Source organism: Populus alba, chromosome 1 (genome assembly GCF_005239225.2).
Source record: "Populus alba chromosome 1, ASM523922v2, whole genome shotgun sequence".
NCBI classification, from domain to species: domain Eukaryota; kingdom Viridiplantae; phylum Streptophyta; class Magnoliopsida; order Malpighiales; family Salicaceae; genus Populus; species Populus alba.
In genome coordinates this window covers 32,957,507-33,029,297 of record NC_133284.1, presented here as the reverse complement: position 1 = coordinate 33,029,297, position 71,791 = coordinate 32,957,507, and the positions used below count along the sequence as shown (strand labels likewise).

General features: G+C 37.9%; 1 protein-coding gene and 2 pseudogenes across 1 annotated transcript; 2 read left to right on the top strand and 1 right to left on the bottom strand.

The window, feature by feature from the left end:
• The first annotated feature begins 21,319 nt into the window (after positions 1-21,319).
• Positions 21,320-21,429, top strand: LOC118059362 (small nucleolar RNA R71; annotated as a pseudogene).
• Positions 21,430-30,185: 8,756 nt separating this feature from the next.
• LOC118059363 (small nucleolar RNA R71) lies at positions 30,186-30,296 on the bottom strand (annotated as a pseudogene).
• An 18,059-nt stretch (positions 30,297-48,355) lies between these two features.
• LOC118059361 (uncharacterized) lies at positions 48,356-51,858 on the top strand. The gene is made up of 3 exons (XM_035072205.1): positions 48,356-49,952; positions 50,025-51,113; positions 51,251-51,858. Exons 1-3 carry the CDS (start codon positions 48,356-48,358, stop codon positions 51,856-51,858), a joined length of 3,294 nt encoding a protein of 1,097 aa, XP_034928096.1.
• The last annotated feature ends 19,933 nt before the right edge of the window (positions 51,859-71,791 follow it).

The following is a 71,791-nucleotide window of genomic DNA, read 5'->3' as shown; positions in this document are numbered from 1 at the left end:
GAAAATTTCAAAGGCAACTGAATTTCGGCAACCAGGGCATGGAAGTCGGAATTGCCCGGCTGCAAATCACCGAGTCAAAGCGTTTCGCCGTTTGCGGAATGAAGTCCGATGTAGAAACAAGTAGCCAGAAAAACATACATGCTCAAGAGGGATCACCCGAAATTCAAAGGCAACTGAATTTCGGCAACCAGGGCATGGAAGTCGGAATGCCGCCGAAACTCACCGAGTCAAAGCGTTTTTTCGCCGTTTGCAGAAGAAAGTCCGATGTAGAACAAGTAGCAGAAGCATACATGCTCAAGAGGGATCACCCGAAATTCAAAGGCAACTGAATTTCGGCAACCGACGCATGGAAGTCAGAATGCCACGAAACTCAACGAGTCAAAGTGTTTCGCCGAATGCGGAAGAATGTCCGATGGAGAACAAGTAAGCAGAAGCATACATGCTCAAAGAGGATCACCCGAAATTCAAAGGCAACTGAATTTCGGCAACCGGGGCATGAATTAGGAACGCCGCGAAACTCACCGAGTCAAAGTGTTTCGCCATTTACGGAAGAAAAGAAAAGTCCGATGTAGAACAAGTAGCAGAAGCATACATGGTCAAGAGGGATCACCCGAAATTCAAAGGCAAACTGAATTTCGGCAACCGGGCATCGAAGTCAGATTGCCGCGAAACTCACCGAGTCAAAGCGTTTTCGCCGTTTGCCAGAAGAAAGTCCGATGTAGAACAAAGTAGGAGAAGCATACATGCTCAAGAGGGATCACCCGAAATTCAAAGGCAACTGAATTTCGGCAACCGGGGCATGGAAGTCAGAATGGCGCGAAACTCACGAGTCCAAGTTTCACCGTTTGCCTGGAAGAAAGTATGATGTAGAACAAGTAGCAGAACCATACACGCTCAAGACGATCAAGCCCCAAATTCAAAGGCAACTGAATTTCCGGCAACCGGGCATCAAAGTCGAAATGCCGCGAAACTCACCGAGTCAAAGCGTTTCGCTGTTTGCGGAAGAAAGTCCGATTGTAGAACAAGTAGCAGAAGCATACATGCTCAAGAGGGATCACCGAAATTTCAAAGGCAACTGAATTTCGGCAACCGACGCATGGAAGTCAGAATGCCACGAAACTCACCGAGTCAAAGTATTTCACCGATTGCGGAAGAATGTCCGAGGGAGAACAAGTAGCAGAAGCATACATGCTCAAGAGGGATCACCCGAAATTCAAAGGCAACTGAATTTCGGCAACCGGGGCATCGAAGTCGGATTGCCTCGAAACTCACCGAGTCAAACCGTTTCGCCGTTTGCAGAAGAAAGTCCGATGGAGAACAAGTAGCAGAAGCCTACATGCTCAAGAGGGATCACCCGAAATTCAAAGGCAACTGAATTTCGGCAATCGGGGCATCGTAGTCGGATCGCCGTGAAACTCACCGAGTCAAACCGTTTCGCCGTTTGCGGAATAAAGTATGATGTAGAACAAGTAGCAGAACCATACACGCTCAAGACGGATCACCCCAAATTCATAGGCAACTGAATTTCGGCAAACCGGGGCATCAAAGTCGAAATGCCACGAAACTCACCGAGTCAAAGAGTTTCGCCGTTTGCGGAAAAAAGTCCGATGGAGAACAAGTAGCAGAAGCATACATGCTCAAGAGGAATCACCTGAAATTCAAAGGCAACTGAATTTCGGCAACCGTGACATCGAAGTCGGATTGCCGCGAAACTCACCGAGTCAAAGTGTTTCGCCATTTACGGAAGAAAGTTCGATGTAGAACAAGTAGCAGAAGCATACATGCTCAAGAGGGATCACCCGAAATTCAAAGGCAACTGAATTTCGGCAACCGGGGCATCGAAGTCGGAAATGCCGCGAAACTTACCGACTCAAAGCGTTTCGCCATTTGCGGAAGAAAGTCCGATGGAGAACAAGAATCAGAAGCATGCATGCTCAAAGAGGATCACTCGAAATTCAAACGCATGAGAATTTAGGCAACCGGGGCATGCAAGTCGGATTGCCGCAAAACTCACTGAGTCAAAGCGTTTCACCGTTTGCGGAAGAAAGTCTGATGTAGAACAAGTAGCAAAAGCATACAAGCTCAAGAGGGATCACCCGAAATTCAGAGGCAACGGAATTTCGGCAACCGGGGCATCGAAGTCGGAATGCCGTGAAACTCAAAGGAGTCAAAGCTTTCGCCGTTTGCAGAAGAAAGTCTGATGTAGAACAAGTAGCAGAAGCATACATGCTCAAGAGGGATCACCCGAAATTTAAAGGGTAGAGAATTTCGTAAACTGGGGCATGGGAAGTCGGAATGTCGCGAAACTCACCGAGTCAAAGCGTTTCCCCTTTTGCGGAAGAAAGTCCGATGCAGAACAAGTAGTAGAAGCATACTATGCTCAAGAGGGATCACCCGAAATTAAAAGGCAACAAACTTTCGGCAACTAGGGCATCGAAGTCCGAGTGCCGCGAAACCCATTGAGTCAAAGCGTTTCGCCGTTTGCGGAAGACGTATGATGCAAAACAAGTAGCAGGACCATACATTACTCAAGAGGGATCATCTAAAATTCAAAAGCAACTGAATTTAAGCAACGGGGGCATCGAAGTCGGAATGCTGCGACACTCACCGAGTCAAAGCGTTTCGCCGTTTGCGGAAGAAAGTCTGTTGTAGAACAAGTAGCAGAAGCATACATGCTCAAGGGGGATCACCCGAAATTCAAAGGCAACTGAATTTCGGCAACCGGGGCACCGAAAGTCGGAGGGCCGCGAAACTCACCGAGTCAAAGTGTTTCGCGATTTTGCGGAAGAAGTCTGATGCAGAACAAGTAGAAGAAGCAAACATGCTAAAAGAGGGATCACCCGAAATTCAAAGGGAACTGAATTTCGGCAATCCAGGCATCGAAATCGGACTACCGCGAAACTTCACCGAGTCAAAGCGTTTCACCATTTGCGGAAGAAGTCTGATGCAGAACAAGTATCAGAAGCATACATGCTCAAGAGGGATCACCTGAAATTCAAAAGGCAAGAGAATTTCGGAAACCGGGGCATGGAAGTCAGAATGTCGCGAAACTCATCGAGTCAAAGCGTTTCGCCGTTTGTGGAAGAAAGTCCGTTGTAGAAAAAGTAGCAGAAGCCATACATGCTCAAGATGGATCACCCGCAATTCATAGGCAACTGAATTTCGGCAACCGGGGCATGGAAGTCGGAAATACCGCGAAACTCACCGAGTCAAAAGCATTTCACCATTTGCGGAAGAAAGTCCGACGTAGAACAAGTACCAGAAGCATACATCCTCAAGAGGGATCACCCGAAATTCAAAGGCAACTGAATTTCGGCAACCGGGCATGGAAGGCGGAATGCCGTGAAATTCACCGTGTCAAAGCGTTTCGCCGTTTGCGGAAGAAAGTCCGATGGAGAACAAGTAGCAGAAGCATACATGGCCAAGAGGGATCACCCGAAATTCAAAGGCAACTGAATTTCGGCAACCGGGGCATCGAAGTCGGAATGCCGCGAAACCCACCGAGTCAAAGTGCTTCGCCGTTTGCGGAAGAAAGTCCGATGTAGAACAAGTAGCAGAAGCATACATGCTCAAGAGGGATCCCCCGAAGTTCAAAGGCAACTGAAGTTCGGGAACCGGGGCATGGAAGTCGGAAGGCCGCGAAACTCACCGAGTCAAAGAGTTTCGCCGTTTGCGGAAGAAAGTCCGATGGAGAACAAGTAGCAGAAGCATACATGCTCAAGAGGGATCACCCAAAATTCAAAGGCAACTGAATTTCGGCAACCGGGGCAAGGAAGTCGGAATGCCGCGAAACTCACCGAGTCAAAGCGTTTCGCCGTTTGCGGAAGAAAGTCCGATGGAGAACAAGTAGCAGAAGCATACATGGTCAAGAGGGATCACCCGAAATTCAAAGGCAACTGAATTTCGGCAACCGGGGCATCGAAGTCGGAATGCCGCGAAACCCACCGAGTCAAAGTGCTTCGCCGTTTGCGGAAGAAAGTCCGATGTAGAACAAGTAGCAGAAGCATACATGCTCAAGAGGGATCCCCCGAAGTTCAAAGGCAACTGAAGTTCGGGAACCGGGGCATGGAAGTCGGAATGCCGCGAAACTCACCGAGTCAAAGAGTTTCGCCGTTTGCGGAAGAAAATCCGATGGAGAACAAGTAGCAGAAGCATACATGCTCAAGAGGGATCACCCGAAATTCAAAGGCAACTGAATTTCGGCAACCGGGGCATGGAAGTCGGAATGCCGCGAAACTCACCGAGTCAAAGCGTTTCGCCGTTTGCGGAAGAAAGTCCGATGGAGAACAAGTAGCAGAAGCATACATGGTCAAGAGGGATCACCCGAAATTCAAAGCCAACTGAATTTCGGCAACCGGGGCATCGAAGTCGGAATGCCGCGAAACCCACCGAGTCAAAGTGCTTCGCCGTTTGCGGAAGAAAGTCCGATGGAGAACAAGTAGCAGAAGCATACATGGTCAAGAGGGATCACTCGAAATTCAAAGGCAACTGAATTTTGGCAACCGGGGCATCGAAGTCGGAATGCCGCGAAACCCACCGAGTCAAAGTGCTTCGCCGTTTGCGGAAGAAAGTCCGATGTAGAACAAGTAGCAGAAGCATACATGCTCAAGAGGGATCCCCCGAAGTTCAAAGGCAACTGAAGTTCGGGAACCGGGGCATGGAAGTCGGAATGCCGCGAAACTCACCGAGTCAAAGAGTTTCGCCGTTTGCGGACGAAAGTCCGATGGAGAACAAGTAGCAGAAGCATACATGCTCAAGAGGGATCACCCGAAATTCAAAGGCAACTGAATTTCGGCAACCGGGGCATGGAAGTCGGAATGCCGCGAAACTCACCGAGTCAAAGCGTTTCGTCGTTTGCGGAAGAAAGTCCGATGGAGAACAAGTAGCAGAAGCATACATGCTCAAGAGGGATCACCCGAAATTCAATGGCAACTGAATTTCGGCAACCGGGGCATGGAAGTCACAATGGCGCGAAACTCACGGAGTCAAAGCGTTTCACCGTTTGCGGAAGAAAGTATGATGTAGAACAAGTAGCAGAACCATACACGCGCAAGACGGATCAGCCCAAATTCAAAGGCAACTGAATTTCGGCAACCGGGGAATCAAAATCGAAATGCCGCGAAACTCACCGAGTCAAAGCGTTTCGCCGTTTGCGGAAGAAAGTCCGATGGAGAACAAGTAGCAGAAGCATACATGCTCAAGAGGGATCACCTGAAATTCAAAGGCAACTGAATTTCGGCAACTGGGGCATCGAAGTCGGATTGCCGCCAAACTCACCGAGTCAAAGCGTTTCACCGTTTGCGGATGAAAAGTCCGATGTAGAACAGGTAGCAGAAGCATACATGCTGAAGAGGGATCACCCGAAATTCAAAGGCAACTGAATTTCGGCAACCGGGGCATGGAAGTCAGAATGGCGCGAAACTCACCGAGTCCAAGCGTTTCACCGTTTGCGGAAGAAAGTATGATGTAGAACAAGTAGCAGAACCATACACGCTCAAGACGGATCACCCCAAATTCAAAGGCAACTGAATTTCGGCAACCGGGGCATCAAAGTCGAAATGCCGAGAAACTCACCGAGTCAAAGCGTTTCGCTGTTTGCGGAAGAAAGTCCGATGTAGAACAAGTAGCAGAAGCATACATGCTCAAGAGGGATCACCCGAAATTCAAAGGTAACTGAATTTCGGCAACCGTGGCATCGAAGTCGGATTGCCGCGAAACTCACCGGGTCAAAGCGTTTCGCCGTTTGGGGAAGAAAGTCCGATGTAGAACAAGTAGCAGAAGTATACATGGTCAAGTGGGATCACCCGAAATTCAAAGGCAACTGAATTTCGGCAACCGGGGCATGGAAGTCGGAATGCCGCGAAACTCACCGAGTCAAAGCGTTTTGCCGTTTGCGGAAGAAAGTCCGATGGAGAACAAGTAGCAGAAGCATACATCCTCAAGAGGGATCACCCGAAATTCAAAGGCAACTGAATTTCGGCAACCGGGGCATCGAAGTCGGATTGTCGTGAAACTCACCGAGTCAAAGCGTTTCGCCATTTACGGAAGAAAGTCTGATGTAGAACAAGTAGCAGAAGCATACATGCTCAAGAGGGATCACCCGAAATTCAAAGGCAACTGACTTTCGGCAACCAGGGCATGGAAGTCGGAATGCCGCGAAACTCACCGAGTCAAAGCGTTTCGCCGTTTGCGGAATGAAGTCCGATGTAGAACAAGTAGCAGAAACATACATGCTCAAGAGGGATCACCCGAAATTCAAAGGCAACTGAATTTCGGCAACCAGGGCATGGAAGTCGGAATGCCGCGAAACTCACCGAGTCAAAGCGTTTCGCCGTTTGCGGAAGAAAGTCCGATGTAGAACAAGTAGCAGAAGCATACATGCTCAAGAGGGATCACCCGAAATTCAAAGGCAACTGAATTTCGGCAACCGACGCATGGAAGTCAGAATGCCACGAAACTCACCGAGTCAAAGTGTTTCGCCGAATGCGGAAGAATGTCCGATGGAGAACAAGTAGCAGAAGCATACATGCTCAAGAGGGATCACCCGAAATTCAAAGGCAACTGAATTTCGGCAACCGGGGCATGGAATTAGGAACGTCGCGAAACTCACCGAGTCAAACCGTTTCGCCATTTGCAGAAGAAAGTCCGATGGAGAACAAGTAGCAGAAGCCTACATGCTCAAGAGGGATCACCCGAAATTCAAAGGCAACTGAATTTCGGCAACCGGGGCATCGTAGTCGGATCGCCGTGAAACTCACCGAGTCAAACCGTTTCGCCGTTTGCGGAATAAAGTATGATGTAGAACAAGTAGCAGAACCATACACGCTCAAGACGGATCACCCCAAATTCATAGGCAACTGAATTTCGGCAACCGGGGCATCAAAGTCGAAATGCCGCGAAACTCACCGAGTCAAAGAGTTTCGCCGTTTGCGGAAAAAAGTCCGATGGAGAACAAGTAGCAGAAGCATACATGCTCAAGAGGAATCACCTGAAATTCAAAGGCAACTGAATTTCGGCAACCGTGGCATCGAAGTCGGATTGCCGCGAAACTCACCGAGTCAAAGCGTTTCGCCATTTACGGAACAAAGTTCGATGTAGAACAAGTAGCAGAAGCATACATGCTCAAGAGGGATCACCCGAAATTCAAAGGCAACTGAATTTCGGCAACCAGGGCATGGAAGTCGGAATGCCGCGAAACTCACCGAGTCAAAGCGTTTCGCCGTTTGCGGAAGAAAGTCCGATGTAGAACAAGTAGCAGAAGCATACATGCTCAAGAGGGATCACCCGAAATTCAAAGGCAACTGAATTTCGGCAACCAGGGCATGGAAGTCGGAATGCCGCGAAACTCACCGAGTCAAAGCGTTTCGCCGTTTGCGGAAGAAAGTCCGATGTAGAACAAGTAGCAGAAGCATACATGCTCAAGAGGGATCACCCGAAATTCAAAGGCAACTGAATTTCGGCAACCGGCGCATGGAAGTCAGAATGCCACGAAACTCACCGAGTCAAAGCGTTTCGCCGAATGCGGAAGAATGTCCGATGGAGAACAAGTAGCAGAAGCATACATGCTCAAGAGGGATCACCCGAAATTCAAAGGCAACTGAATTTCGGCAACCGGGGCATGGAATTAGGAACGCCGCGAAACTCATCGAGTCAAAGTGTTTCGCCATTTACGGAAGAAAGTCCGATGGAGAACAAGTAGCAGAAGCATACATGCTCAAGAGGGATCACCCGAAATTCAAAGGCAACTGAATTTCGGCAACCGGGGCATCGAAGTCAGATTGCCGCGAAACTCACCGAGTCAAAGCGTTTCGCCGTTTGCAGAAGAAAGTCCGATGTAGAACAAGTAGGAGAAGCATACATGCTCAAGAGGGATCACCCGAAATTCAAAGGCAACTGAATTTCGGCAACCGGGGCATGGAAGTCAGAATGGCGCGAAACTCACCGAGTCCAAGCGTTTCACCGTTTGCGGAAGAAAGTATGATGTAGAACAAGTAGCAGAACCATACACGCTCAAGACGGATCACCCCAAATTCAAAGGCAACTGAATTTCGGCAACCGGGGCATCAAAGTCGAAATGCCGAGAAACTCACCGAGTCAAAGCGTTTCGCTGTTTGTGGAAGAAAGTCCAATGTAGAACAAGTAGCAGAAGCATACATGCTCAAGAGGGATCACCCGAAATTCAAAGGTAACTGAATTTCGGCAACCGTGGCATCGAAGTCGGATTGCCGCGAAACTCACCGGGTCAAAGCGTTTCGCCGTTTGGGGAAGAAAGTCCGATGTAGAACAAGTAGCAGAAGTATACATGGTCAAGAGGGATCACCCGAAATTCAAAGGCAACTGAATTTCGGCAACCGGGGCATGGAAGTCGGAATGCCGCGAAACTCACCGAGTCAAAGCGTTTTGCCGTTTGCGGAAGAAAGTCCGATGGAGAACAAGTAGCAGAAGCATACATCCTCAAGAGGGATCACCCGAAATTCAAAGGCAACTGAATTTCGGCAACCGGGGCATCGAAGTCGGATTGTCGTGAAACTCACCGAGTCAAAGCGTTTCGCCATTTACGGAAGAAAGTCTGATGTAGAACAAGTAGCAGAAGCATACATGCTCAAGAGGGATCACCCGAAATTCAAAGGCAACTGAATTTCGGCAACCAGGGCATGGAAGTCGGAATGCCGCGAAACTCACCGAGTCAAAGCGTTTCGCCGTTTGCGGAATGAAGTCCGATGTAGAACAAGTAGCAGAAACATACACGCTCAAGAGGGATCACCCGAAATTCAAAGGCAACTGAATTTCGGCAACCAGGGCATGGAAGTCGGAATGCCGCGAAACTCACCGAGTCAAAGCGTTTCGCCGTTTGCGGAAGAAAGTCCGATGTAGAACAAGTAGCAGAAGCATACATGCTCAAGAGGGATCACCCGAAATTCAAAGGCAACTGAATTTCGGCAACCGACGCATGGAAGTCAGAATGCCACGAAACTCACCGAGTCAAAGTGTTTCGCCGAATGCGGAAGAATGTCCGATGGAGAACAAGTAGCAGAAGCATACATGCTCAAGAGGGATCACCCGAAATTCAAAGGCAACTGAATTTCGGCAACCGGGGCATGGAATTAGGAACGCCGCGAAACTCACCGAGTCAAACCGTTTCGCCATTTGCAGAAGAAAGTCCGATGGAGAACAAGTAGCAGAAGCCTACATGCTCAAGAGGGATCACCCGAAATTCAAAGGCAACTGAATTTCGGCAACCGGGGCATCGTAGTCGGATCGCCGTGAAACTCACCGAGTCAAACCGTTTCGCCGTTTGCGGAATAAAGTATGATGTAGAACAAGTAGCAGAACCATACACGCTCAAGACGGATCACCCCAAATTCATAGGCAACTGAATTTCGCCAACCGGGGCATCAAAGTCGAAATGCCGCGAAACTCACCGAGTCAAAGAGTTTCGCCGTTTGCGGAAAAAAGTCTGATGGAGAACAAGTAGCAGAAGCATACATGCTCAAGAGGAATCACCTGAAATTCAAAAGCAACTGAATTTCGGCAACCGTGGCATCGAAGTCGGATTGCCGCGAAACTCACCGAGTCAAAGCGTTTCGCCATTTACGGAAGAAAGTTCGATGTAGAACAAGTAGCAGAAGCATACATGCTCAAGAGGGATCACCCGAAATTCAAAGGCAACTGAATTTCGGCAACCAGGGCATGGAAGTCGGAATGCCGCGAAACTCACCGAGTCAAAGCGTTTCGCCGTTTGCGGAATAAAGTCCGATGTAGAACAAGTAGCAGAAGCATACATGCTCAAGAGGGATCACCCGAAATTCAAAGGCAACTGAATTTCGGCAACCAGGGCATGGAAGTCGGAATGCCGCGAAACTCACCGAGTCAAAGCGTTTCGCCGTTTGCGGAAGAAAGTCCGATGTAGAACAAGTAGCAGAAGCATACATGCTCAAGAGGGATCACCCGAAATTCAAAGGCAACTGAATTTCGGCAACCGACGCATGGAAGTCAGAATGCCACGAAACTCACCGAGTCAAAGCGTTTCGCCGAATGCGGAAGAATGTCCGATGGAGAACAAGTAGCAGAAGCATACATGCTCAAGAGGGATCACCCGAAATTCAAAGGCAACTGAATTTCGGCAACCGGGGCATGGAATTAGGAACGCCGCGAAACTCATCGAGTCAAAGTGTTTCGCCATTTACGGAAGAAAGTCCGATGTAGAACAAGTAGCAGAAGCATACATGCTCAAGAGGGATCACCCGAAATTCAAAGGCAACTGAATTTCGGCAACCGGGGCATCGAAGTCAGATTGCCGCGAAACTCACCGAGTCAAAGTGTTTCGCCGTTTGCAGAAGATAGTCCGATGTAGAACAAGTAGGAGAAGCATACATGCTCAAGAGGGATCACCCGAAATTCAAAGGCAACTGAATTTCGGCAACCGGGGCATGGAAGTCAGAATGGCGCGAAACTCACCGAGTCCAAGCGTTTCACCGTTTGCGGAAGAAAGTATGATGTAGAACAAGTAGCAGAACCATACACGCTCAAGACGGATCACCCCAAATTCAAAGGCAACTGAATTTCGGCAACCGGGGCATCAAAGTCGAAATGCCGCGAAACTCACCGAGTCAAAGCGTTTCGCTGTTTGCGGAAGAAAAGTCCGATGTAGAACAAGTAGCAGAAGCATACATGCTCAAGAGGGATCACCCGAAATTCAAAGGCAACTGAATTTCGGCAACCGACGCATGGAAGTCAGAATGCCACGAAACTCACCGAGTCAAAGCGTTTTCACCGATTGCGGAAGAATGTCCGATGGAGAACAAGTAGCAGAAGCATACATGCTCAAGAGGGATCACCCGAAATTCAAAGGCAACTGAATTTCGGCAACCGGGGCATCGAAGTCGGATTGCCTCGAAACTCACCGAGTCAAACCGTTTCGCCGTTTGCAGAAGAAAGTCCGATGGAGAACAAGTAGCAGAAGCATACATGCTCAAGAGGGATCACCCGAAATTCAAAGGCAACTGAATTTCGGCAACCGGGGCATCGTAGTCGGATCGCCGTGAAACTCACCGAGTCAAACCGTTTCGCCGTTTGTGGAATAAAGTATGATGTAGAACAAGTAGCAGAACCATACACGCTCAAGATGGATCACCCCAAATTCATAGGCAACTGAATTTCGGCAACCGGGGCATCAAAGTCGAAATGCCGCGAAACTCACCGAGTCAAAGAGTTTCGCCGTTTGCGGAAGAAAGTCCGATGGAGAACAAGTAGCAGAAGCATACATGCTCAAGAGGAATCACCTGAAATTCAAAGGCAACTGACTTTCGGCAACCGTGGCATCGAAGTCGGATTGCCGCGAAACTCACCGAGTCAAAGCGTTTCGCCGTTTGTGGAAGAAAGTCCGATGTAGAACAAGTAGCAGAAGCATACATGCTCAAGAGGGATCACCCGAAATTCAAAGGCAACTGAATTTCGGCAACCGGGCCATGGAAGTCGGAATGCCGCGAAAACTCACCGAGTCAAAGCGTTTCGCCGTTTGCAGAAAGAAAGTCCGATGGAGAACAAGTAGCAGAAGCATACATCCTCAAGAGGGATCACCCGAAATTAAAAAGCAACTGAATTTCGGCAACCGGGGCATCGAAGTCGGATTGCCGCGAAACTCACCGAGTCAAAGCGTTTCGCCATTTACGGAAGAAAGTTCGATGTAGAATAAGTAGCAGAAGTGACACGACCAAAAGATTGATGTCTTCTCCCAAGTGCAGGAGTGTCGAAGTAATAAATAACCCGGCAAGACCGGGGTCGAACCACAGGGAGGTTAATTGTATAAATTATAAATAACAACACGATAACAACAACAACAATAACAACAATAATAATAGTAATACTAAGAGTAATAATAATAATACTCAGTACGTGGCGTTGTTATACCTGAGAATGATCTAAAAGATCGGGTCACAGGTTTCCAGCCTATATACTGAGTTTATGAAAATATTAAAGAGATATATTATATAATATAAACAGATTTCTGATGCGAATGAACAAGGCAAGACCAACAATGTCAGGATCCTTGATCAAACACAGAGCATACTTAACGTACATATATAATATAACAAGAATGTAAATAATAATAATAGTAGTAGTAGTAATAATAAAGAGAGCTTTGAGAGGTAAGGTTGATGTAAGGATTAAACAATAATAAAAACAAATGTCAAGGTTAGAGGATTCACTAATGGTATTTCAAATAAATATAATATAAACTCTTTTATTACTCAACTGGAAACCACACACAAAGGAGGTTCCAATCGGATGATTTATCGTTATTAGCCTCATTATAAATTGTTAACATGATCATATTAATTATCTTATCTAAGTAACACCATACTTATAAATATCATCAGGCATTCATGTTGCTAGTTTATGTTAACAACAAATCAAGTTCCTATCATAATAATGATGTCGGCCGAAAAACTATGAAGGATCAAGCATTTGATGTACCAAGTGTTATACAACACAAATCTAGATTAAACATTAAGCAAGGTATTAAGAATTAGTAAGATAAAAAGATAAAACATGTTAATAACAATCTTTCTTGGATATAAACATTAAAGTCCATGTTAAGTTTATATTATATCTATTCTAACACCACTAGTGAAACCTTTTCACCTTGACATAATTAACTTAGCTAAACATAATGAAGAAGAAAAACATAAATAAACAATATAAGAACATAAACATGATATAAGTTAACTAAGTATAGGAAAGGAAATGAAAAAAAGCATAAACAAGATATTAATATAGCATGAAAGAAAAGTTGAACATTACAAAGAGAGAAAAGCAAGAAGATGATTTTGATCTGAAAAATAATATATAAATACATGGCAAATGCCTCCTTTTATAGGCTAAAAATTAGAACTATTGATTGGTTGACAAACTATTTAGTTGGTGGCCAACCATTGATTTGGTGGCTGGTTTTTGACAATGTTGGCTGCTGGTTCTTGACATTATTGGCTGGTTATTGATATTGTTGGCTGGTCAAAACGTCATTGCTAACATCATAATTAGAGCCCTTTGTTCCATTAAAGTTGTGGGCAATTGTCTTAGCTTTCCAACAAAAAAAAACCAGAGATCATTTGGACTTCTAGAACTCAAGATATGAGCTGAAAACCGAAACAGTGTCCGAGCTGCAGGACAGGTTCCGACTTCTCCGTTGTTCCTAAGATTTGAACTTGAAAACGGCAGATTTGAGTCTTGGACTCTTCATGAAAGTTGTAGGTCTATGTCTTAGCTTTTCGATTCATATAAAGTAGACCTAAATCCGAGTTCTACAACTCCAGTTATGATCCAATAACCGAATGGTGTTCGAGTTTGGAATTGAACCAGCATCTCTTCTCTTAGCCTAGTCCTCTTTTTGTCTCTTCACTTTCAATAGTTAATCACATCAATAAATCCTTTGAATTGTGAGATATACCTGCATTCAAAATAAACATTTACCATAAATTAAAGATATATTTATATTATCAGACTTGTTATTATAAAACATGTTGTAGTTAGGGAATTTAATGATACTTTAGTGCAATACGATGATATAAAACCTTAATGAGAATGCACTTTTAAGTACTAATCACACCCCCCAACCAGCTTATTACTAGTCCCTAGTAATCAAAGCGTTAAAATAGAAAAAACAATTTGCAAGTTCCACAAAGCAAGGCATTCATCATTCAACTTCCATTAATCTATCCAGATAAACAAACTCTCATTAAATTTATATATCTGCTTTATATACTTTTTAAACAAGATATTAATAAACCTTCTTTTATGTGCTCAATGTATGAAAACATAAATTATGGGGCTTTTATTGGAAGAAAACAATATTATGTTCTAATGTTTTTCTAAGGTTAACTGCCTTGGGTTGGGATTAAATAGTTTTTTTTTTTTTTTTTTATATATATTACATATAACTTAAAACACAATGCATCATTAACCCACTATAGCGAGCTTTAAGCTAATGACTCCCAGACCCAGTTGGTCTTAGGGCATCAGGTGTTGAGACACCCCTACGAGCTTAGTAACTCGGGTTGTAGATACTGATATGTAGATAGTGCAATGTTTGATTCCCTTAAGCTTTCTCCTCAACCCATATAACAAGCACTGGGCCAATAGCTCCCAAGTCAGTTGACTTTAGGGGTACTAGGTGTTAAAACACCCCTTCGGGCTTAATTGCTTAAATCAAGGAGGCTACGAAACCAAACTTATCTACTTTTTTTTTTTTTTTATTCAATTTGTTTGTTTTTTTTTTTTTTTTTTTTTTTATTATATACTATCCCTTTCCTTTAGTTGTTACCTTTAACAAAAAGAACATGAATAATGTAAAAATCCAATATGCAACCCACAATCATATGTTAAAGTGTGTGTGTGTGTGAAAATGAAGGTTTAAGAATACTTATTAAATGAGTATATAAGCAGAATTAAGTGATAACAATGTGAGAGTTTGTAAACCTGAATATTTCAAGAAGTATTATGATAGACCTTGGTAATGATACTTATTAAGATGCGTCTCTAGAGTCAATAAAATTTCCTCCTTACTCTACCATCCTAATAAAGATACTTACTAAGATGTGTCTCAAGAGGTAATAAAACTGACTCTATACTCTGCTATCCTAATAACAATGTTGTCAAATTGTTTTAATAATAGAAAACACAGTTAGTTAATATATTTTTTTTTTTAATATATCAACTACCCTCTCCCCCCAACCAAAACGAGACATTGTCCTCAATGTGCTAAGGCAGAAAGAAAGAGTATAGAAGACATCACCTGAAACAGCAAACACTGACAAACCTGAAACACACTTAAACAAATATAAGAAATAACAAAACATAATAATAAAAACAAAAGACACAAAGTTTTTACAAACTAAGGCTCAAATCCAATTTAAGCTTTTTACGGCTTTCCGTAGTTGACCAATTTAGGCGACTCATGGAGGGATCAATTACAGGGATGAAAGATTGTAGTTGGTCAATCAATTGTTCAGCAGTAGCAGCAGAGATTATGATTTGTCGTGCCGAAGATGTTAGAAATTCCTGTTCCACAGCATGATCAAGGAAAGACAGTAACTTATCATAAAAACCATTAACATTTAATAAACCTATGGGTTTATGGTGAATGTGCAGTTGGGCCCAAGAGGAAATATGAAAGATCTCTTCCAATGTGCCCAGACCACCTGGTAAGGCAATGAAGGCGTCAGCATGGTTAAACATTGTATTCATCCGATCAGACATTGTGGGGACCAGTACTTCCTCTCCAATTGTTTTTCCAATGAGGTCCCCTTGTGCTAAAGCTTTGGGGACAACCCCCAAAACTTGACTGCCTCCCATTAATGCAGCCATTGACACACCTCCCATTAACCCAAGGCTACCTCCCCCATAAACTAAATGAATCTTTCTCTTAGCTAGTACCCGACCAAGATGATTTGCTGATTCTAAAAACTCTTTTTCTTTCCCAGGACTGGATCCACCAAAAACACAAATATTTCTGATGGGATGACTTGAGGAACCTGCCATGTCTACACACTTCTATATTTGATGAATGTATGGGTTGAGTAGAAATGAAGGGTAGGAAAAGAAGAATTTATAGATGAGAATTTGAAAATGCAATCATACCACCTATATGTAGGCCAGCTGTTGTCTCACACTCTCTCTCTCTCGCTCTTTATTTAGTTATTTATTTATGTTGACAAATCATGTATGTACAGGTAGTTGTGATTGTGGCTCACATCTTCCCTTGGTTTTACGTTCAAGAACGGCTTAAACGCCCTCTATGGGTCGGGGATAGGCTTCCCATCCAGTTTTCTTAAAAACTGGCAAACAGGGTCTTTTTTAGTCAGATTCCCAAGACTAAGTCGATCATGTTCTTTATGGAATTGTGGCCATAAATCATGAATTACACGATGCACATCTCCACTAGGATGCGTCTCAAGGGTCAACAAAAGATTATCTAAAGACCCCTTACTCAGTCCATCCTTAATGAATTGTATCTTATCTTCACGGTTTACAGATACCATTCCTAAAGAACGACATGTCACATTACAAGTCCATCTGGCACATCTGTGACAGACTTTCAGTCGTTTTGCACGACGTTTCTTTGCAAAAGTGCTTGTACCTGTTCCAGGCATGTGTGAAATGAAAGAATTAGAGGACTTACCTGATAATCGTACCTTTGCTTCAATTAGCCAGCGAATATCTTCAGGAATTCCATGATTCATTAACAACCTCAATCTTGCACACCTAGCACGGTAAATTTTTGTAATTGCATTTAGAGGCAGAGCGGGAAAATACCTTTTCAACTTTTCAAGAGTGGCGTCCATTTTCAAATGAGAATTGGGGAAAAGATTCAAAGAAGGGAGAAAGAGCAGAGAATTGTACAAATATATACAAATATCAGTAATTTAGGAAACTGAAAGAACCGACTTAAATCACGGAGTACCGTTATCCGCCATTTGACCGGGGTGAAAGAGAGACTAGCAAAACAAAAGTTATACCAAAACACAAAACAATGTGAGGGAAAAAAAATCAATCTTTATATACAGGATCACTCAATTCAATATAGTCATTTTCAACTGAAAAATTGTCAAAATAAACTTTTAAACGATGCCCATTTACCTTGAAAACATTGCCATTCTTTGGATTCTCAATATCACAGGCCCCATATGGATACACATGTTTCACAATGAAAGGACCGCTCCATCTTGATCTTAGTTTTCCAGGAAATAAATGGAGTCGAGAATTATAAAGCAACACTTTTTGACCAACATTAAATGTTTTTCTCAGTATTTTCTTGTCATGAAAGTCTTTGATTCTTGCTTTATGAATTTTTGAATTGTCATATGCATCATTTCTTATTTCCTCAAGCTCATTTATTTGTAATTTTTCGCAGCTGACTAGCATCATCAAGGTTTGAATTTGAAAGCTTTAAATAGCCCAATAAGCTTTATGTTCAATTTCCACAGGCAAGTGACAAGGTTTCCCATAAACTAGTCTATAAGGTGACATACCTAATGATGTTTTATAAGCAGTTCGATAAGCCCAAAGTGCATCATTAAGTCTTAAAGACCAGTCTTTCCTATTAGGGTTAACGGTTTTCTCCAAGATTTGTTTGATCTCCCTATTAGCAAGTTCTACTTGTCCATTTGTCTGGGGGTGATAAGGGGTGGTAACTTTGTGTGTAATTCCATATTTCTTCATTAAAGACTCAAATGACTTGTTACAGAAATGTGTTCCACCATCACTTATCATGGCCCGAGGGATTCCAAACCGACTCAAAAATATTGGCTCTTAAAAACTTGATCACTGTTTTTATGATCATTATTACGACTTGGAATTGCCTCTATCCATTTTGAAACATAGTCTACTGCGACTAATATGTAAACAAAACCAAATGATGGAGGAAATGGACCCATAAAATCTATACCCCAACAGTCAAAGATTTCAATGACAAGAATAGTATTTAAAGGCATCATGTGACGTTTTGAAATAGATCCTAACTTTTGACAGTTTTCACAAAGTTTTGCAGAATGCATGCGTATCTTTAAACATGGTGGCCAATAAAAATCCACATTGTAAGATTTTTGCAGTTGTCTTTCTTGATGAGAAAATGACCCCCACAGGCCTCAGAATGACAAAATTTAATAACACTACTTACCTCATTGTCGGGAATGCATCTTCGAAATATTTGATCAGGACAATATTTGAATAAGTAAGGGTCATCCCAATAAAAGTTCTTCACTTCGTTCAAGAACTTTCTTTTGTCTTGAGTACTCCAATGAGCTGGCAAATGTCCTGAAACAAGAAAATTAACAATATTAGCAAACCAAGGCATTGTAGAGATAGAAAGTAAAGATTCATCAGGAAAGTAGTCATTAATTGGTGTGATGTCAGATCTTGAATCAGTTGTCAATCTTGACAAATGATCCGCGACAACATTTTCGGTGCCTTTCTTATCCTTGATTGTGATATCGAATTCTTGAAGTAACAAAATCCACCGCACCAATCTAGCCTTAGAATCCTTCTTAGAAATAAGATATTTCAACGCTGCATGATCGCTAAAAACAATAACAGGTGAGCCAACAAGATAAGATCTGAATTTTTCACATGCAAATACTACTGCAAGTAATTCCTTTTCAGTGGTAGTGTAATTCATTTGAGCACTATTTAAAGTTTTACTTGCATAGTAAATCACATAAGGTTTCTTGTCTTTTTCTTTGTCCTAAAACAGCACCCCACGGCATAATCACTAGCATCACACATTATTTCAAAAGGTAATGACCAATCAGGAGGTTGAATAACAGGAGCAGAAGTAAGCAAGCTTTTAAGTTTAACAAAGGCTTCTTCACAATGTTCAGTCCATTCAAAAACATTATCCTTTGTTAGAAGGTTACATAATGGCTTAGATATTACACTAAAATCTTTGATGAACCTTCTATAAAAACCAGCATGTCCTAAGAATGATCTAACATTTTTAATAGATTTTGGTGCTGGTAAGTTGGCAATTAACTCGATTTTAGATTTGTCAACCTCAATTTCTATTGATGAAACAATGTGACCAAGAACAATACCATTTGTTACCATAAAATGACATTTTTTCCCAATTCAGCACAAGATTCTTCTCTTCACACCTGTTCAAAACCTTTTCCAAGTTATTTAAACAATCATCAAATGAATCACCAAAAACAGAAAAGTCATCCATAAAAATTTCAAGAAAACGTTCAACCATATCACTGAATATGCTAAGCATGCATCTTTGAAACGTGGCTGGTGCATTACATAATCCAAAAGGCATCCTTCGATATGCAAACGTACCAAATGGACATGTGAAAGTAGTTTTCTCTTGATCTTCAAATGCAATTTCAATTTGATTGTAACCTGAATAGCCATCTAGGAAACAATAAAATTCATGACCTGCAACTCTTTCTAGGATTTGATCCATGAAAGGTAAAGGAAAATGATCTTTTCTAGTCATTGAATTAAGTTTCCTATAGTCAATGCACATGCGCCAACCAGTAATAGTCCTAGTTGGAATTAACTCATTCTTCTCATTTGTTATCACAGTAACTCCAGACTTTTTGGGTACAACTTGGGTAGGACTTACCCATTTGCTGTCAGAAATAGGATAAATGATTCCATTATCTAGAAGCTTAATGACTTCATTTTTTCACTACTTCTTTCATATTAGGATTAAGCCTTCGTTTGCATTTCTCTAGAATGGTTTTAGCATTTTCCTCCAAATAAATCTTGTGTGTGCAAATCAAAGGGCTAATTCCTTTTATGTCAGCTATGGTCCATCCTAATGCATTTTTGTGCATTTTCAGAGTTTGTAATAACTTACCTTCTTGATGAACATTAAGTTTGGAAGAAATTATTACCGGAAAAGTTTCATTTTCTCCCAAAAATGAGTATTTGAGATTAAATGGTAATGGCTTCAAATCGGGTTTTGGTGGTTGAAACACTTGAAGGTATGGACTCAATTGATCGTGGTGGCAATTCCTCAATTTTCGGTCTCCAACTATTTGCCTTTGACTTTTTCCTGAAAATAAACCATTTGCAAATCTTCAGATTCATTAAACTCAGTTTCACTGGAAGAATTTTCAAATTGATCATAGATTAATTTTTCAATAAAATCTACTTCCTGTAAATCATTATTATCTCCAGGTTGCTTGTAAATGTTAAAAACATTCATCTCCAATGTCATGTTTCCAAAAGATAACTTCATCACTCCATTCCTACAATTAATTAATGCATTAGAGGTTGCAAGAAATGGACGTCCTAAAATAACAGGAATTGGATTGCATGCTTCAACAGGTTGTGTATCCAACACAATAAAATCCACAGGAAAGATGAATTTATCAACTTGTACTAACACATCTTCAACTATTCCTCTAGGCACTTTTACAGATCTATCAGCAAGTAAAAGAGTTACAGCAGTAGGTTTCAACTCACCTAGATTGAGACTTTGAAAAACCGAATATGGAAGTAAATTCACACTAGCTCCAAGATCAAGTAAAGCTCTGTCAATTTTATGTTCTCCAATAAAGCAAGAAATTGTAGGACAACCAGGGTCTTTAATATTTCAAAGCATTATCATTTTGAAGAATGGCACTTACTTGTTCGGCTAAAAAGGCTTTCTTTTTTCACATTCAGTTTTCTTTTCACAGTGCACAGATCTTTCAAAAATTTAGCATAAGACGGTACCTGTTTAATAGCATCTAACAAAGGTATATTGATCTTTACCTGTTTGAAAGTCTCAAAAGATATCAGAATTATGATTGACTTTCCTTTGTTTGGTCATGGCATGAGGAAATGGAAGTGCTGGCGGTGAATCAGCCTTTTCTTTGCAATGTTCAGGTTCAACCCCTTCCTTACCCTCAGAGATAGACTCTTCATCTTTCTCACAAGGTTCAAGAGTGGGTTTTTCAATAACCTTACGACTACGGAGAGTAGTGACTGATTTGGACTTGATCCATATGTTGGTTTCCGGAACCACTTGCACTTGAATTGTATTGCCCTTTGGGATTTTGTTGTGGTTGAGATGGAAACTTACCTTTCTCCCTGAAAACTAAGAGCAGATGTGAACTTTGCAAGAGTATCTTTTAGATCTGCCATGGTTTGAGCATTTTGATGTTGATTGTCTCTTGCTTTTCAATGAATGTATGCAGTGTTTCCTCAAAGATTTCTTCTAGGAGGGGGAACATAAGGAGGTGCATATCCATGAGAATTTTGAAAATTATGGTGTGCTTTGAAATGGTGGCTGTGAAGTTTGTGCATTATTTTTACCATTCTTCCAACTGAAATTTGGGTGATTTCTCCAACCAGGGTTGTATGTTTGTGAGTATGGGTTATTACTTGGCCTTGAAAAACTATTTAAAGCATTGGCTTGTTCATGGAGACATTCCTTAAAGAAGGCAAAGTTGGACAATCATTGGTTGAGTGTTCATTAGTTTCACAAAATTTTGACACACAATTTCTTGAACAGATTTTAACTGACCACTCTTTTTTAATTCTAGTGCCTCAACTTTTTTAGCTAAAGATGTAAATTTGGCTTGGAGGTCATGATCTTCCCTAAGGTTGTACATGCCTCCATTAGATGTATGAGGTTGAGTTTTACCTGGTGCCTCACACGTGCCTGTGGTGTCCCAATTTTGAGCATTTTCAGCTAACAAGTCTAGGTACTCCATTGCTTCATCAGGGTCTTTATCTTCAAAAGTTCCATTGCACAATCAATTCCACCATTTGCCTATCTTTAGGTGTTAACCCTTCATAAAATTGTGAAACCAATCTCCATCTTTCAAAACCATGATGAGGACAGGTGTTAAGCAAGTCTTTATATCTATCCAACACTTGTAAAAATGTTTCTCCTGGTTTTTGAGTGAAAGTGGTGATTTTCTTTTGAAAGAGTTTTTTTCTATGAGAAGGGAAAAACTTCTTTAAAAACTGTTTGTTGCATTTCATCCCAAGCACGAATGGATCCTGACCTAATATTTTGTAGCCATGTTTTAGCTTTATCTTTTAATGAAAAAGGAAAAAGCTTTAATCTGATGGTGTTCATGCTACAATTTAAGTCATTATAGGTGTTTACAAACTTCTTCAAAAATTCTCTTAAATGCAAGTATGGATTTTCCAATTCTAAGCCATGAAAAGTGAGGTAAAAGTTGAATAATACCTGGCTTAAAATTAAAATGAGACGCATCAGGAGGAAAAACAATACATGATGGTGCACTTGTTCTTATTGGATTCATGTGATCTTTTAAGTGTTCTCGCACGATTATTCTCATTATTCTCATTATTCTCATTATTCTCATTATTCTCATTATGAATTGACTGGTTATCTTCTTCGGCCATGTTTTCTAAAGAAAATGAGGATTTCCTAGAAAGTCTACCACTTAATGTACGTGTCCAACTCTCATGCAAGTGCAAAGAAAAGAAAAGAAAAAGAACAAAAATTAGAAAAACAAATAAAAGTAAAAACAAAAGAAAAATAAAGAAATATATAATTTATACAATACTTACCTTCCCCGGCAACGGCGCCAAAAACTTGACACGACCAAAAGGATTGATGTCTTCTCCCAAGTGCAGGAGTGTCGAAGTAATAAATAACCCGGCAAGACCGGGGTCGAACCACAGGGAGGTTAATTGTATAAATTATAAATAACAACACGATAACAACAACAACAATAACAACAATAATAATAGTAATACTAAGAGTAATAATAATAATACTCAGTACGTGACGTTGTTATACCTGAGAATGATCTAAAAGATCGGGTCACAGGTTTCCAGCCTATATACTGAGTTTATGAAAATATTAAAGAGATATATTATATAATATAAACAGATTTCTGATGCGAATGAACAAGGCAAGACCAACAATGTCAGGATCCTTGATCAAACACAGAGCATACTTAACGTACATATAATATAACAAGAATGTAAATAATAATAATAGTAGTAGTAATAATAAAGAGAGCTTTGAGAGGTAAGGTTGATGTAAGGATTAAACAATAATAAAAGCAAATGTCAAGGTTAGAGGATTCACTAATGGTATTTCAAATAAATATAATATAAACTCTTTTTATTACTCAACTGGAAACCACACACAAAGGAGGTTCCAATCGGATGATTTATCATTATTAGCTCATTATAAATTGTTAACATGATCATATTAATTATCTTATCTAAGTAACACCATACTTATAAATATCATCAGGCATTCATGTTGCTAGTTTATGTTAACAACAAATCAAGTTCCTATCATAATAATGATGTCGGCCGAAAACTATGAAGGATCAAGCATTTGATGTACCAAGTGTTATACAACACAAATCTAGATTAAACATTAAGCAAGGTATTAAGAATTAGTAAGATAAAAAGATAAAACATGTTAATAACAATCTTTCTTGGATATAAACATTAAAGTCCATGTTAAGTTTATATTATATCTATTCTAACACCACTAGTGAAACCTTTTCACCTTGACATAATTAACTTAGCTAAACATAATGAAGAAGAAAAACATAAATAAACAATATAAGAACATAAACATGATATTAAGTTAACTAAGTATAGGAAAGGAAATGAAAAAAAAGCATAAACAAGATATTAATATAGCATGAAAGAAAAGTTTGAACATTACAAAGAGAGAAAGCAAGAAGATGATTTTGATCTGAAAAATAATATATAAATACATGGCAACTGCCTCCTTTTATAGGCTAAAAATTAGAACTATTGATTGGTTGACAAACTATTTAGTTGGTGGCCAACCATTGATTTGGTGGCTGGTTTTTGACAATGTTGGCTGCTGGTTCTTGACATTATTGGCTGGTTATTGATATTGTTGGCTGGTCAAAAACGTCATTGCTAACATCATAATTAGAGCCCTTTGTTCCATTAAAGCTGTGGGGCAATTGTCTTAGCTTTCCAAACAAAAAAAACCAGAGATCATTTGGACTTCTAGAACTCAAGATATGAGCTGAAAACCGAACAGTGTCCGAGCTGCAGGACAGGTTCCGACTTCTCCGTTGTTCCTAAGATTTGAACTTGAAAATGGCATATTTGAGTCTTGGACTCTTCATGAAAGTTGTAGGTCTATGTCTTAGCTTTTCGATTCATATAAAGTAGACCTAAATCCGAGTTCTACAACTCCAGTTATGACCCAATAACCGAATGGTGTTCGAGTTTGGAATTGAACCAGCATCTCTTCTCTTAGCCTAGTCCTCTTTTTGTCTCTTCACTTTCAATAGTTAATCACATCAATAAATCCTTTGAATTGTGAGATATACCTGCATTCAAAATAAACATTTACCATAAATTAAAGATATATTATATTATCAGACTTGTTATTATAAAATGGATAGAGGCAATTCCAAGTCGTAATAATGATCATAAAACAGTGATCAAGTTTTTAAGAGCCAATATTTTGAGTCGGTTTGGAATCCCTCGGGCCATGATAAGTGATGGTGGAACACATTTCTGTAACAAGTCATTTGAGTCTTTAATGAAGAAATATGGAATTACACACAAAAGTTACCACCCTTATCACCCCCAGACAAATGGACAAGTAGAACTTGCTAATAGGGAGATCAAACAAATCTTGGAGAAAACCGTTAACCCTAATAGGAAAGACTGGTCTTTAAGACTTAATGATGCACTTTGGGCTTATCGAACTGCTTATAAAACATCATTAGGTATGTCACCTTATAGACTAGTTTATGGGAAACCTTGTCACTTGCCTGTGGAAATTGAACATAAAGCTTATTGGGCTATTAAAGCTTTCAATTCAAACCTTGATGATGCTAGTCAGCTGCGAAAATTACAAATAAATGAGCTTGAGGAAATAAGAAATGATGCATATGACAATTCAAAAATTCATAAAGCAAGAATCAAAGACTTTCATGACAAGAAATACTGAGAAAAACATTTAATGTTGGTCAAAAAAGTGTTGCTTTATAATTCTCGACTCCATTTATTTCCTGGAAAACTAAGATCAAGATGGAGCGGTCCTTTCATTGTGAAACATGTGTATCCATATGGGGCCTGTGATATTGAGAATCCAAAGAATGGCAATGTTTTCAAGGTAAATGGGCATCGTTTAAAAGTTTATTTTGACAATTTTTCAGTTGAAAATGACTATATTGAATTGAGTGATCCTGTATATAAAGATTGATTTTTTTTTCCCTCACATTGTTTTGTGTTTTGGTATACACTTTTGTTTTGCTAGTCTCTCTTTTCACCCGGTCAAATGGCGGATAACGGTACTCCGTGATTTAAGTCGGTTCTTTCAGTTTCCTAAATTACTGATATTTGTATATATTTGTACAATTCTCTGCTCTTTCTCCCTTCTTTGAATCTTTTCCCCAATTCTCATTTGAAAATGGACGCCACTCTTGAAAAAGTTGAAAAAGGTATTTTCCCGCTCTGCCTCTAAATGCAATTACAAAAATTTTACCGTGCTAGGTGTGCAAGATTGAGGTTGTTAATGAATCATGGAATTCCTGAAGATATTCGCTGGCTAATTGAAGCAAAGGTACGATTATCAGGTAAGTCCTCTAATTCTTTCATTTCACACATGCCTGGAACAGGTACAAGCACTTTTGCAAAGAAACGTCGTGCAAAACGACTGAAAGTCTGTCACAGATGTGCCAGATGGACTTGTAACTGTGACATGTCGTTCTTTAGGAATGGTATCTGTAAACCCGTGAAGATAAGATACAATTCATTAAGGATGGACTGAGTAAGGGGTCTTTAGATAATCTTTTGTTGACCCTTGAGACGCATCCTAGTGGAGATGTGCATCGTGTAATTCATGATTTATGGCCACAATTCCATAAAGAACATGATCGACTTAGTCTTGGGAATCTGACTAAAAAAGACCCTGTTTGCCAGTTTTTAAGAAAACTGGGATGGGAAGCCTATCCCCGACCCATAGAGGGCGTTTAAGCCGTTCTTGAACGTAAAACCAAGGGAAGATGTGAGCCACAATCACAACTACCTGTACATACATGATTTTGTCAACATAAATAAATAACTAAATAAAAGAGCGAGAGAGAGAGAGTGTGAGACAACAGCTGGCCTACATATAGGTGGTATGATTGCATTTTTCAAATTCTCATCTATAAATTCTTCTTTTCCTACCCTTCATTTCTACTCAACCCATACATTCATCAAATATAGAAGTGTGTAGACATGGCAGGTTTCCTCAAGTCATCCCATCAGAAATATTTGTGTTTTCGGTGGATCCAGTCCTGGGAAAGAAAAAGAGTTTTTAGAATCAGCAAATCATCTTGGTCGGGTACTAGCTGAGAGAAAGATTCATTTAGTTTATGGGGGAGGTAGCCTTGGGTTAATGGGAGGTGTGTCAATGGCTGCATTAATGGGAGGCAGTCAAGTTTTGGGGGTTGTCCCCAAAGCTTTAGCACAAGGGGACCTCATTGGAAAAACAATTGGAGAGGAAGTACGGGTCCCCACAATGTCTGATCGGATGAATACAATGTTTAACCATGCTGACGCCTTCATTGCCTTACCAGGTGGTCTGGGCACATTGGAAGAGATCTTTCATATTTCCTCTTGGGCCCAACTGCACATTCACCATAAACCCATAGGTTTATTAAATGTTAATGGTTTTTATGATAAGTTACTGTCTTTCCTTGATCATGCTGTGGAACAGGAATTTCTAACATCTTCGGCACGACAAATCATAATCTCTGCTGCTACTGCTGAACAATTGATTGACCAACTACAATCTTTCATCCCTGTAATTGATCCCTCCATGAGTCGCCTAAATTGGTCAACTACGGAAAGCCGTAAAAAGCTTAAATTGGATTTGAGCCTTAGTTTGTAAAAACTTTGTGTCTTTTGTTTTTATTATTATGTTTTGTTATTTCTTATATTTGTTTAAGTGTGTTTCAGGTTTGTCAGTGTTTGCTGTTTCAAGGTGATGTCTTCTAATACTCTTTCTTTCTGCCTTAGCACATTGAGGACAATGTCTCGTTTTGGTTGGGGGGAGAGGGTAGTTGATATATTAAAAAAAAAAAAAAATTATTAACTAACTGTGTTTTCTATTATTAAAACAATTTGACAACATTGTTATTAGGATAGCAGAGTATAGAGTCAGTTTTATTACCTCTTGAGACACATCTTAGTAAGTATCTTTATTAGGATGGTAGAGTAAGGAGGAAATTTTATTGACTCTAGAGACGCATCTTAATAAGTATCATTACCAAGGTCTATCATAATACTTCTTGAAATATTCAGGTTTACAAAACTCTCACATTGTTATCACTTAATTCTGCTTATATACTCATTTAATAAGTATTCTTAAACCTTCATTTTCACACACACACACTTTAACATATGATTGTGGGTTGCATATTGGATTTTTACATTATTCATGTTCTTTTTGTTAAAGGTAACAACTAAAGGAAAGGGATAGTATATAATAATAAAAAAAAAAAAAAAAAAAACAAACAAATTGAATTAAAAAAAAAAAAAAAAAAGTAGATAAGTTTTGGTTTCGTAGCCTCCTTGATTTAAGCAATTAAGCCCGAAGGGGTGTTTTAACACCTAGTACCCTAAAGTCAACTGACTTGGGAGCTATTGGCCCAGTGCTTGTTATATGGGTTTGAGGAGAAAGCTTAAGGGAATCAAACATTGCACTATCTACATATCAGTATCTACAACCCGAGTTACTAAGCTCGTAGGGGTGTCTCAACACCTGATGCCCTAAGACCAACTGGTCTGGGAGTCATTAGCTTAAAGCTCGCTATATGGGTTAATGATGCATTGTGTTTTAAGTTATATGTATATATATAAAAAAAAAAAAAAAAGTATTAATCCCAACCCAAGGCAGTTAACCTTAGAAAAACATTAGAACATAATATTGTTTTCTTTTCCAATAAAAGCCCCATAATTTATGTTTTCATACATTGAGCACATAAAAGAAGGTTTATTAATATCTTGTTTAAAAAGTATAAAGCAGATATATAAATTTAATGAGAGTTTGTTTATCTGGATAGATTAATGGAAGTTGAATGATGAATGCCTTGCTTTGTGGAACTTGCAAATTGTTTTTCTATTTTAACGCTTTGATTACTAGGACTAGTAATAAGCTGGTTGGGGGGGTGTGATTAGTACTTAAAAGTGCATTCTCATTAAGGTTTTATATCATCGCTATTGCACTAAAGTATCATTAAATTCCCTAACTACAACATGTTTTATAATAACAAGTCTGATAATATAATATATCTTTAATTTATGGTAAATGTTTATTTTGAATGCAGGTATATCTCACAATTCAAAGGATTTATTGATGTGATTAACTATTGAAAGTGAAGAGACAAAAAGAGGACTAGGCTAAGAGAAGAGATGCTGGTTCAATTCCAAACTCGAACACCATTCGGTTATTGGGTCATAACTGGAGTTGTAGAACTCGGATTTAGGTCTACTTTATATGAATCGAAAAGCTAAGACATAGACCTACAACTTTCATGAAGAGTCCAAGACTCAAATATGCCATTTTCAAGTTCAAATCTTAGGAACAACGGAGAAGTCGGAACCTGTCCTGCAGCTCGGACACTGTTCGGTTTTCAGCTCATATCTTGAGTTCTAGAAGTCCAAATGATCTCTGGTTTTTTTTGTTGGAAAGCTAAGACAATTGCCCACAGCTTTAATGGAACAAAGGGCTCTAATTATGATGTTAGCAATGACGTTTTGACCAGCCAACAATATCAATAACCAGCCAATAATGTCAAGAACCAGCAGCCAACATTGTCAAAAACCAGCCACCAAAATCAATGGTTGGCCACCAACTAAATAGTTTGTCAACCAATCAATAGTTCTAATTTTTAGCCTATAAAAGGAGGCATTTGCCATGTATTTTATATATTATTTTTCAGATCAAAATCATCTTCTTGCTTTCTCTCTTTGTAATGTTCAACTTTTCTTTCATGCTATATTAATATCTTGTTTATGCTTTTTTTCATTTCCTTTCCTATACTTAGTTAACTCTATATCATGTTTATGTTTCTTATATTGTTTATTTATGTTTTTCTTCTTCATTATGTTTAGCTAAGTTAATTATGTCAAGGTGAAAAAGGTTTCACTAGTGGTGTTAGAATAGATATAATATAAACTTAACATGGACTTTAATGTTTATATCCAAGAAAGATTGTTATTAAACATGTTTTTATCTTTTTATCTTACTAATTCTTAATACCTTGCTTAATGTTTAATCTAGATTTGTGTTGTATAACACTTGGTACATCAAATGCTTGATCCTTCATAGTTTTCGGCCGACATCATTATTATGATAGGAACTTGATTTGTTGTTAACATAAACTAGCAACATGAATGCCTGATGATATTATAAGTATGGTGTTACTTAGATAAGATAATTAATATGATCATGTTAACAATTTATAATGAGCTAATAATGATAAATCATCCGATTGGAACCTCCTTTGTGTTGTGGTTTCCAGTTGAGTAATAAAAAGAGTTTATATTATATTTATTTTGAAATACCATTAGTGAATCCTCTAACCTTGACATTTGTTTTTATTATTGTTTAATCCTTACATCAACCTTACCTCTCAAAGCTCTCTTTATTATTACTACTACTATTATTATTATTTACATTCTTGTTATATTATATGTACGTTAAGTATGCTCTGTGTTTTGATCAAGGATCCTGACATTGTTGGTCTTGCCTTGTTCATTCGCATCAGAAATCTGTTTATATTATATAATATATCTCTTTAATATTTTCATAAAACTCAGTATATAGGCTGGAAACCTGTGACCCGATCTTTTAGATCATTCTCAGGTATAACAACGTCACGTACTGAGTATTATTATTATTACTCTTAGTATTACTATTATTATTGTTGTTATTGTTGTTGTTGTTATCGTGTTGTTATTTTATAATTTATACAATTAACCTCCCTGTGGTTCGACCCCGGTCTTGCCGGGTTATTTATTACTTCGACACTCCTGCACTTGGGAGAAGACATCAATCCTTTGGTCGTGTCAAGTTTTTGGCGCCGTTGCCGGGGAAGGTAAGTATTGTATAAAATTTATATATTTCTTTTATTTTCTTTTGTTTTTACTTTATTTGTTTTTCTAATTTTTGTTCTTTTTCTTTTCTTTTCTTTGCACTTGCATGAGAGTTTGGACACGTACATTAAGTGGTAGACTTTCTAGGAAATCCTCATTTTCTTTAGAAAACTATGGCCGAAGAAGATAACCAGTGCAATTCATAATGAGAATAATGAGAATAATGAGAATAATGAGAATAATTGAGAATAATCGTGCGCAGAACACTTAAAGATCACATGAATCCAATAAGAACAAGTGCACCATCATGTATTGTTTTTCCTCCTGATGCGTCTCATTTTAATTTTAAGCCAGGTATTATTCAACTTTTACCCACTTTTCATGGCTTAGAATTGGAAAATCCATACTTGCATTTAAGAGAATTTGAAGAAGTTTGTAACACCTATAATGACTTAAATTGTAGCATGAACACCATCAGATTAAAGCTTTTTCCTTTTTCATTAAAAGATAAAGCTAAAAACATGGCTACAAAATATTAGGTCAGGATCCATTCGTGCTTGGGATGAAATGCAACAACAGTTTTTAAAGAAGTTTTTCCCTTCTCATAGAACAAACTCTTTCAAAAGACAAATCACCACTTTCACTCAAAAACCAGGAGAAACATTTTACAAGTGTTGGGATAGATATAAAGACTTGCTTAACACCTGTCCTCATCATGGTTTTGAAAGATGGAGATTGGTTTCACAATTTTATGAAGGGTTAAACACCTAAAGATAGCAAATGGTGGAATTGATGTGCAATGGAACTTTTGAAGATAAAGACCCTGATGAAGCAATGGAGTACCTAGACTTGTTAGCTGAAAATGCTCAAAATTGGGACACCACAGGCACGTGTGAGGCACCAGGTAAAACTCAACCTCATACATCTAATGGAGGCATGTACAACCTTAGGGAAGATCATGACCTCCAAGCCAAATTTACATCTTTAGCTAAAAAAGTTGAGGCACTAGAATTAAAAAAGAGTGGTCAGTTAAAAATCTGTTCAAGAAATTGTGTGTCAAATTTGTGAAACTAATGAACACTCAACCAATGATTGTCCAACTTTGCCTTCTTTTAAGGAATGTCCTCCATGAACAAGCCAATGCTTTAAATAGTTTTCAAAGGCCAAGTAATAACCCATACTCACAAACATACAACCCTGGTTGGAGAAATCACCCAAATTTCAGTTGGAAGAATGGTAACAATAATGCACAAACTTCACAGCCACCATTTCAAGCACACCATAATTTTCAAAATTCTCATGGATATGCACCTCCTTATGTTCCCCCTCCTAGAAGAAATCTTGAGGAAACACTGCATACATTCATTGAAAAGCAAGAGACAATCAACACTCAAAATGCTCAAACCATGGCAGATCTAAAAGATACTCTTTGCAAAGTTCACATCTGCTCTTAGTTTTCAGGAGAAAGGTAAGTTTCCATCTCAACCACAACAAAATCCCAAAGGGCAATACAATTCAAGTGCAAGTGGTTCCGGAAACCAACATATGGATCAAGTCAAAATCAGTCACTACTCTCCGTAGTGGTAAGGTTATTGAAAAAAACCCACTCTTGAACCTTGTGAGAAAAGATGAAGAGTCTATCTCTGAGGGTAAGGAAGGGGTTGAACCTGAACATTGCAAAGAAAAGGCTGATTCACCGCCAGCACTTCCATTTCCTCATGCCATGACCAAACAAAGGAAAGTCAATCATAATTCTGATATCTTTGAGACTTTCAAACAGGTAAAGATCAATATACCTTTGTTAGATGCTATTAAACAGGTACCGTCTTATGCTAAATTTTTGAAAAGATCTGTGCACTGTGAAAAGAAAACTGAATGTGAAAAAGAAAGCCTTTTTAGCCGAACAAGTAAGTGCCATTCTTCAAAATGATAATGCTTTGAAATATAAAGACCCTGGTTGTCCTACAATTTCTTGCTTTATTGGAGAACATAAAATTGACAGAGCTTTACTTGATCTTGGAGCTAGTGTGAATTTACTTCCATATTCGGTTTTTCAAAGTCTCAATCTAGGTGAGTTGAAACCTACTGCTGTAACTCTTTTACTTGCTGATAGATCTGTAAAAGTGCCTAGAGGAATAGTTGAAGATGTGTTAGTACAAGTTGATAAATTCATCTTTCCTGTGGATTTTATTGTGTTGGATACACAACCTGTTGAAGCATGCAATCCAATTCCTGTTATTTTAGGACGTCCATTTCTTGCAACCTCTAATGCATTAATTAATTGTAGGAATGGAGTGATGAAGTTATCTTTGGAAACATGACATTGGAGATGAATGTTTTTAACATTTACAAGCAACCTGGAGATAATAATGATTTACAGGAAGTAGATTTTATTGAAAAATTAATCTATGATCAATTTGAAAATTCTTCCAGTGAAACTGAGTTTAATGAATCTGAAGATTTGCAAATGGTTTATTTTCAGGAAAAGTCAAAGGCAAATAGTTGGAGACCGAAAATTGAGGAATTGCCACCACGATCAATTGAGTCCATACCTTCAAGTGTTCAACCACCAAAACCCGATTTGAAGCCATTACCATTTAATCTCAAATACTCATTTTTGGGAGAAAATGAAACTTTTCCGGTAATAATTTCTTCCAAACTTAATGTTCATCAAGAAGGTAAGTTATTACAAACTCTGAAAATGCACAAAAATGCATTAGGATGGACCATAGCTGACATAAAAGGAATTAGCCCTTTGATTTGCACACACAAGATTTATTTGGAGGAAAATGCTAAACCATCTAGAGAAATGCAACGAAGGCTTAATCCTAATATGAAAGAAGTAGTGAAAAATGAAGTCATTAAGCTTCTAGATAATGGAATCATTTATCCTATTTCTGACAGCAAATGGGTAAGTCCTACCCAAGTTGTACCCAAAAAGTCTGGAGTTACTGTGATAACAAATGAGAAGAATGAGTTAATTCCAACTAGGACTATTACTGGTTGGCGCATGTGCATTGACTATAGGAAACTTAATTCAATGACTAGAAAAGATCATTTTCCTTTACCTTTCATGGATCAAATCCTAGAAAGAGTTGCAGGTCATGAATTTTATTGTTTCCTAGATGGCTATTCAGGTTACAATCAAATTGAAATTGCATTTGAAGATCAAGAGAAAACTACTTTCACATGTCCATTTGGTACGTTTGCATATCGAAGGATGCCTTTTGGATTATGTAATGCACCAGCCACGTTTCAAAGATGCATGCTTAGCATATTCAGTGATATGGTTGAACGTTTTCTTGAAATTTTTATGGATGACTTTTCTGTTTTTGGTGATTCATTTGATGATTGTTTAAATAACTTGGAAAAGGTTTTGAACAGGTGTGAAGAGAAGAATCTTGTGCTGAATTGGGAAAAATGTCATTTTATGGTAACAAATGGTATTGTTCTTGGTCACATTGTTTCATCAATAGAAATTGAGGTTGACAAATCTAAAATCGAGTTAATTGCCAACTTACCAGCACCAAAAATCTATTAAAAATGTTAGATCATTCTTAGGACATGCTGGTTTTTATATAGAAGGTTCATCAAAGATTTTAGTGTAATATCTAAGCCATTATGTAACCTTCTAACAAAGGATAATGTTTTGAATGGACTGAACATTGTGACGAAGCCTTTGTTAAAACTTAAAAGCTTGCTTACTTCTGCTCCTGTTATTTCAACCTCCTGATTGGTCATTACCTTTTGAAATAATGTGTGATGCTAGTGATTATGTCGTGGGTGCTGTTTTAGGACAAAGAAAAGACAAGAAACCTTATGTGATTTACTATGCAAGTAAAACTTTAAATAGTGCTCAAATGAATTACACTACCACTGAAAAGGAATTACTTGCAGTAGTATTTGCATGTGAAAAATTCAGATCTTATCTTGTTGGCTCACCTGTTATTGTTTTTAGCGATCATGCAGCGTTGAAATATCTTCTTTCTAAGAAGGATTCTAAGGCTAGATTGGTGCGGTGGATTTTGTTACTTCAAGAATTCGATATCACAATCAAGGATAAGAAAGGCACCGAAAATGTTGTCGCGGATCATTTGTCAAGATTGACAACTGATTCAAGATCTGACATCACACCAATTAATGACTACTTTCCTGATGAATCTTTACTTTCTATCTCTACAATGCCTTGGTTTGCTAATATTGTTAATTTTCTTGTTTCAGGACATTTGCCAGCTCATTGGAGTACTCAAGACAAAAGAAAGTTCTTGAACGAAGTGAAGAACTTTTATTGGGATGACCCTTACTTATTCAAATATTGTCCTGATCAAATATTTCGAAGATGCATTCCCGACAATGAGGTAAGTAGTGTTATTAAATTTTGTCATTCTGAGGCCTGTGGGGTCATTTCTCATCAAGAAAGACAAACTGCAAAAATCTTACAATGTGGATTTTATTGGCCCACCATGTTTAAAGATACGCATGCATTCTGCAAAATTTGTGAAAACTGTCAAAAGTTAGGATCTATTTCAAAACGTCACATGATGCCTTTAAATACTATTCTTGTCATTGAAATCTTTGACTGTTGGGGTATAGATTTTATGGGTCCATTTCCTCCATCATTTGGTTTTGTTTACATATTAGTCGCAGTAGACTATGTTTCAAAATGGATAGAGGCAATTCCAAGTCGTAATAATGATCATAAAACAGTGATCAAGTTTTTAAGAGACAATATTTTGAGTCGGTTTGGAATCCCTCGGGCCATGATAAGTGATGGTGGAACACATTTCTGTAACAAGTCATTTGAGTCTTTAATGAAGAAATATGGAATTACACACAAAGTTACCACCCCTTATCACCCCCAGACAAATGGACAAGTAGAACTTGCTAATAGGGAGATCAAACAAATCTTGGAGAAAACCATTAACCCTGATAGGAAAGACTGGTCTTTAAGACTTAATGATGCACTTTGGGCTTATCGAACTGCTTATAAAACATCATTAGGTATGTCACCTTATAGACTAGTTTATGGGAAACCTTGTCACTTGCCTGTGGAAATTGAACATAAAGCTTATTGGGCTATTAAAGCTTTCAATTCAAACCTTGATGATGCTAGTCAGCTGCGAAAATTACAAATAAATGAGCTTGAGGAAATAAGAAATGATGCATATGACAATTCAAAAATTCATAAAGCAAGAATCAAAGACTTTCATGACAAGAAAATACTGAGAAAAACATTTAATGTTGGTCAAAAAGTGTTGCTTTATAATTCTCGACTCCATTTATTTCCTGGAAAACTAAGATCAAGATGGAGCGGTCCTTTCATTGTGAAACATGTGTATCCATATGGGGCCTGTGATATTGAGAATCCAAAGAATGGCAATGTTTTCAAGGTAAATGGGCATCGTTTAAAAGTTTATTTTGACAATTTTTCAGTTGAAAATGACTATATTGAATTGAGTGATCCTGTATATAAAGATTGATTTTTTTTCCCTCACATTGTTTTGTGTTTTGGTATAACTTTTGTTTTGCTAGTCTCTCTTTCACCCCGGTCAAATGGCGGATAACGGTACTCCGTGATTTAAGTCGGTTCTTTCAGTTTCCTAAATTACTGATATTTGTATATATTTGTACAATTCTCTGCTCTTTCTCCCTTCTTTGAATCTTTTCCCCAATTCTCATTTGAAAATTAATGACGTTTTGACCAGCCAACAATATCAATAACCAGCCAATAATGTCAAGAACCAGCAGCCAACATTGTCAAAAACCAGCCACCAAATCAATGGTTGGCCACCAACTAAATAGTTTGTCAACCAATCAATAGTTCTAATTTTTAGCCTATAAAAGGAGGCATTTGCCATGTATTTATATATTATTTTTCAGATCAAAATCATCTTCTTGCTTTCTCTCTTTGTAATGTTCAACTTTTCTTTCATGCTATATTAATATCTTGTTTATGCTTTTTTCATTTCCTTTCCTATACTTAGTTAACTTATATCATGTTTATGTTTCTTATATTGTTTATTTATGTTTTTCTTCTTCATTATGTTTAGCTAAGTTTAATTATGTCAAGGTGAAAAGGTTTCACTAGTGGTGTAGAATAGATATAATATAAACTTAACATGGACTTTAATGTTTATATCCAAGAAAGATTGTTATTTAACATGTTTTATCTTTTTATCTTACTAATTCTTAATACCTTGCTTAATGTTTAATCTAGATTTGTGTTGTATAACACTTGGTACATCAAATGCTTGATCCTTCATAGTTTTCGGCCGACATCATTATTATGATAGGAACTTGATTTGTTGTTAACATAAACTAGCAACATGAATGCCTGATGATATTTATAAGTATGGTGTTACTTAGATAAGATAATTAATATGATCATGTTAACAATTTATAATGAGCTAATAACGATAAATCATCCGATTGGAACCTCCTTTGTGTGTGGTTTCCAGTTGAGTAATAAAAAGAGTTTATATTATATTTATTTGAAATACCATTAGTGAATCCTCTAACCTTGACATTTGTTTTTATTATTGTTTAATCCTTACATCAACCTTACCTCTCAAAGCTCTCTTTATTATTACTACTACTATTATTATTATTTACATTCTTGTTATATTATATGTACGTTAAGTATGCTCTGTGTTTGATCAAGGATCCTGACATTGTTGGTCTTGCCTTGTTCATTCGCATCAGAAATCTGTTTATATTATATAATATATCTCTTTAATATTTTTATAAACTCAGTATATAGGCTGGAAACCTGTGACCCGATCTTTTAGATCATTCTCAGGTATAACAACGCCACGTACTGAGTATTATTATTATTACTCTTAGTATTACTATTATTATTGTTGTTATTGTTGTTGTTGTTATCGTGTTGTTATTTATAATTTATACAATTAACCTCCCTGTGGTTCGACCCCGGTCTTGCCGGGTTATTTATTACTTCGACACTCCTGCACTTGGGAGAAGACATCAATCTTTTGGTCGTGTCAGTAGACACGCAAGACTCAAAATCTCGTGTTAAAGAGCGTGGAGGTTCGAGTCCTCTTCAAGGCATAATATTGAGAATGCTCATTGAATGAGCAATTTAATAAGAGATCTTGGATTGAGTCGGTATATCAATATCGATTTGATCTGAAATCTCTTATTGAATTGGAATAAGTTCGGTCGCAGATCACAAAATATTGGTGGCCTTCTCTATCTAATGAATAATGAATGGGGAGTCTGCTCTGAAATCATCCTCCATGGACCCACCCCCGAGTCTATGTCTTTAACAGGAATTACACAAGGGTAGATTGATACAATAGAAACCTTTGGAAAATGCCCGCCCGTAACCCATCATATAAAGTACAATACATAGTCCATTTTCAATGACTTTGGCACTGGATGTTATGTTCCCAAAATAAAATGGGTACTATCGGGTCTGGTGAATTTAATAATATGTGTATATTGGCATTCAAGCTTTCCTTCTCTTTCTCCTTTTAGAGCCTATCCGAAAGAGAATCCAGTACTTCTTGGTCATGAATATCTGAATAGGACGAACCGCCCCGTGGATATCTTTGCTTTGGAACAAAAGAATGAGAATTATGCTCGGTCAACTGGAATGTGTATATTATCCATATAAGGGATCTTCCAATTGAGAAGATCCATCAATATGAGACGAAGAGAAGGTTATATCTATTTTATTTAGTTATTTAATTAAACCAACGATTCGTTATTAGAGTAGATAACAACAACCACCATTTCATCCGACATATGTATTTTTGATTTTTCCAATGGATTTACAACTTTTATTAATGGAAATTTTTTGATATAGTGAGGAATTGCTCTGGTTGCTCGCTGTTTAAGAATTCTTGTTTAGGCTGTTCATACCATCCATACATAGTGTTTTGATATAAGATTTCAATTCTTCCATGTTTCAGCAATAACATATTGTTCCATGTTCAAAATATGAAATAAGGAGGTGTTTCCACGACTCTACCATCCAGTCAATTCTGTTCCACTTAATCCCTATTTTATGGCCACATATCTTTCAGGCTAAGGAATGGGAAACCTTTCTCCTATTATATGAATCCAATTTGCATTTCATCCAGGAAAAGCCATCTTTTTCTCAACAATGCCTTTGCCATTTGATCCAATAGCCTTCCGTTAGATAGGAACAGATTTGATAAATACTGATAACTCTCGAGTAGAGTATTAGAACGGAAAAATCCATTAGATAATGAACTCTTGGTTCTAAGCAATCTCTGGCGACGAATCAACAATTCGAAGTGCTTTTCTTGTGTATTCTTGATAAACCAGAGTTTATATATAGATGTAGGAGGATTTGTTTGGGAAGTAAGAAGCTCTTTTTGACATCTCTTCATCTTTCTCAATGTGAAAACACAGAGACAAGGGGTTGGTCTTTAAATAGGAAAAAGAGTGGATTTATAGGGTCCCAAATGAATTGGCTTATTCAAAAAACGCCTTGTTCTTTGGAAAATCTATCTCGTATCTGATACTGCATGGTTCCACTCTACAAGAACTCCAAATCATTCTCATGAAGCTCATCCTCTTAATCATAAATGTTTCGCTTACCTCTAAATGACTTGGCCCAATAGGGAAATCCCAATGAATTGGGCTTTTCAATACAATCAAATAAAAAGCCCTAAGGGCTCCATATTCTAGGAGCCCAAACTATGTGATTGAATAAATCCTCCTTTATCTGTTGTGGGTCAAGGATTCCTTCTACCTCCTCTCCTTCAAACTCCAATTCATATTTTTTCATAGAGAAATCTTTGATAAAGGATAGAACAAAGATCCATTTTGCATCATATCTAAAGGACTTCTTAGATCGGGCTGAAGAAGCAATGTCACTCAATCATTATCAAATTGACTGCAATATTTTTTTTATCTGTGAGGATCCTACTAGAGTGCCTTCTACTGCTAATAGGCAATGAACTAGATCAGAATCATTCTCAACAAGTCCATAACAAGTGATCCTATTTTTTTCATCGGGTCCGGGTAGAGACCAAAGGTCTTGAGCAATCGATTCGGCAGAACAACTCAAAAGATAAATAAGTATTGTTAATTTATTAATGCTCGTTCAATGTTCGAAGTACCATTTGTACAAATAAGAATCCCCTTCGTTACATGATTTCTTATTCATATAGATAGATATAGGATCTATGGGGCAATTACTTAGAAATACATTTTATGCAACAACCCTTTCTATCTGACAGAAAAGGATCCCATGATCCTAAAACCGATCCTACCTAAGATCGCAAATCCCAAGTTTGTCTATGAAGAGTAGATCTAATTATATTAGTGTCTATAATTAATTTCTTCTATGTAATACTAATCGATAGGGCCTCATTGGTAAGTGCTACAAGATCTCGTACATTGGAACCCATGGTTACGGACCTGAATCTCTTAGTATGAAACATTTTCTTTTCCAAGTGAAATCCCTTACTATATGAAAGAGTAAACAAATTCTTCGTAGAACGTATTGATTTGACCCCGTAAGTAGGATTGCAACCTCATAACATGTTGCCGCCAGAAGCAGAACCCCATATTTCTTCTAGCAAATCTCCTAATTGTTCCAAAGCAACTAGAAATAGATTATTTAACCAGAAAGAATTCGGTTCAGATGTAGGATACCTATCCAGAAGTTTTTGCAACTCAATCATGTATGATAGAATCATCAAAGATTTGACCTTTTCGAACTCTGTCTGCAACTCACTATAGGCTTGGGGAACAAAAAGAAGATGTGTACGAACGAGATATCCTCCAACAAGAAAAACGAAAAGGATTGAATAAAAAAACTCCCAAACATTTGGCGATCTTAGCCACGTCGATATCAATGATGGTTCATTATTTCGATGAATCATTTCTTCAGAAAAATGAAGATTATGTAAACACTTACTCGAAATATCACTTATCAGATTCCATTGTGTCTTCCATAATTTTTTCTAAAGAATTCATCATAATATATCTGATCCATGCATAATATCATGAAAAATGGATACAATGTTTTGACTGCTACTTAGTATCGGTAATAAAGTGGTCTGAAAAGGTATCTAAAAATATCAAATTTAGATATTTGTACCCTGTCGAAGTAAGGGACCATGGCATATATGTTTGGAATAGATTCCATTTAGAGAGAGTTGAGAAAGCACAATCTCGTTGAAAGGTTCTATACATCTGCCCCTTTTTCAACGCATTTCTTTAGACAAAGACTCTGTTTTTTTCCTTTTTTCGGATGGTAAATATTTCTTAGAATATGGAGCGTGAATCAAACACATGTTTGAATTGAAATTGAGATACTGATGCAAGTTCTTCCCTTTTGATTCAAATAGATTAATATCTGAAAGAGGTTAACAATAAGTTCTTTCAAAATTGAATATTTATCCCTTTATTAGAGGTGTTCTAGAAATGTCTGTGATAGAATAAATAGCTATACGAACGAATGGATCGGGTCGAATTGGAAAATGGAAAGGTTTGTACAAGCTTTTATGACCACTTTTTGGAAAATCATTACGAATGAATATGTTAGATACTTGTGACTCGATTGGTGAAATAATATCTCTCTTTAAAAATGCATGTTTTATTCACCACCACACAAAGAAAATATTTTGTTGCGAATGAACAGGATATTGAGGAATTGTCCATACGTAAAATCATAATTCTTGATATGGGCCTTTTCCACATAAAAAGGGAATCTTTTGTTACAATAGAAGCATAAATGATGTAGATTATTCAAGAATCGAAGTCGATTTGCTTTATAAAAAGAAGATATCAATGAACTTCTATAAACTAGTTTCACGGGATTCAACCAATTGTCTTGATCGTGGGATATCATTGAGAAAGAGGAATTCGTGTTATCAAAAGATTTCTTGTGATTATTTCTAGTATGGAATGAGTCAATCATCCACTTTGGTATCTTATTGAACAAAAATGATGATATTGTTCCTCCATTGATAAAAAAATTTGATTTTTGGGAAGTATCATGATCATCCAATAAAAAAGGTTTTCATTTTTTCAAATGGTTTCATTTTTTCAAATGAACGATTGAAGACCTATTGGTTCTAATAGCTGATTGCAGAGTTGATCATTCGGACCTTTCAACTTATAGATATGGATCTCGGACCTATAAATGGGGATATTCCCAAAAGTCACAAAGAAAAAAGGAAGTGAGTTAGACAAAAAGAGAAGAAACTTGGACAAAAAAAAAGGAAGTGACTTAGATAATTTTTTTTTTCGATAACATCAGACCAATAAATCAAATATTGATTAATACATAATCAATCAAACACTACTTGAAAAAGAAAACAACTCTTTTGCTTAGAAATGAAATGTTCCAAATGTTCTGGAAATTATTGCTCCCATTAGACCATTTGTATCTATATGAATTAGGATTCCAATTCATGGATCTCTCGGTTCGAGAAAGAAAATAAGAGGATCGAACCATTTCTTATGACCTTGTTTCAAATTCGATAAATGTTGGTTGATTGTATATTTCATTAGAGTTCTATGATTTAGATTATCATTTCCTATTTGATCCTTTTGAATTCCATATTCGAAGCTGTGATCGGATCTATTTATTAAAAAGAATTGAATCAATACATTTCTTATATACCCGTAGATGCTATATTGGATTTTAATTTGGAATCAATCCATATTGATTGATTGCCTCCATTATGTTGTTGCTAGCAAATACCACTCTTTTTTGTTTTGGATCTTCCAAATCATTCTCGCAGGAGATCTGGACCCATTTGTTTCTGATACTTCGATAAAAAGATTCATTCTTTTCATAAAAAATAGGAGGTAGAACAAATAAAGATTTCTTTTTCGATTCAACCCTGGAGTTCAATACCTCATTCAAGAATTATTTTCGATCCAATCCGTAGGAATCAATAAAAAAAAGGAAAAATCCCTTATGATACACCAGATCCGACTCGGTTATTGATAGAGTGAATAGATCCGCCATTTCTTGAAATCTCTCTTTTGATTCAAAATCATGGTTTAACGTGTATCCCCCCTCCCCCCCGTTTCGATCATAGAATAGATGAAATAAATCAAAAAATGGATTTTTGTTTTTAGAAAGAAATCTTATTGGAACATAATTGCCTTGAATATATTAACTATGATGAAATATGATGAATTGAGATGGTATTTTATAAAATACATAATTGCCTTGAATATATTAACTATTTTTTTATTTTTTGATCGCTCAGAAGGGACAAAAGAAACATCTTGTTCGTTCTTCAATAATTTTGATCTCTAATGACCTCTCAATAGGATTCGAACACAAATGAAGTTCTGACAATTTGTCAGAGAAAAAAAGATTCTTCGATTTTCTTCCGGAAGCAGATGATTATTCATCTCCTTCGCACCTTTCATGAATAGCCAGGACATTGAGGAATATCCAGAAGGGCATTTATAGAATCGGTCTAATTCTATCTTTGTTCGTTCCGTTTGAAGAAAGGAAGGATGCTAAAGAATCGATCTTTTCTTTTAGTTGTTGAATCTCTCTTTAATTGATCAATATGTGATTTTGAGAATCCTTATTACTAATGGAATCAAAATGATCTCTGGATTGATAAGAAGATCCCTTCAATTAGCTAGAATCCCTTCCTTGAATGTAGCTAGATCTTGTGGAATCATATTGAATATTTGACGATATATTTCATGCCTTGCTAAAAACCGATCATTGTTTACCAACCACGCATTGTCTAACCAAATCTAATTCTCTCTCGATATGTTCCTAAAAAAATCTGATTCGTTCAGATTATTCCCCCAACATATGAAACTGAGCATAATTTTGCAAAGAAATAGCCCACTTCTTTCTCGAGAAGAGATGGGAAACATGCTCAATATCATTTGATTGAATAGTTGACCCAGCTCCTTGTTGTTTAAAGAAATCCTCTACTTCAATTGGTATTTTTTCATGAAAAGCAAACATGAGATAACAAATTCAGTCTTTCACTAAGATTTCAAATAGATGTCCCGAATTCAAGTTGATTATGGTTCTCCCTTTTCTTGAAGAAAGACGATTAAGCAATTCCCAATCATGGTCCTTACGGATCGGATCATCTATATAATATATAAAAGAAAACTCCAGATATTTGATAGCTTTCTCTTTGAATGAGATCTCAATTCCAATGACGGTTTCATTAGATATCTTACAACTAGAATCCCTCTTTTTTCCGATCCAGTTCCTCCATCACCGTGAACCCCAGTTAGATTGAGACATGATACACTTTTTTGTTATTGGGAGAACCCAAGTATTGTCTTTCGGATATAGGAAATGGCTCTCAGAGATCTTTTTTCTTTTGGAAAGAAAGATGAGCGAAACAATGAACCTATTGATATTGGAAGACTCAAAGGATTCTTTCAATGTATCATTTCTAGGTCCAACGGAATTCATAGGTATAGGAAGAAGCCCTATCAAACATAGATTTTTTCTTTCGACCATCTTTTGATTGTTAATATGATATATAAGGACCACTACTACAAATAGTACTACACCTTTGATCATGAAATATCGATTGCTTGTTGAACCCTGTGAAATGCATTTACGAAATGATACCAAGATAGAGTGCATGGCGTGTTTGTCCGGAAGAAGAGAAGGCCTGGCATGATAAAGAAGAGCCTGTCAACCTAGCCAAGGAGACTGCCTGAAACCCCGAATGTGGGTCCTGCCTCTTAGTCCAGGGCATATCCCAAATTGCAAGGAACAGGCAAATCGTCCTTGGCTAACTAACAAGACTCTTATTTTCATGTTAGGTCTCTCTTCCTCTTGTGTTCATCCTCAAAATGTGATGGTGATTAAGGCATTTTGACATCCCCTATTTATAACCAACAAGAGAATAAAAATCCGATCCAGATTTGCTACATTAATGGCTCCTCCACAATCTATTTGCCTACATGACCTTTCATTTCTCATAAGCTAGCAGCCCATGATGGAATAAATTCTCATTATGGCTGCAAAGACATCCAAATGCAAAGTGCATTTGCTTCATGAACTTTTTGCTCAGTTTTTCCAACTACAAAATCATGACCCTAATGCTTATATTTAATGCTTTAAATCGATCTTGCATGGAAGTGATGAACAACATTCAGATATAGCTACCAAATAGATGTCCTGAATTCAAGTTAATTATGTTTGGCCCCTTTCTTAGAGAAAGACAATCAAGCAATTCCCAATCATGGTCCTTACGGATTGGATCATCCATATAATATACAAAAAGAAACTCTAGATATTTGATAGCTTTCTTTTTCAATGAGATCTCAATTCCAACGATGGTTTCATTAGATATCTTACAACTAGAATCCCTCTTTTTTCCTATCCAATTCCTCCACCATCATGAACCCTAGTTAGATTGAGACATGATACACTTTTTTGTTATTGGGAGAACCTAAGTACTCTCTTTCAGATCTAGGAAACGGCTCTCAAAGATCATTTTTTCTTTTGGAAGAAAGATGAGTGAAACAATCAACCAATTGATATTGGAAGACCCAAAGGATTCTTCCAATGTATCATTTCTAGGTCCAATGAAATTCATAGGTATAGGAAGAAGCCCTGTAAAATTGAGATTTTTTTCTTTCGACCATCTTTCGAGTGTTAATATGATATATAAGGACCACTACTACAAATAGTACTACACCTATGATTGTGAAATATCGATTGCTTGTTGAACCCTGTGAAATGCGTTAAAATATGATACTCCAAATTCGGGATTCCAAGAGTTTTATAAAAAGTTCTTGATGGAAAAAAATGTGAATGAAAGATCCCACTTAATTGAAATGGGTCCATGAATCTAAGAAATAGTGAGAATTCTTGATCTCTCTCAATTCGAAAATCCAAGATTTGAATTGATGTCCTTTCATTGATTCCTCCTAAATTTAAATTGCATTGATTTATCCTAAATATTTCATTTAAATTAGAATTTGGTTATTCACCATGTGCGAGGATCCCCGCTAAGCATCCATGACTGGATGGTTAAAGCGCCCAACTCATAATTGGCGAATTTGTAGGTTCAATTCCTGTTGGTGTGGTATATTCATATCATAACATATGAACAATAAGAACTAGCATTCTTATTGAAACTAGAACTCATAGGGAAGATAATAGATTTATCGATGGGATCAAATATGCAGTAGTTACAGACAAAAGTATTCGGTTGTTGTTGAAAAATCAATATACTTCTAATGTCGAATCATGATCAACTAGGATAGAAATAAAGCTTTGGGTCGAACTCTTCTTTGGTGTCAAGGTAATAGCTATGAATAGCCACCGACTTCCAGGAAAGGGTAGAAGAAGGAGACCTATTATGGGACATAGAATGCATTACAGACGTATAATCATTACGCTTCAACCGGGTTATTCTATTCCATTTCTTAGAAAGAAAAGAACTTAAATCAAAATACTTGATAGCATGGCGATACATTTATACAAAACTTCTATCGCGAGCACACACAATGAAGTCGTAGACAGTCAAGTGAAATCCAATATACAAAATAATTTGATCTATCGGCTGCATTGTTATGGTAAAGGCCGTAATGCCAGAGGAATCATTACCGCAAGGCATAGAGGGGGAGGTTATAAACATCTACACCGTAAAATCGATTTTTCACGGAATGAAAAATACATATATGGTATAATCATAACCATAGAATACGACCATAATTGAAATGCATACATTTGTCTCATATACTATGGGGATGGTGAGAAGAGATATATTTTACATCCCAGAGGGGCTATAATTGGATCATTATTTCCGGTACAGAAGTTCCTATAAAAATAGAAAATGCCCTACCTTTGAGTGCGGTTTGAACTATTGATTTACATAATTGGAAGTAACCAATTAGGTTTAAGACGAAATCTAGAAATCGATCGCTGATCTAATTTGAGTACCTCTATAGGATAGACCTCAACAGAAAACTTAAGAGTAAGGGCAGCAAAGGATTGAGTTCAGTAGTTCCATATATAAAATTATTGACTCCAGAGATATAGTAATGTGGAGAAGACAAAATTATTTCAAGCACTGACAGAACCAGAAGCACCCCTTGTTTCAAAGAGAGGAGGACGGGTTATTCACATTTCATTTGATGGTCAGAGGCAAATTGAAAGCTAAACAGTGGGGATTCTAAAGATTCCCTGGGGGAAACATAGAGATGTATCCTACATTAAAATTACCTTATGGGGGGATTCGTTTAATATTTAAAAACTACTCAACAACAGTCGGACAAGTAGGGAATGCTGGGGTGAACCAGAAAAGTTTGGGTAAAGCTCGATCTAAATGTTGGCTAGATAAATGTCCTATAGTAAGAGGAGTAGTTATGAACTCTTTAGACCATCCTTATTGGGGTGGTGAGGGGAGGGCCTCAATTAGTAGAAAAAAACCCGCAACCTCTTGGGGTTATCCTGCACTTTTCCCGTAATTTAGAACTTGGAGATCGAAACGGTCGAGGTAAAAGCTGAATCTCAGCACCATTGACTGCATCTAAGAACTTGTTTAACTGGAGTAGATCTAAAGGTGGAAGGTTTTGATAAGAGAATGTTAGGTTTGACTGTTTGGTTGGAAAATTCTGTACCGACATGTTTTTGTAATACATTTTAAAAAAGGAAAGGGTAATGGACAGGTTGAATTAGACTTATTTGTTTCATGGAAAACGTTTTTTCTAAAATTATTTGAGAAAATGTTTTCCTCTTCAGTTGAGAAAATGTGCCATTTATAGCTACATGTTCTTGTGTCGTAGAGCTGAGAAAATCAAGTCAGTTTGTTTTCCTCTTCGGTTGTTGTTGAAAAAAACCACAGTATTAGCATAATCAATTACTCCACCCCATGGGATAGCTGCATAAACTCATCTGGAGCTCCAAGCTGATGCGGAGGATCATTGTCAGGAAAGAAGAGACAGTCTAGCATGAGAGAGATTGGTCTGTCAGCATAGCCAAGGTGACTGCCCAGAGCCGAAGTAATGGTCCCCTCTACCGTGTGCTTGAGAACTCTTTCCATAGGGTGGGCAACTCATTCTTGGCTACCAAACATGGTGGGGACACCAGGCCCACACCACCAATTACACGAGTATATGGAAAGGAAGACGACGTAAGATGGCCCAGCCTGTCACGCTTTGGTTGGGAGACTAAGCCCATGTGGGCCTATTTCATTGTTATTTTATTTAGCCCATTTGGGCCTGCTTATTGTTATTTATTTATTTAGCCCAACTGGGCCTGCTCATTGTGATTTATGTTAAACAGTTCGATTTGATGGGCCGAGCCCAAATAGCAGGATGTTTTAGGGTTTACTTTTAGGGTTTACTATTTATATGTTCTTTTGTCATTTTGAGAGATACTTTTGATGATTAATGAAAAATTGCAGAATTTGCATATCTCCAATCTCCTTTCTTCCTCTTCTCTAGCTTCTTTCTTTCCCTAAAGCTTCTTTCTTTTCTTGTTTTAATTCTTATTCTTTATTGTTCCGCATCAAATTTGGTATCAGAGCACGGCTTTTAATTGTTCTTACAATTAAACGATCTATGTGTTTATGTTTAACCCTAGATTAATCTGAAAAAAATAATAATTAGAAAACAACTACTGTTCTGATAAAAAAAATCGTTATTGTTCACAAAAATCAGAAACAACTACTGTTCCGATCCCAAAAAAAAAAAAACACTATTGTTCCCGTTACTGTTCAACGTTACTGTTCATCTTCAATCTTCAGCAGCGGCGCCCCGCCATCACCGCCGCCTCAGACAATCACAACAACAGACACAGTTCCACAGAACGATCGGCCATTCTACATCAACGCCGATTGTAGCCAACGATCACTAGTCCACGCCGATTCACTGCCTTCAACAACCCACAGCGCCGCAGTAACAACAGTTCTTTGTCTTCGGTTCCAAACCATCAGCCGCAACCCCCACTGACTCGCGCCCCAGCAGCAGCAGCAGCCACAACGCCACCGTCAACAGTACTATCACCTTCAGCAGCGACAACAGATCAAAAGGACGTCGTCCAACAGCGACACCACCGCCTCCTCCCTCGCACCACCAGACCCAAGCAGAATCACGAAGCTCCATCAGAATCAGCAAGCTTCGTGCACCATCACCGACAGCAGCGGCCACAGGTGACAGAAGCCAGGAAAACACGAAGACAGAAGCTGGTAATTAATTAACCTAGCCACGTCATCGCCACGTCAGCTGTTCTTGCCACGTCATCAGTTTCTGCCACGTCAGTAGCTCCATCCACATCATCTGCCTTGTCAGTATGCCCTGCCATGTCAGCTGCCACGTAATCCTTCACTACCACATCATACGGTCAGAATTTTTACCCATTGAAAATCATCATTCTGGTATGTTTTTACACTTGTTAATCAGTATTTAGCATTAATATTATCCTTTGTGCTTGCCCATAACTAGATTACATAGCCCACTTTTAAATTGAATTACTTTAATTTTGAGTAATTGAAGATTGGATCCTCTTAGTTAATTGTGAACTTGGTTAAATTAGTGGGAAAACTGAAACATTGTGTTTGAATTACTTGTGTGCATTTAGAGGACTTACATTACTTGCATGCACATTTTCCGGGTTTAATGTATCATTGCTTAGTTTCCAAGATAAAAAAAAAAAATTATTTTATTTTATTTATTTATTTTATTATTATTAGCTATAACTTTATTTTACGTTTTACTTGCAAGTGTCATTTTGTGATCTCAATCTCAGTATTAGTTTTGCATGCATTTACGTAGTGGTCGTCTAGTACACAATCTAGAAGTCATAGCTACCATGGACCCGAGCTCTAGTAATGTTCTTAGAGATATTCAAGAACAATTACAACTTATGCGAACAGAAATGGGCAACATGTCCAATCAAATGAACAATCTTTCTGGGAGGATGGAGTCTATAGAAACTTTGCAAATAAGACAGTCTAGTGGGAGTGAACATTCAAATGACAACCATAGAAATCCTCAAAGACCAGTTCCTCGTAGGAACCGCCACCATAACCAACACCAGGGTCACAATGACTTTGATGACCCTAATGATAGTGAGCATTCCAATGACTACCGTCAAAGACCAGTTCATCCTAGGAACCGTCAGTACAACCGCAATCAGGGCCATCATGAATATGATGACCCTGACGAGCGAGTTATGAGGCATATTAAGGTAGAAGCCCCAACTTTTGAGGGTCAACTTGACCCATGGATTTTTGATAGATGGATCCGTGACATGGATCAATTCTTTGGCTGGTATAATCTATCTGAGAATAGAAGGGTAAGATTTGCAAACATGAAACTTAGTGGAACCGCTCAGCTCTATTGGGAAAGTGTAGAAGAGTCTTTGATTAGGAGAGGTCAACCCCCTATTACTGATTGGGTTGAAATGAAGACTAAGTTAGAAGAAAGGTACTTGCCTCGTTCTTATAGAGGAAATCTTTTGGACCAGTGGAATAACCTTAGAAAAGGAGGCAAGTCTGCCAATGAATATGTGGCACAATTTGATGAGTATAGGATGAGGTGTGCAGTTAGAGAGGACGGAGTGATGACCTTAAGTAGATTTCGAAAAGGCTTAAACGATGACCTTAGACGAGAGGTTGTGCGTAGGGGTGTTTCCACCCTTGATGAAGCTTATACCCTAGTACAAAATTACGACTTGGTCACAAAAAGTCAGTGGACAAGACGTCAGGACACTCGTAATACCCCTTTTAGATCTCAACCTGGTAGTAATAATTTCATATTAGGTGCCCCACCCCGTAAACCAAATCCTTTGATTTCCCCGATATCCAGGGAAGACAAAGGTAAGGGTATTTTTCATGAAGCACCTAGAACTTCAAGAATTCAGTGTTTTAAGTGTCAGGGTTTTGGTCATATTTCCTCTAGCTGCCCTAATAAAGCTTTGTTCATCAAGGGGCAAGAGGATATAGGTGAAGATGATAATTGTGATGATAAGGTATATGAACCCAATCCCGATGATTTTCAAGATTTAAATGATGAGGATGATGAGTCTAACTTGCTAGGATGTGTTAGGTCTATATCCACTCAAATCAAGACAACTAGGTTAGGTGTGGTTAGATGTGCTTTAACACAACCTAAAGGAACTGAGGATTGGAGAAGGACTGCTATATTTTACACTTACATTAAATGTGGAGATAAAGGGTGTAAGATCATTATTGACAGTGGTAGTTGTATTAATGCAGTTTCATCGGGTAGTGTATCCCGCTTAGGCTTAAAGTTTGTTCCACACCCCAAGCCCTATAGCGTGTCTTGGGTTAATGATACATCTATAGCAGTCAAAGAGAGATGTCGTTTTCCCATTAAGATTTTTGACTATCATGATGAAATTTGGTGTGATGTCATTCCCATAGATGTAGGGCATGTGATTTTAGGTAGGCCTTGGTTATATGATTTGGACGTTACAATATTTGGATGATCAAATTCTTGTTCATTCACTTTTCAAGGTAACAAAATCCAACTTATTGGATTACCTCCAAAACCTAATGATAATAGTCAAAAGAAAAATAAAGTGAAAAAAGGAGGACTTAACATAATAAGTCCTAAGGAGTTTGATAAGGAGATTTGTGAGGAGTCTGTTGTGTTTGTTGTAGTGGCTAAAGAGATTGTAGAAGACTTTTTAGAAGAGCCACCTGAAGAGGTAAGAGAAATGTTGAAAGAATTTCTAGATGTTTTTCCTTCTGAACTACCTGATGCTTTGCCCCCTATGCGTGATGTTCAACACGCCATAGATTTTGTCCCTGGGGCCACATTACCAAACTTGCCTCACTATAGGATGAACCCAAGTGAACATGCTGAATTGCAAAGGCAATTATGTGAATTGTTACAAAAGGGATTTATACGAGAGAGTTTGAGCCCTTATGCAGTACCTGCACTGTTAACACCCAAGAAAGATGGATCATGGAGAATGTGTGTTGATAGTCGAGCCATAAATAGGATTACAATCAAGTATCGTTTTCCAATTCCTCGATTGGATGACATGCTAGATATGATGGCAGGAGCCCAAATATTTTCTAAGATTGACTTAAAGAGCGGGTATCATCAGATTAGGATCTGTCCTGGAGATGAGTGGAAAACAGCATTTAAGACTAAAGATGGTTTATATGAATGGCTAGTCATGCCTTTTGGCCTGTCCAATGCACCAAGCACTTTTATGAGAGTAATGACACAAGTGCTTCGGCCATTTATGGGAAAATTCTTGGTGGTATACTTTGATGATATTCTTATTTATAGCAAAACAAAGGAAGAACATTTCGATCATCTTATTCAGGTTTGTACCACCCTAAGAAAGGCAAGTTTGTTTGTAAATGTCAAAAAGTGTTCCTTCTTTACAGATCAAGTGATCTTTTTAGGGTTTATAGTGTCATGGAAAGGAGTCTCTGCTGACCACCAGAAAGTCCAAGCGATAGTAGATTGGCCTGAACCTAAGACTATTCATGAGGTTCGTAGTTTTCATGGGCTTGCGACTTTCTATCGTCGTTTTATTAAGGGATTTAGCACTATCATGTCACCTATTACAGATTGTTTGAAACAAGGTGAGTTTAAGTGGAGTAAAGGAGCTAATAGGGCATTTGAGGAAGTTAAGAAAAAAATGACGGAAGCCCAGTAATGCGGCTACCTGATTTTACTAAAGTGTTTGAAGTTGAATGTGATGCTTCGGGAGTTGGTATAGGTGGAGTACTTAGTCAAGAACGTCACCCTGTAGCCTACTTTAGTGAGAAACTTAATGAGGCCAAACAAAAGTACTCAACTTATGATAAGGAGTTTTATGCGGTGGTTCAGGCCTTGCGCTATTGGCGACATTACTTGTTGCCACAGGAGTTTGTTCTATACTCCGATCATGAGGCCCTCCGCTATCTTAACTCCCAAAAGAAGCTTAATCATAGGCATGGTCATTGGGTTGAATATTTGCAAGCATATTCATTTGTTTTGAAACATAAATCTGGAATAGAGAATAAGGCTGCAGATGCTTTGAGTCCTCGAGTAACGTTGTTATCTGTCATGAGTGTTGAAGTCATAGGATTTGAGAGACTTAAAGAGGAATATGAATCTTGTTCAGAATTTGGAGAAATATACTTGACATTAAAGGATGAGAATCACCGTGTAATAAATGGTTATCACTTCCAAGATGGATACTTATTTTGGGATAATAAACTTTGTATCCCGAAAACGTCTGTGCGTGATTTTTTGATATGGGAGATTCATGCTGGAGGTCTCTCAGGGCATTTTGGGAGGAATAAAACCATCGAAGAAGTAGAACGTCAGTTTTTTTTTGTCTAGTTTGAAAAGAGATGTTGCAAAATTGGTAAGTCAGTGTCGAACTTGCCAACTAGCTAAACATAGAAAACAAAATACTGGTCTTTACACCTCATTGCCAGTTCCTACTTGTCCTTGGCAAGATGTAAGTATGGATTTTGTGCTTGGACTTCTACGTACTTGATTAGTACTTAAAAGTGCATGTTTATCAAGGTTTTATATCATCATTTTGCACTTGAAGTATCAATAACTCCTTAACTAAAGCATGTTTTATAATAACAAGTTTGATATTATAAGATACCTTAATTTATGGTAAATGCTCATTTTAAATGCAGGACTATCACATAAATAAAAGGATTGATTGATGAGTTTAAGCATTGAAAGTTAAAGGACAAAGAGATGGCCAAACTTAGAAAAGAGATGTCGGTGCAGTCCAAACCGGAACATTGCTCGGTAATTGGATCATATCTGGAGCTCTAGATTTCGGATTTAGGTCCACTTTATATGGATGGAAAGGTAAGACAAAAGCCTACAACTTTCATGAGGAGCCCAAGATTTGAAAAGGTCGTTTTGAAGTCCAAATTGAAGGAACAACGAAGAAGTCCGAAGCTGTCCTGCAGCCCAAACACTATTTAGTGTTCAGCCCATATCTTGAGTTCTAGAAGTCCAAATGACCTCATCTTTTTTTTGTTGGAAAGCTAAGACAATTTCCTAGAACATTCTTGAGGATTCTGGGCAAATTATGATGTTAGCAATGACGTCTTGATCAGACAAGAAGATAAGGATTGTTATCTAGTCAAGATGTGGCCACCCACTCATCAATTAGTCAACAAATCAATAGTTCCAAATTTTGGCCTATAAAAGGAGGCACTTACCATGTATTGAGGCATCTTGGTGTTCAGATCAAGATCATGCTCTTGCTTTCTCTCTTTGTATTGCTTATGTTTTGCTTTCATTAATATCAAGTTTATGCACTTAATTTCCTTTCCTTTACTTAATTAACTTCTTTCTCATTTATGTTCTTACCTTGTTCATTTATGTTTCTTTCTTTCATTATGTTTAGCTAAGTTAATTATGTCAAGGTGAAAAGGGTACACTAATGGTGTAAGAATAAGTATAATATAAACTTAACATGGACCTTAACGTTGGATACTAACATGTTTTATATTTGTTATCTTGTTCACTTTTAATACTTTGCTTGTTAAATGGTTAATCTAGATTTATGTTGTATAACACTTGGTACAACAAATACTTGGTACTTTTCATAGCCCATACTGTATGGTATAACCGACACCTGAGCTATGAAAGGGACTTGATTTGTTGTTAACATAAGTTATAATCATGAATGCCTGCCAACATTTACAAGTATTAGCTTTATTCGAATAAGATAACTAATGTAATCATGTTAACAATTTATAATCTGATGGGAACCTCCTTTATGTGTGATTTCCAATTGAGTAATAAGAGTTTATATTATACTTGTTTGAAGTACCGTTAGTGGATCCTCTAACCTTGACATTCGTTTTTTATCATTGGTTAATCCTTACATTAATCTTCCAACTCAAAGTTCTCATTAATTTCTTCATCTTCTTCTATTACTACTACTACTACTATTGTTATTATTATTATTGTTATTGTTGTTATTTACATTCTGTAATATATCCCTTTGATCTTTTCATAAACTCAGTATATAGGCTGGAAACCTGTGACCCGGTCTTTTGGATCATTCTCAGGTGTAACAACGCCACGTACTGAGTATTGTAATTACTATTGTTATTATTGTTGTTGTTGTTGATGTTGTTTTGTTATTTATAATTTATACAATTAACCTCTCTGTGGTTCGACCCCGGTCTTGCCGGGTTATTTATTACTTCGACACTCCTGCACTTGGGAAAAGACATCAAGCTTTTGGTCGTGTCAAGTTTTTGGCGCCGTTGCCGGGGAGGTAAATTCTTGTATAAATTATAATATTTATTTCATTTTCTCTTTTCACTTTATTTAACTTTTGTTTCTTTTGTTTTCTTTTGTTTCTTTTTCTTCTCTTCTGCTTTCTTCCTTTTATTCTCTTCTTACACGTGCATGAGAGTTTGGTCACGTACATTAAGTGGTCGACTTTGTAGGGTATCTTCATCATTTTCAGAAAATATGGCCGAAGAAGATAATCAATCGCTTCATAATGAGAATAACCGTATGAGAACACTTAGAGATCACATGAATCCCACAAGAACAAGTGCACCCTCATGCATAGTTTTCCCTCCTGATGCATCTCATTTTAATTTTAAGCCATGCATTATTCAACTTTTACCATCTTTTCATGGCTTAGACTTAGAAAATCCATACTTGCATTTAAGGGAATTTGAGGAGGTCTGTAATACCTATAATGACTCAAATTGTAGCATGAACACCATTCGATTAAAGCTTTTTCCTTTTTCATTAAAAGATAAAGCTAAAACATGGCTACAAAATTTGAGACCGGGATCCATTCGTGCTTGGGATGAAATGCAACAACAATTTTTAAAGAAGTTTTTTCCATCTCACAGAACAAACTCTTTCAAAAGACAAATCATCACTTTCACTCAAAAGCCAGGAGAAACATTTTACCAATGTTGGGATAGGTATCGAGATTTGCTTAATACTTGCCCACATCATGGTTTTGAAACATGGAGATTGGTTTCACATTTTTATGAAGGTTTAACACCTAGAGATAGGCAAATGGTTGAATTGATGTGCAATGGAACCTTTGAAGATAAAGACCCTAATGAAGCAATGGAGTACCTAGACTTGCTAGCCAAAAATGCTCAAAATTGGGACACCACAGGTACTTATGAGGCACCAAGTAAAACTCAACCTCATACATCTAGTGGAGGTATGCACAACCTTAGGGAAGATCATGACCTCCAAGCCAAGTTTGCATCTTTAGCTAGAAAAGTCGAAGCACTTGAATTGAAAAAAAGTGGTCAAGTAAAATCTGTTCAAGATATTGTGTGTCAAATCTGTGAAACCAATGAACATTCAACAAATGATTGTCCAACTTTGCCTTCTTTTAAGGAATGCCTCCATGAACAAGCCCATGCTTTAAACAGTTTCCAAAGACTCAACCATAACCCATACTCACAAACATATAACCCTGGTTGGAGAAATCACCCAAATTTTAGTTGGAAGAGTGACAACAACAATGCACAAACTTCACATCCACCGTTTCAAGCACACCATAATTTTCAAAATTCTCATGGATATGCACCTCCTTATGCTCCACCTCCTAGAAGAAATCTTGAGGACACATTGCATGCATTCATTGAAAAGCAGGAGACAATCAACACTCAACTTGCTCAAAGCATGACAGATTTTAAAGATGCTCTTGCAAAATTAACATCTGCTCTCAGTTTCCAAGAGAAAGGTAAATTTCCTTCTCAACCACAGCAAAATCCAAAGGGGCAATACAATGCAAATGCAAGTGGTTCTGGAAGCCAACACATGGATCAAGTCAAATCAGTCATCACTCTTCGTAGTGGTAAGGTTATTGAAAAACCCATTCTTGAACCTTGTGAGAAAGATGATGAGTCTATCTCTGAGGGTAAGGAAGGGGTTGAACCTGAACATTGCAAAGAAAAGGCTGATTCCCCGCCAGCACTTCCATTTCCTCATGCCATGACCAAACAAAGGAAAGTCAATCACAACTCTGAAATCTTTGAAACTTTCAAACAGGTAAGGATCAATATACCTTTGTTGGATGCTATAAAACAGGTTCCTTCTTATGCTAAATTTTTGAAAGATCTGTGCACTGTGAAGAGAAAACTGAATGTGAAAAAGAAAGCCTTTTTAGCCGAACAAGTAAGTGCCATTCTTCAAAACAATAATGCTTTGAAATATAAAGACCCTGGTTGTCCTACAATTTCTTGCTTTATTGGAGAACATAAAATTGAAAGAGCCTTACTTGATCTTGGAGCTAGTGTGAATTTACTTCCATATTCAGTTTTTCAAAGTCTCAATCTAGGTGAGTTAAAACCAACTTCTGTAACTCTTTTACTCGCCGATAGATCTGTAAAAGTGCCTAGAGGAATAATTGAAGATGTGTTAGTACAAGTTGATAAATTCATTTATCCTGTGGATTTTATTGTCTTGGACACGCAACCTGTTGAAGCATGTAATTCATTTCCTATTATTTTAGGACGTCCGTTTCTTGCAACTTCTAATGCATTGATTAATTGTAGGAATGGACTCATGAAGTTATCATTTGGAAACATGACATTGGAGATGAATATTTTCAACATTTGCAAGCAACCTAGAGATGATAATGATTTACAAGAAGTAGATCTTATTGAAGAATTAGTTCATGATCAACTTGAATCTACTTTGAGTAAAATTGAGTTGGATGAATTTGAAGATTTGCAAATGATTTATTCTCAGGAAGAAATCACAGATGAAAAAGGCACCAAAAATATCGATGCCGATCTTTTGTCAAGAGTGACAACAGATTTGACATCTGACATCCCACCAATCGATGATTACTCTCCTGACGAATCCTTACTTTCTCTTAGTTCAATGCCTTGGTTTGCTAAAAATATCAATTTTCTTCCTTTAGGAGATTTGCCAGCTCACTGGAGTACCGAAGACAAAGGAAAGTTTTTGAACGAAGTGAAGAACTTTTACTTAGATGACCCTTACTTATTCAAAAATTGTCCTGATCAAATATTTCAAAAATGCATTCCCGACAATGAGGTAAGTAATGTCATTAAACTTTGTCATTCTGAAGCATGTGGGAGTCAATTCTCATCAAGAAAGACGACTGCAAAAATCTTACAATGTGGATTTTATTGGCCCACCATGTTCAAAGACGCATATGTGTTCTGCAAAACTTGTGAAAATTGTCAAAAGTCAGGATTCATTTCAAAACATAAGGAATCTTTAGATAATCTTTTATTGACTTTTGAGGCATATCCTGGTGGAGATGTGCATTGTGCATTTCATGACTTATGACTCCATTTTCATAAAGAACATGCTCGACTTAGTCTTGGGAATCTGACTAAAAAAGACCCTGTTTGCCAGTTTTTAAGAAAACTGGATGGGAAGCCTATCCCCGACCCATAGAGGGCGTTTAAGCCGTTCTTGGACGTAAAACCAAGGGAAGATGTGAGCCACAATCACAACTACCTGTACATACATGCTTTTTCAAAATAAATAATTAATAAAGAGAGAGAGAGAGAGAGAGTTTGTGAGACTACAGCTGGCCTACATATAGGTGGTATGATTGCATTTTCACTTTTTCGTCTATAAATTCTTCTCTTCCTTCCCTTCATTTCTACTCATCCCATATATTCATCAAATATAGAAGTGTGTAGAAATGGCAGGTTCCTCAAGTCATCATATAAGAAATATTTGTGTTTTCGGTGGATCCAGTTCTGGGAAAGAAAAGGAGTTTTTAGAATCAGCAAATCATCTTGGTCGGGTACTAGCTGAGAGAAAGATTCATTTAGTGTATGGGGGAGGCAGCCTTGGGTTAATGGGAGGTGTGTCAATGGCTGTATTTTTAGGAGGCAGTCAAGTTTTGGGGGTTGTCCCCAAAGCTTTAGCAAATGGGGACATCATTGGAAAAACAATTGGAGAGGAACTACAGGTCCCAACAATGTCTGACCGACTGAATACCATGTTTAACCATGCTGATGCCTTCATTGCCTTACCAGGTGGTCTGGGCACATTGGAAGAGATCTTTCATATTTCATCTTGGGCCCAACTGCACATTCACCATAAACCTATAGGTTTGTTAAACGTTAATGGTTTTTATGATAAGTTGCTGTCTTTCCTTGATCAAGCTGTGGAACAGGAATTTCTAACATCTTCGGCACGACGAATCATAATCTCTGCTGCTACTGCTGAACAATTGATTGACCAACTACAATCTTTCATCCCTGTCATTGATCCCTGCATGAGTCGTCTAGATTGGTCAACTAAGGAAAGCCGTAAAAAGCTTAGATTAGATTTGAGCCTTCATCTGTGAAACCATGTGTCTTTTGGTTTTATTAATAGCATATTATTTTGTTTTGTTACTTCTTATGTTTGTTTAAGTGTGTTTCAGGTTTGTCATTGTTCGCTGTTTCAGGTGATGTCTTCTATACTCTATCTTTCTACCTTAGGACATTGAGGACAATGTCTCGTTTTGGTTGGGGGGAGAGGGTAGTAGTTATTAAAAAAAAAAAAAAAAAAAAAAAAAAAAAAAAAACTAACCAACTAACTGTTTTTGCTATTATTAAAACCATTTGACAAAATTGTTATTAGGATGGCAGAGTATGGAATCAATTTTATTGACTCTAGAGACGCATCTTAGTAAGTTTCATTACCAAGGTCTATCATAATACTTCTTGAAATATTCAGGTTTACAAACTCTCACATTGTTATCACTTGATTTTGCTCCTATACTCATTTAACAAGTATTATTAAACCTTCATTTTCACACACACACTTTAACATATGATTGTGGGTTGCACATTGGATTATTACATTAATTATGTTCTTTTGTTGAAGGTAACAACTAAGGGAAAAGGATAGTATATAATTTGCAAAGAAAAAAAAAAGAAAAAAAAAAGAAAAAAAGAAGAAGATAGTATTGATGATAATAAAACGTGGATAAGTTTGGTTTCGTAGCCTCCCTAACCTAAGCAATTAAGCCCGAAGGGGTGTTTTAACACCTAATACCCTAAAGTCAACTGACTTGGGAGCTATTGGCCCAAAGCTTGTTACATGGGTTAAGGAGAAAAGCTTAAGGGAATCAAACATTGCACTATCTACGTATCAGTATCTGCAACCCGAGTTGTTAAGCTCGTAGGGGTGTCTCAACACCTAATGCCCTAAGACCAACTGGTCTAGGAGTCATTAGCCTAAAACTCGTTACATGGGTTAAAGATACATTGTGTTTTAAGTTGTATGTGTATATAAATAAAAAGAAAATAAAAAGAGAAAAAAAAAGAAAAAAAAAAGAAAAAAGAAAAAAAATCCCAACCCAAGGAAGTTCACCTTAAACATTTGAACATAATATTGTTTTCTTCCAACAAAAGCCCCATCATCTATGTTTTCATTGAGCACACAAAAAGAAGGTTTATTAATATCTTGTTTACGAAGTATGAAGCAGGAATATAAATTTAATGAGAGTTTGTTTATCTGGATAGATTAATGGAAGTTGAATGATGAATGCCTTGCTTTGTGGAACTTGCAAATTGTTTCTCTATTTTAACACTTTAGATTACTAGGGACTAGTAATAAGCTGGTTGGGGGGTGTGATTAGTACTTAAAAGTGCATGTTTATCAAGGTTTTATATCATCATTTTGCACTTGAAGTATCAATAACTCCTTAACTAAAGCATGTTTTATAATAACAAGTTTGATATTATAAGATACCTTAATTTATGGTAAATGCTCATTTTAAATGCAGGACTATCACATAAATAAAAGGATTGATTGATGAGTTTAAGCATTGAAAGTTAAAGGACAAAGAGATGGCCAAACTTAGAAAAGAGATGTCGGTGCAGTCCAAACCGGAACATTGCTCGGTAATTGGATCATATCTGGAGCTCTAGATTTCGGATTTAGGTCCACTTTATATGGATGGAAAGGTAAGACAAAAGCCTACAACTTTCATGAGGAGCCCAAGATTTGAAAAGGTCGTTTTGAAGTCCAAATTGAAGGAAACAACGAAGAAGTCCGAAGCTGTCCTGCAGCCCAAACACTATTTAGTGTTCAGCCCATATCTTGAGTTCTAGAAGTCCAAATGACCTCATCTTTTTTTTGTTGGAAAGCTAAGACAATTTCCTAGAACATTCTTGAGGATTCTGGGCAAATTATGATGTTAGCAATGACGTCTTGATCAGACAAGAAGATAAGGATTGTTATCTAGTCAAGATGTGGCCACCCACTCATCAATTAGTCAACAAATCAATAGTTCCAAATTTTGGCCTATAAAAGGAGGCACTTACCATGTATTGAGGCATCTTGGTGTTCAGATCAAGATCATGCTCTTGCTTTCTCTCTTTGTATTGCTTATGTTTTGCTTTCATTAATATCAAGTTTATGCACTTAATTTCCTTTCCTTTACTTAATTAACTTCTTTCTCATTTATGTTCTTACCTTGTTCATTTATGTTTCTTTCTTTCATTATGTTTAGCTAAGTTAATTATGTCAAGGTGAAAAGGGTACACTAATGGTGTAAGAATAAGTATAATATAAACTTAACATGGACCTTAACGTTGGATACTAACATGTTTTATATTTGTTATCTTGTTCACTTTTAATACTTTGCTTGTTAAATGGTTAATCTAGATTTATGTTGTATAACACTTGGTACAACAAATACTTGGTACTTTCATAGCCCATACTGTATGGTATAACCGACACCTGAGCTATGAAAGGGACTTGATTTGTTGTTAACATAAGTTATAATCATGAATGCCTGCCAACATTTACAAGTATTAGCTTTATTCGAATAAGATAACTAATGTAATCATGTTAACAATTTATAATCTGATGGGAACCTCCTTTATGTGTGATTTCCAATTGAGTAATAAGAGTTTATATTATACTTGTTTGAAGTACCGTTAGTGGATCCTCTAACCTTGACATTCGTTTTTATCATTGGTTAATCCTTACATTAATCTTCCAACTCAAAGTTCTCATTAATTTCTTCATCTTCTTCTATTACTACTACTACTACTATTGTTATTATTATTATTGTTATTGTTGTTATTTACATTCTGTAATATATCCCTTTGATCTTTTCATAAACTCAGTATATAGGCTGGAAACCTGTGACCCGGTCTTTTGGATCATTCTCAGGTGTAACAACGCCACGTACTGAGTATTGTAATTACTATTGTTATTATTGTTGTTGTTGTTGATGTTGTTTTGTTATTTATAATTTATACAATTAACCTCTCTGTGGTTCGACCCCGGTCTTGCCGGGTTATTTATTACTTCGACACTCCTGCACTTGGGAAAAGACATCAAGCTTTTGGTCGTGTCAGTACTACAAAGAAACATGATTCTATTTTTGTGGTTGTTGACCGCTTCTCTAAGATGGCCCATTTTATTCCTTGTACTAAGACCACAGATGCTTCCAGAGTTGCAAAACTCTATTTTGACGAGATTGTCAAGTTGCATGGCCTTCCCCAAACCATAGTCTCGGATAGGGATGTTAGATTTACAAGTTATTTCTGGAAAACCCTTTGGCATATGGTAGGAACCAAATTGAAGTTTTCTACTGCTTACCACCCCCAAACTGATGGTCAAACTGAGGTGGTTAACAGAAGTTTGGGAAACCTCTTGAGGTGTCTAGTGAGTGATCATAATAGCTCTATCAATAGGTCAATAGGCATGAGTCCCTTTGAAATTGTACATGGTTACAAGCCTAGGAAGCCTTTAGATCTTCTTCCTATGTCCCTTAATGCTAGAGTGTCTGAGTCAGCTGAATCTTTTGCACGTAGAATTCAGGATTTGCATATTGAGATCACTAAACAGATTCAAGCAAGTAATGCGCAATATAAACTTCAAGCTGATTTACATAGATGACATAATGAGTTTAATGTTGGAGACTATGTTATGATAAGGATTAGACCCGAACGATTTCCTTCGGGAGCTAATCGAAAATTGCATGCACGTAGTGCTGGGCCTTTCAAAGTGCTACAACGGGTTGGTACAAATGCTTATGTTATTGATTTACCACATGATTTTGGCATTAGCTCTACATTCAACATTGAAGATCTAGTTGCATACCACAAACCACTTCCAATTCCAAATAACCCATTTGAGAAACCACTTATCTCCCCTACTGATGATGTTATTGAGCCCTCTATCCCTTTCACCTTGACATCAGCACAAAAGGATAATATTGATGCTATTCTGGATGAACAAGTTGTTTTTAACAGGAATGGTGAGGTTCAACGGTTTCTAGTTCGCTGGGTGGGTCGACCTGACTCAGACTGCACTTGGATTACTAGAGATACTTTGCAGCAACTTGACCCAGATTTTTGGGAGTACTATCAGAGTCGGCCAATGCTACACTCGACGGGGTCGAGTTTTTCCAACCCCGAGAGAGTTAGTGGGGACACCAGGCCCACACCACCGATTACACGAGTATATGGACGGAGATGGCGTAGGATGGCCCAGCCTGTCACGCTTTGGTTGGGAGACTAAGCCCATGTGGGCCTATTTCATTGTTATTTTATTTAGCCCATTTGGGTCTGCTTATTGTTATTTATTTATTTAGCCCACCTAGGCCTGCTCATTGTTATTTATGTTAAACAGTTCGATTTGATGGGCCGAGCCCAAATAGCAGGATGTTTTAGGGTTTACTTTTAGGGTTTACTATTTATATGTTCTTTTGTCATTTTGAGAGATACTTTTGATGATTAATGAAAAATTGCAGAATTTGCATATCTCCAATCTCCTTTCTTCCTCTTCTCTAGCTTCTTTCTTTCCCTAAAGCTTCTTTCTTTTCTTGTTTTAATTCTTATTCTTTATTGTTCCGCATCAAAACACGACTCTTGTCTTCATGTAAGGCTTCACTTCCTCCATTTACGAAATGATACCAAGATAGAGTGAATGGCGTGTTTGTCCGGAAGAAGAGAAGGTCTGGCATGACAAAGAAGAGCCTGTCAACCTAGCCAAGGAGACTACCTGAAACCCCGAATGTGGGTCCTGCCTCTATGTCCAGGGCATATCCCAAATTGCAAGGAACAGGCAAATCGTCCTTGGCTAACTAACAAGACTCTTATTTTCTTGTTAGGTCTCTTTTCCTCTTGTGTTCATCCTCAAAATGTGATGGTGATTAATGCATTTTGACATCCCCTATTTATAACCAACAAGAGAATAAAAATCCGATCCAGATTTGCTACATTAATGGCTCCTCCACAATCTATTTGCCTACATGACCTTTCATTTCTCATAATGGAATATATTCTCATTATGGCTGCAAAGACATCCAAATGCAAATTGCATTTGCTTCATGAACTTTTTGCTCAGTTTTTTCAACTACAGAATCATGACCCTAATGCTTATAATTAATGCTTTAAATCGATCTTGCATGGAAATGATGAACAACCTTTAGATATAGCTGCCATTTTTTCAAGTGATTTCATCTAAACGAGGATGGAAACTTTGGTTCGAGAGAGGTTTAGTTCCAGTAGTTGCTAATTTCATGGCTTCCCACTAATTATGCTGCTAACAATTAAATCGCAGTTAATTACCGGTAATTATGCTTTTGAAATATTCAAGTTCTGAATATTAGCAGGCATTAATTTCCCCAATCCTAATTAACGAGTTAAATAATGAATAAAAAATGACAAGAAGGGCGTTTTTCATGGTGGCTTGATTACTAATCATAAGTAATTGTCCGTATATGTGTTAGGCTCCATTGGGATTACGGATCAGTGCATTTCCTAAACACAATCTTAATTAGACCTAACAACAAACAAGATCAACAATATGCGGGTGGTTAATTACGTGTCACATATTCGATTCTCACCATCTTGCCAAGAGAAAGAACGGTGGCCAAGTGTGTCGCAACCCAAAAAAAATCCAAAGCGAAGCGCGGCATCGGGCTGGCGATTTTTTCTTGTTTTTGCGTTTGCTTTGAATTTGTTCGTTGGAGTCGCCACCTAGTAATTCATTGAGGGCTACTAGGAAACCTGATGTACTGGTCTTGTCAGAGATCGCGGGTAAGGAACTGGTTGTGGTTAGGGAAGGTATTAGCACCCCTAACACACCCTACCTGAGGTAAGCTGCATTGTGTTCTAATGTGATTTGAAAATTTAAAATATTAATTAAATTCTAAGGCTTGAATAAATTAGTTATTAAATCCCCGAATATATGTAAAAACTTGTTCTTACATTTTCATGTAAAATACAACTTGATTTTATTTTTCCTTGAGATATTTAACCATATTTAAGAAAAATTTAAAATATTAATTAAATTCTAAGGCTTGAATAAATCAGTTATTGAATCCCCGAATATATGTAAAAAACTTGTTCTTACATTTTCGTGGAAAGTACAACTTGATTTTATTTGTCCTTAAGATATTTAACCATATTTAAATTAACAATTAATTCCTTTTTTTTTTTTTATAATTCAATAATATAAATAAAAAAATACAAACACACACACAACTTTCTTTTTATTATTCATTTTTTTTTCTTTCTCTTTCTTTTTTTTGGTACATCAACATTACAAATTATAAAAAGTCAACTAAACAAAAAAAATACATTAAACAATTTTTACAATTACAAAAATTAGCCCTAAAACAATATGAAATTACAGGGATAGCCCTCTATAGTTGGAACAGTGTCAAGGAAGTTTTCTGGGCGCGGGAACAGTGGCGGCGCGTGGGCCTCACGCGCCACCGCCGGTGAAGACCAGCAAGCTGGTAGATCGGGATTGTCTCTTTCTTCTCTTCTCGTTCGTACCGGCAGTGCATCTCCCAGTCACCTGCAAAGTAAAACCAACAACACAACCAATTCCGGCTCTCCCTTTTTAGATCTGCCACGGCCTCTTTTGGGTCTGCTTCGTAGCAGATCAGCTGCTGCTGCTCATCCTCTTCTCCCTTGTTCCATGTACTAGCAGCAAGGAGTGCTGGAGGCTGGCAAACGGCGGTGAAGGAGATCGGCTGCTTCTTGTTTTTTTTGTATTTTTTTTGAAAACGAGCAATATCAACGTCGACTCAAATACGGAAAATCAATTATTTTGAAAATGACGCGTGAAAAGTCGAACGCATTCGAAAGACCCTTAAAAATTTTTTTAAAAAAATTTAAACGACGTTGAAAATGCTAAAATGACGAAAATATATTAAAAACATATTTTTTTTGGATTTTCTTTGTTTTTCTCTATTTTTGGATTTTTTGAAAATATATCAAAAACATGGGTCAAAAATTGGGTAGCAACAGATGCCCCCTCTTTACAATGCTTACGAAGCAAAAATCCTCGATGTTTTGCATAGTAAGCTTTGTAAAGAAAACAAAAGGAAAATGGTTTCATTATCTTGGGCGACCTGCCCACACACTCACACGGATCTATTTTCACGGGCGACCTGCCCACACATACTCACTCTGGTCTATTTTCACGGGCGACCGACCCATACTCTCCCAATGGTCTATTTTCACGGGCGACCTGCCCACACATTGGGTTTACCTGAGATCCCATCTGGCGACCTCATTCAACTGGAACGAAAATATTGTGTAACTCGGTTAACCTGAAATCCCATCTGGCGATTAGCTTTAACCAAAGCTACATAAGATCCCATCTGGCGACCTCATTTAATCAAAACAAAAGAAAGTGTGAAAAATGGTCTCATTGTATGGGTGACGAACCCCAGAAATATGATGGTCTCATTATATGGGTGACGAACCCCAGAAAAATGATGGTCTCATTGTATGGGTGACGAACCCCAGAAATATGATGGTCTCATTGTATGGGTGACGAACCCAAGAAAAATGATGGTCTCATTGTATGGGTGACCTACCCAAGTGGAAAGGAGGAAGAGTGGTCTCATTCTTTGGGTGACCTACCCAGGGGGAAGAATGGCCTCATTCTTATGGGTGACCTACCCAGGTAAAAAAAAGATGGAGAATGGTCTCATTCTAATGGGTGACCTACCCAGAAAAAATGATGGTCTCATTGTGATGGGTGACCTACCCAAGTGGAAAAAGGAAGAGTGGTCTCATTCTTTGGGTGACCTACCCAGGGAGAGGAATGGCCTCATTCTTATGGGTGACCTACCCAGGTAAAAAAAAGATGGAGAATGGTCTCATTCTTTGGGTGACCTACCCAAGATGGAAAAAATGTGAAGTGTGGTCTCATTGTAATGGGTGACCTGCCCAGAAATGGAAAAAATATGAAGTGTGGTCTCGTTGTAATGGGTGACCCACCCAGATGGAAAAAAAAATGATGAAGTGGTCTCGTTGTGATGGGCGACCTACCCAAATAGAAAGAATATGAAGTGCGGTCTCATTGTAATGGGTGACCTACCCAGATGGAAAACAAATGATGATAAGTGTGAAAAAATGGGACTTACCTGGCGAAGTCCTGAGGGGATGACAGAAGAAGGGCTCGAAAACTTGGTGCTTCCTGATAATTCCCGATCATAGGATTTGAAAACTCGGTGTTTCCTGACTGCAATGGTTGAAAACTCGAGGCTTCCCAATTGCAAGGTTGATCTTTTCATTTCTTTGGGATTTTCCTAATGGTAAGGTTCATCCCATCGTCCTTTTATTCCATGATCAAAATCAATTCTTTATTATCATCACCACAATGCTTCTTTCTCTTTCCACCATCTTGCTGGACCTCATTAAGGATTTTCCTATAATAATTCAAAAATATGTGCAAATGGTTGTTAGATGATATGCATGCATCCTTACCTGATTTGAAATATAGGTCCCCCCCTCCTTGATGCTCCATCGTCGTAGGGTGCCCTTGTTTGCATCCCAAAGCTTTCTTTGTTCTTCCGAGGAATTGACTCATTCATGTGCTAGCCATCCACTCAGCTGCAAATGCAATGCCCATCCCGGGCTGTCTTTGACAATTACTGCTCGTATCGCTCATCAAGCTTGGCAATGCCCCCAAGTGTGGTGTTGCTTGATTCATCATGAAGAATTTTCTCTCTTCGATTCTTCTGAGAATTATCCTTTGATTGATTGTATGCATCATGTCAACAACCCATCAAGATTGTTAATCGGTCATGAACTTGCCTTCGGTTGAAATACCGTTCAAGTATATGTGGTCACCACCCTTCATGGAACAACCAAGTCATCTAGACATGGATCTCATGCTTTGCAGTAAACATCTCATCATTGTAAGCGCGATGTATTTCTCTATGGATTCTTCTTAGGTTGTCAAATCAGATCGTGAAAATAACTGCTTTGGCATCATCAATGATGCCCATGTTATCACCCATATTCATGCGGTGAAGTGCGCATTTGAGCTTCAGAATAGATGGTCCCATAGTCAATCTTAGTGGTATGCATATGTTCGATGTTCATTCAAATGCATTCACCCGATAACATATGTCAGGAGTCATAGCCATGTTTTACAGGGTAACCCAAGATGAAGATATGAAAATATCCTTCAAGTGCAGCGTTGCTCATCAATTGCTGCTGAAGTTCACTAAATCACATATTGTCTTTGAACCACATTGCCCTTAATCGATCTGAGCATGCTCATTTTTCTTGTATAAACATATGGCTTTTATGATTGCCAAGAATGACTTTGATGAACTTTGATGGCTCATCATCTGATTCTTTCTTTGCCCCCAGCTGATTTGAAGGCTGTTTGTTTTTCTTCTAAAGGGCCCACTGTATTGCCCCCAGGTGGTCAACGTTTCAAGGAGTGTCGAGAAAATGTTGATGTCATTTTTGTCAAGGATTTTGCAAACTCAATAAATGTTCTTCTTTGTTTGACAATCTTTATTGTTCTGGAATCAAATCTCATATTTCAACGATCATGTCTATTCAAGCCTAATTGTTGAAATGAAATCAAAGAGATGTTTGTTTTTTGAAATTATTATATATATATATATATATATTTTTTTTTTTTTTTTTTTTTTTTTTTTTTGAAATTCAAACTTTTTTTGGTCAAACACCCAACACACTATTCAATGCAGTCCTTCGATTGTCTTGTATTTTGAAAACAGAGATGACCCGTTGTAAGATTGAAATGGTTTTTTTCCATGGTTCTTTGTGTCCACTTTAAACTCTGATTTTGGGTATATCTTTTGATGGTCTGTGATGAGGTGACATTTTTATGAATTTCAAAAACAAGATGCTCAGGCTTTATCAAGAAAGATTGTTTCTTTTCTTAGCATTTATTTTATCAGCATGCATAATAACCAGTAGCTTAATTCATGAAGTCACGACCCTTATGGAAAAGCTCTTCAAGTTTTGAGAGCGCCATTTATCGATTCAAATTGCTTGCTTGATTAAAAAGGGCTTTTAAAAGCATGTAATGCAGGCTATGGTTCATGGCTGTGAAAGAAAGGAATTTCAAAGGCTCAAAAGGTGTTTGAGGGTTTCAAAGACCTAGGATCAACATCAATTATTCATCGATTCTCTTTCTCTTGTTGTCATTGTAGAGAAAGTGACATATAACCTTGTTAATCTCAAATATCAGAATTCTCTTAACATAGGTCATAATGCAAATCCAACTTTTCTTTGATGAATAACCAATCTAAAAAAAAAAAGAAATTAGAGGCTTTATCCTGGACACACCAAAAGATATGAAGCATCGATTTTTCTAGTGTTGACTTTTGGCATTTATTGTCTTTTCTCAATTGAAAACTGTCTTGCCTCTCTAAGAATTGATAGGCATTTTCTTTTCATTTCCTTTTTTGCATAGCCTTCCTCAAAGTTTTTCTTGGATGGCCCTCAATCTATGGATTTTCTTCTTCTAGCCCTTTCTCAAACATTGGACTTTTGTTCTAAGCCTTCCACTTTATCCATTAATTATATCAATGTCTTCAAAATATCTCCCATTTGCCCCCAGTGTGGGGTGTGATCCTAGTCAGGGTTTTTAGAGAAAATAATCTATCCAGCTCAAAATGGGACTACAAGGGAGATAATTTTTAGAAAGTGACAGGTTATCAAAGATGGCCTTTTCTCATTTCAAGCAAGGTCGGTTAGAACCGATAAATTTTGACCTCATCTAGTGTAATGATTGGGACTTGTAAGAGTCATGATTCATGAGTCCATAACTACCAACTCCACTACATGTCATTATGCATACTGCTAAAACTTAGCTATATGATGTGTGGTTCAATTATGTGTGAGCTCAAAATTTGTTCGGTCACCTCATGTCATTTCAACAAGAATCGAGTCATTTCTGCAATCAAAATACTTTTAATCTTCAGGATTGATTAGCCTTTATCGCATGTTGGAGTTTGATCAAAATATTTTGTCAGAATAAAATGTTAAACATCTGTTGATTTCAAAACAACAAAGAGACAAAAGCAAGTCATGTTTCGTTAAAGGATGAGATGTGATCCCAAAACAAAATGCAGAATTCCAAAACAATATGATTGACTGTTCATCACCATTCTTGAATCAACTTTTCTTGCAATATTTGCGTTTTTCCAAGCATTTTCGATCACATGTCATTCTGAAGATGTTCGGGGAACAATATAGCCAATGACACCCTCCTTCAACGACTCCACTTGTCTCTTGCTCACCAACTTTCAGACTCGCTTCTTGAAATTCTAGCAATTGCTCAATTGAAACGGTTGAGGACCCCATCATGGCATCACATCTCTTGTCTGGATTGAACCACCCAGAAAATGATGGTTGCATGGGATTTGTCGGAGTCAGGTAAAAGTCTGGAATCTAGCAGATGCTGGCAAGTAAACTCACATGATAACTATTCACTTGAAATTCTTGCAACTATTCCATTGAATGGCCGAGAAACCCCATCATGGCATCACATCTCTTGTCTAGATTGAACCACCTGGAAAATAGTGGTTACATAGGATTTGTCGGAGTCAAGCAAAATTCTGGAATCTGGCAGATGCTGGCCGACAAACTTAAGTGGCAGAGGAATGTCCCATCTTGGCAAAGATATTTGAGCAATTGATGCTACCGTGAGACCTGGCTATACCACATAATTAAGGGTTCACACCGTCAAAGTCATCTTATGATTCACCTCTCATCATTGTTCTAGAATCCATGGCAGATCCTTCAATCTTTCTTCTCTTCATAGCTTGTTCAATTCTTCGGAAAATCCTCACAACATTATTTCAATCTTCCAATGTTGCTATGGTTGGTTGAGGATTGTTAGAAAACTTTGTAACAACTTGGTAATCTTGGCAGCGCCTAGAAACTTGTAGTATCGTCACTACCGACGTGTGGAATCACACATTGTCTCTATTGGAAGAGCACCTGATGAATTTGAAACTCCTTTGTCCCCTCTTCGAATTCCATCTAACAGTGCAGCAAACAAACACCTATAGAGGAAGTCCTGCTCTGTTGAAGTTTCAGTATTCTTCATGTTTTTTCAGTCTAGGCATGTCTCTTCTCTCTACTTTTGAGTTTTAATGCCGACATTGTTGGAGGAAAATCATAGATGATCTGAAACTACTGTATTCCTTCTTGGATTTCCCACTTGCGGATCCACAAACAGATTCTTGTTGAGAGAGCTCTGCTACGTTAAAGTTTCATGTCTGCTCATATTTTTCAGACCAGGTCTGGCTCTTCGACTTACTAAGAGGTCTTCGTGCTGAAACTGATGGGAGAAATATTTGTAGCATATGCAACTTATAAATCCCCTCTTGCATTCCCAACTTGCAGCATCATAAACAGATTTTTGTAGAAAGAGCTCTGCCACGTTGAAGTTCGACGACTGCTCATGTTTTCAGACTAGGCCTAAGTCTCTGACTGCTACAATGTTTTGTTCGTTTCTCTGGTGGAAAAAAAAAAATTTCAAAGCATATGAAATTCATACATCCCCTTTTTGCATTTTCCATTGGCAGATCCACAAATAAATCTTCTACAGAGAGCTCTACCACGTGGAAGTTCAGTGTCTGGTCATGGTTTTTCAGACCAACATCTTGCGCTGCTGAACTAGAATTGAGCTCATAATTGGGGTAACTTCAAAACAGACTGATGCACCATGAACATGAGGCTAGTAGTCGTTTGGTTCCATTAGATGATGTGGAGGCAATGAACATTTAACAGTGCAACTGGACAGGAAACAGGGTTGTCATTAGTTGATGACTGAAGGCATTGCTGTTGTTGTTCATGACTGAAAAGGAGAGGCAGCTTCAATTGGACGGTGGACAAACAGTGTTCCCACAGAAGACTGTGTAGACATTCTCTTTCCATTTGATGCTCAACACTTGTTCGAGCAGATCTGAGTCCAGCTATTTCATCTTTGATGCTCTCAAACTCAAACTGATAATGAGCCTCTATCTGATATCTTTCTTCACTTCTATCCTTTCTTCAATCACTTGCAGCACAGCTTGTGCGGGGGAACCTACTTTTCAACCCGGTACATGCATGATAAATGTATGAATATGTAATCTATATGACGAACTCACCCTTCGAGGGGTGACAATATGGTCGTAACTCTTGTATGATGGACAAGAATCGTGATTTTTGCCCAAACTCTACAATGAAAATTTTCGGAGTGACGGCCAATGTATCACCCACAAGTCTTGAGTTCAAGATGCTTCAAGAAGAGTTTGCTCAGATGCAAAACAATAGCACATACATCCTAAAGACATGCTCTATTCATTTTACGTGAGACAGGGTAGGTTTGCTACTTGGTCTCTAAAAGGGTCTCTTGTTGTCCCAGTGATCGCCTTCGTAAAGGCAATATAGGGGCCCAGCAGCAGTAATTGGTTGGCATGTGTCCAACTATTATCAGTCTAAGCACTCAACAAAGAGTTGGGGTTTACACAAACTTAAACCTTGACTCAAGTCATAAGGCAAGCTGCTAGTCCCCCACTTAACCTAAAGCTGATGTGTGCTTTCAAAAATTAAAACTTGTGATGCATGAGAGAAATATATACAATGCATGAATAAAACACAAATAAATAAAACAAAACACTCAAAAAAAATTGAACACGTCAAAACACAAAGCTTAGTCCGATAAAGTTGAAAACAATACCCGTCCCCAGCGGAGTCGCCATTCTGTCGCACCCCAAAAAAAATCCAAAGCGAAGCGCGGCATCGGGCTGGCGATTTTTTCTTGTTTTTGCGTTTGCTTTGAATTTGTTCGTTGGAGTCGCCACCTAGTAATTCATTGAGGGCTACTAGGAAACCTGATGTACTGGTCTTGTCAGAGATCGCGGGTAAGGAACTGGTTGTGGTTAGGGAAGGTATTAGCACCCCTAACACACCCTACCTGAGGTAAGCTGCATTGTGTTCTAATGTGATTTGAAAATTTAAAATATTAATTAAATTCTAAGGCTTGAATAAATTAGTTATTAAATCCCCGAATA

What these genes read in the sequence shown, in the direction of transcription:
- LOC118059361 (XM_035072205.1), top strand. Translation starts at nt 48,356, where the DNA reads ATGGACCCGAGCTCTAGTAATGTTCTTAGAGATATTCAAGAACAATTA. An exon ending in TGTAGGGCATGTGATTTTAG is followed by an intron (nt 49,953 to 50,024) that starts GTAGGCCTTGGT and finishes TCACTTTTCAAG; the next exon opens with GTAACAAAATCCAACTTATT. An exon ending in TACAGATTGTTTGAAACAAG is followed by an intron (nt 51,114 to 51,250) that starts GTGAGTTTAAGT and finishes GAGTTGGTATAG; the next exon opens with GTGGAGTACTTAGTCAAGAA.